This window comes from Lithobates pipiens, unplaced genomic scaffold, assembly GCF_037356315.1.
Source record: "Lithobates pipiens isolate NorthernLeopardFrog02 unplaced genomic scaffold, aLitPip1_a1.2 Scaffold_25, whole genome shotgun sequence".
Lineage (NCBI taxonomy): Eukaryota > Metazoa > Chordata > Amphibia > Anura > Ranidae > Lithobates > Lithobates pipiens.
In genome coordinates, this window is record NW_027507787.1 from 237,205,204 (window position 1) to 237,277,292 (window position 72,089).

Below are 72,089 nucleotides of genomic sequence, written 5' to 3' on the forward strand. Positions count from 1 at the left end.
TTTTTCCAGCAGTAATGCGCTGTTGGGGGGGGGGGGGGGGGGCAGTTCCAGCATCTATAGTACTGAATTTATGTAATAGCAAGGAGTACTGGGGTGTGCTGGAGAGTCTATTGATGCTTACTGCGGGGGGATCTATTGTTACTAGTTGGGATTCTTTTTTGTGTGTGGGATCTATTGTTGCTGGTGAGGGGGTCTTATGTTGCTGTGGGTCACTTGTTGTCGGGAGTGATCTGTTGTTGGGGGAGAAGGTCTATTGATGCTGGCTCTTGGGAGATCTGATGTTGCTGCTGTGTGGCTATTGTTGCTGGATAAGTATTTTGTTACTGGGGCGTTCATTGTTGGGGGGTGAGGGAAGTCTGCTGTTGTGTGGGGGATCTGTTGTTGCTGGGGGTTCTATTTTTGTGTGGGGGGTCTATTGTTGCTGATGGGGGGTCTATTGTTGCTGGTGGGGGATCTTATGTTGCTGTGGGTCAATTGTTGTTGGAAGTGATCTATTGTTGAGGGAGAGGTCTATTGATGCTGGGATTGGGAGATCTTTTGCTGCTGCTGGGTATCTATTGTTTCTGAGGAGGTATTTTGTTACTAGGGGGGCAGTCTACTGTTGTGTGGCAAATCTGTTGTTGCTTGTGGATCAATTTTTGTGTGGGGGTCTATCATTGCTGGGTAGGTCTGTTGTTGCTGGTGGGGGATTCTGATGTTGCTGTGGGTGAATTGTTGTTGGGAGTAGGGCTGCAACTAAAGATTATTTTCATAATCAATTAGTTGGCCGATTATCGTTTTGATTAATCGATTAATAACCTTAGAAAAAAGTGTGGTGTATAATTTAGTCAATATGTAAAGTTTAAAAAAAAGGCAATTTATTCTTAAATATCTCTATATGCAGTGGTAAATATAAGTAACCAACTATATGGTTGGGGAGCAAAATATCTAATCCACTCTGAGAATGACAGAAGAGATATACTGTATATATTAGAGGGGATATATACTATTAGAGGAGATATACTGTATATAGTATTGAAGATATACAGTACTGTATATACTATTAGAGGATATATACTATTAGAGGAGAGATATACTATATATACTATTAGAAGAGATATACTGTATATACTATTAGAGGCTATATACTGTATATACCATTAGAGGAGAGATATACTGTATATACTATTCGAGGCTATATATTGTATATACTATTAGAGAAGAGATATACTGCATATACTATTAGAGGAGATATACTGTATATACTATTAGAGAGGATATACTGTATAAACTTTTAAAAGAGATATACTGTGTATATCATTAGAGGAGAGATATACTGTATATACTATTAGAGAAGATATAAACTGTATATATTATTAGAGGAGAGATACTATTAAATGGTCAATCAGGTAAATAACATCAGACTCGTTAACTTTAACCCCATTTTTCTACTGGTCGATTAATCGATTATGAAAATAGTAATCAATTAATTTCATAATCGATTAGTTGTTGATTAATCGATTAGTTGGGAGTGATCTATTGTTGAGGGTGAAGTCTAATGATGGTGGCTGCTGGGAGATCTGTTGTTGCTTCTGGGTGTCTATTGTTGCTGGGGAGGTATTTTTTTGCTGGGGGGGTTCTGCGGTTGTGTGGGAGGTCTGTGGTTGCTGGGGAGGTATATTATTGTGTAGGGGGAAATTCATTGTTGCTGGGGGGTCTACTGTTGTGTGGGGGATCTAGTGTCACTGGGGGGTTCTATTGTTGCTGAAGGGGTGTACTGTTGCTGGGGTGGGATCTATTGTTGCTCACTGCAGGTGATCTGTTTTACTGCCTTTCTTGTTATCATTAACAAATTCCAGACAAATTACTTAGTAGCTCAAAATAGCTCCTTAGTTCTGTATTCTCTAAAAGGGGCAGTAGTGGGAGGTGGATAGGAGGCGAAACCAAGGGATGGTGTTCAGAGGTGGGTTGGGGGCAGAACCAAGGGATGGTGTTCAGAGGTGGGTAGGGGGCGGAACCAAGGGATGGCGCTCAGAGGTGGGTAGGGGGCGGAACCAAGGGATGGCGCTCAGAGGTGGGTAGGGGGCGGAACCAAGGGATGGCGCTCAGAGGTGGGTAGGGGGCGAAACCAAGGGATGGCGCTCAGAGGTGGGTAGGGGGTGGAACCAAGGGATGGCGCTCAGAGGTGGGTAGGGGGCGGAACCAAGGGATGGCGCTCAGAGGTGGGTAGGGGGCGGAACCAAGGGATGGCGCTCAGAGGTGGGTAGGGGGCGGAACCAAGGGATGGCGCTCAGAGGTGGGTAGGGGGTGGAACCAAGGGATGGTGCTCAAAGGTGGGTAGTGGGTGGAACCAAGGGATGGTGGGTAGGGGGTAGAACCAAGGGATGGTGCTCAGGGGTGGGTAGGGGGTGGAACCAATGGATGGTGCTCAGAGGTGGAGACAAGAAGTGACTCAGAAGGGGGGTGTCCATGTACCTGTTCTCATAGAAATAAAGCCCTCCCACCAGGAGACACGAGTGACCAGCCAGCACGTCCACCGGCTGTCCGGAGTCCCGAGCAAAGCTGTAAATCGGCTTCAATTGGGTCTCTGATGTAGTACCCGGAAGTGACATCACACCGCTACTTCCAGTTTATTCGACAGCCAACAGCGCCGATTTAAAAAAATTCAAGGTATTCAAAAATGCAGATTTTGGCCACTTTGAAGTCAGAGGAGGGGTTTGGGACCCCACATCCTTCTGTAAATAGTCACTGCCTATTACTGTCACAAGGGATGTTTACATAAAATAAAAGTGATGTGAACATTTTTTTTTTTAAAAGGAACAGTGTAAAAATAATAAAATAAATAAAGAAGCAAAAAATGTTTTAAAGCGCCCCCCGTCCCAGCATGCTGGCGCAACAAATAAAACGCATACGTGAGTAGCGCCTGCAAATGTAAACAGTGTTCACATCACACATGTGAGGTATCGCTGCGATCGTCAGAGCGAAAGTAATAATTCTACCAAAAGACCTCTGTAGCTCTAAACTGGTAACCGTTAAAAAAAATGTAAAGTGTAGCTTATGGAGATTTTTGAGTACCGCAGTTTGTCACATTAGTAACATTTTCTCAGTATAACATAATTTTTCACAATATACCAAAAATTGGGCTAACTTTAGACCCCTTTCACACTGAAGCCGGGTTTCAGGCGTTTTAGCGCTAGAAATAGCGCCTGTAAACTGTCTCTCCAGTGTGAAAGCCCGAGTCCCAGCTTTTGCGGGACGGAAAAAAAAGTCCTGCAAGCAGCATCTTTGGGGCGGTTTGGGAGCGGTGTATATATCGCTCATAAACCGCCCATGCCCATTAGAAAGCACGGGCAACGCTTCCAAAGCGCCTGAAAAACGATTCGGAAATGCCGCAACATGGGCAGGTTTTGATGCTTTTTTTTTTAAAGTTAAAAGCACCCTGCTACCTGCCAAAAAACCCACAGCCAAAACGAATGTTCATTTATCTGTGCTTTCCGGCTAACGTGGCAGCAGCTACAGGGTGAAAGAATCCTTACTGTTTAGTTTTGTAAGATTCAGTGAAGTGTATTTTTAAAAAAAATATTGTGTTTGAAAGACCGCTGTGCAAATACCGTGTGACATTAAATATTGCAACGACTGCTATTTTATTCTCTAGGGTCTTTGCTAAAAAGTAATATAATGTTGGGGGTTCTATGTGATATTATAGCAATAAAATGCTGATTTTAACCTTTAAACAATTGCCAGAAATGGTCTTGTCTTGCAGTGGTTAATGTACAGAGGGGCTGCAGCAGTTTTCAGTATACAGATTTTTATTTTTTTTCTTGAAATTTGTCTTAAAACTGTTTGAAATGTAAATATTCCTCAACTGTAATGTCTCCTTTGAAATTTCTAGGAAATCTGTGATTGGTTGACACCCGCAGACTGCAGAGCTATTTTTAGATTTCTCCTATTTTTTTAAATTACAGCTGACTTTCTATTTTTGGGATAAGGGGCAAATATAGGGGTGACACCCCCCAGAGACAGAGTTAGAAGAGTTAAAGCGGGATTCCACCCTAAAGTGGAACCTCCGCTGATCGGATCCCTCCCCCCCTCCGGTGTCACAATTGACACCTTTCAGGGCAGAGGGGGGTGGAGATACCTGTCAAAGACAGGTATTTTCACCCACTTCCGGGCATAGACTCCCGTGGGAGTCTACGCCATTACCTGCCCTGCCGCGCTGTCTGCTGGGACACACACGGGTCCCAGTGACAGCGCAGAGATTTCCTATTGCACGGCGCAACTCGCGCATGCGCAGTAGGGAACCGGGAAGTGAAGCCGATTCGCTTCACTTCCTGATTCCCTCACCTAGAATGGTGGCGGCAGCAGCCGAGGGCCGAGCGATCGATCGGCATCGCTGGAACCCGGGACAGGTGAGTGTCCATTTATTAAAAGTCAGCAGCTCTAGTATTTATAGCTGCTGGCTTTTAATATTTTTTTTTTTGGTGGAATCCCTCTTTAACATCACTCTTTTCTAACCAAAAAATAAATAAAAAATACATGTAGTCTATAGATGCACCTATAGGGGGCTATAATTAGGGGGGCGGGGTGTATAATCTGCTGTTCACCAATCAGAACATACAATGTAACTGGTCTAAATAAAATCGATCTCATTTACCTCCTGAATTGCTAAGGTCTTTCTTCTTTTTTCCATTACTGAATAGATACCAGAAAACTCGGCCAAACAATGACCGGCGTTTGCCCTTATGGGCAGTTTTTGCATAATCTCTCCTAGGGCTGGACATTTGTATATCCTGCCTGGTGTCTGTAGGCTCCTCTTTGATGGTTAATCGAAGAACAGATCGAATTGTATTAAATCTGTGGTTCATTTTCCAAAGAATTATGATCTCTCTTGGAGAAAATTCGAACACAACCTTCACCTTGCTGTACAAACTGAAGACTGACTGTTAGGGCTAAAAAAATAGCCTATTTAACAGCCGCAGCCTCCTGGCCAGGCTGTGATTGGCTGAGCGGTTGCCATGGCGACAATGTTTTTTAGTTTTTTTTTTAGTGCAGCAGCAGAAGCCTGCACTATGATGTCACACCTCCTGGCCAGGCTGTGATTGGCTGAGCGGTTGCTATGGCGCTATTGCTTTTTTTTTTCTTTAGTGACCTGTGTTGTTTTTAAGATCCAAGGATGGGATTAATACACAAGAACAACCTAGATAAGAGGATATATGATGGGGTCCTGTGTATTTCATTACAATTTTATAGGGTGCCCTAATAATAATTGTATTATCCACACAAAAAAGTGAATTTACATCAAATGTTTTAATATATACTATGTCTGTGTATTTACAAGAAACAACCTGATACAGATATCATTCTTCTCCAGGTAAATAAAGGCTTCTTGCGATGATATTGTCAGCAAAATATATATTTTTATTGCAGTCTATAGACAAATAAGAAAAAAAATAAAAAATATATACACACACATATTCCCTATAGTGAGCTGTGTTTTTTCAAGGTTGTGATTTACTGACAAGCACACTGGATAAGAGGACATATGATGGGGGGTCCTGTATATTTTATAATTATTTTTTTTATTGTATACCCCAAAACAGGTCCTAATATTTGCCACTAAAAAAGTGACTTTACATCTATTTTTTTATACTTCTCTGTGGGGAATTTGATCATTATATATATTTATTCTACATTCAGTCTGATATATACTATGGGGATGACTTGTGTTTTTCTGCTGTTGCTATGGAATCTGCCTGGTTGCTATGGGCTGTACAGGTTGCTAAGGTCTATCTATGGACAGCTAGATGTGGTTTTATGGTGATGTGTTGATGTCTCTGTAATTCTGTAATTGTATATGTTGCATATATATATATATATATTGACATCCCTACCTGCAAAAACAAATTTCAGGGAGGTATGCAACGCTGCCCCACATCCTGCGGCAAAAAATATCTTTTAAATCACCTTTTTAATATTTTTCCACAGCGCTTCTGGTTAAGGGGGTGGTGGTATGTGGAGGTGAACGGTGTCAGTATTTTATTTTTTATTTTTAATAATTGATTTTTTTACAATTTAATTAATTTCTTATTTTTTTCACATTCTTTTTGGGGGGTGGGGGTTGGGGCAGTGGACAGTGTTGGTAGGGCAGGGGAGAGTAGTGTCAGTAGTTTTTTATTTTATTTTTTGACACTTTTTTTTTATTACTTTTTTTTTTACAATTTTTTTGCTATTATATTTTTGGGGGGCTTTGGTGAGATGTCAGCATATACACTTATTAATTTTTTTACTTCAAAGCAGATGTGTGTATGTATATATATTTATAGATGCATATTTTATTTTTAGTCCTATGCTTTAAGGAGACTCAACACAAGAAGAACGTTTGTTCTCTAGCGTTTGGGAATTCTCCCATTAAAATCAATGCAATTTTGTCCACCAAAATATGGCCACCAGCCGGAGCCTTAATTACAAGGACAGATTGTTTAGTGTTGATGGGGATGCTAGGAGCAGAAGCTGTTTGTAGACATGTCTGAGGGGACAGAGTCGGTCTTCATAGCTGTTCCTCCCCACACCGATCATTCCCGGGAGATCGGGAGGCGATTGCGAGTGTGTGGGAGCCGCCTCAGAAATGCGGGAGACTTGAGATTTCTGATACTGTATATATTACACTGCGGACTCTGCATTGAATCCACAGTCATAGATATGAAGAGGTGATTGTATGGTGAGGGGTTGGTGTCTCTGTGATTATAGTAATGTACACAGCGGCCATGTTGTTCATATGTGTTTTATATTTATTTATTTATTTATTTCGATCTATACACAAAAATAAGAAAAAAAACTTTTTTTCTTGTAGTTTTCAGATCCAAGGAGTAACATGGATAAGAGGACATATGATGGGGTCCTGCGTACATTAATATTTGTTTTAGGGTGTTCACCACACAGGGCCTCATAATAATCATAAAATTGTGAATTTGAATTTACATTCTATTTTTTTATACTTCTATGTGTGGAATATGATCATCATATATCTGTATTGTACATTCAGTCTGGTATATACTATGGGGGTGATGTGTGTTTTTCTGCTCTTAATATGGAATCTGCCTGGTTGCTATGGGCTGTACCGGTTGCTAAGGGATATCTATGGTCATCTAGATGTGGTTTTATGGTGAGGTGTTGATGTTTATGTAATTGTATATGTTGTGCACTGGGGCTATGTTTTTCTCATATGTTTTATATATATATATATATGTATATATATATATATACATACATACACAGTATTTTACAAAACTGAGTACACCCCTCATAATTTACATAGTTACATAGTTACATAGTTACATAGTTAGTCAGGTTGAAAAAAGACACAAGTCCATCCAGTTCAACCTTAAAAACAAATAAATAAAACAAAAAATAATCGTACAATCCAGATACCCAATTTTATGCCCACAATTGATCCAGAGGAAGGCGAAAAAAAAACCCAGCAGAGCATGCTCCAATTTGCTACAGCAGGGGAAAAAAATTCCTTCCTGATCCCCCAATAGGCGATCGGATTTTCCCTGGATCAACTTTACCTATGTTAGTACCCAGTTATATTATGTACCATCAGGAAAGTATCCAGGCCTTTCTTAAAGCAATCTACTGAACTGGCCAGAACTACCTCTGGCGGGAGTCTATTCCACATTTTCACAGCTCTAACTGTGAAGAAACCTTTCCGTACTTGAAGATGAAATCTCTTTTCCTCTAGACGTAAAGAGTGCCCCCGTGTCCTCTGGGTTGACCGTACAGAGAACAACTCAACACCAAGTTCACTATATGGACCCCTAATGTATTTGAACATGTTGATCATATCCCCCCTTAATCTCCTCTTCTCAAGAGTGAATAAATTTAGTTCCTCTAATCTCTCCTCATAGCTGAGTTCCTCCATGCCTCTTATCAGTTTGGTTGCCCTTCTCTGCACTTTCTCCAGTTCCCCGATATCCTTTTTGAGAACTGGTGCCCAAAACTGAACGGCATATTCCAGGTGAGGTCTTACTAATGATTTGAACAGGGGCAAAATTATATCTCTTTCTCTGGAGTCCATACCTCTCTTAATACAAGAAAGGACTTTGCTCGCTTTGTAAACAGCAGCTTGGCATTGCATGTTGTTATTGAGCTTATGGTCTACCAAAACCCCCAGATCCTTCTCTACTATGGATCCCCCCAGTTGTACTCCCCCTAGCATGTATGATGAATGCATATTCTTAGGCCCCAAGTGCATAACTTTACATTTATCAACATTAAACCTCAAATGCCACATAGTCGCCCAATTAGACAGAGCATTGAGGTCGGCTTGTAAATTGGAGACATCCTGTAAGGACGTTATTCCTCTGCATATCTTGGTGTCTTCTGCAAAGACAGAAATATTACTTTTGATCCCAGACCCAATATCATTTATAAAGATGTTAAAAAGTAAGGGTCCCAACACTGAACCTTGGGGTACACCACTCATAACCTTACACCATTCAGAGTAATGCCCCGTACACACGAGCGGACTTTTCGACATCCAAACTCCGACGGACTGAGTCCGTCAGACTATCCGATCGTGTGTGGGCTGCAACGGACTTTAGCTTCGCTAAAGTCTGACGGACTTTAGAAATGAAGCATGCTTCAAATTTTCCCGACGGAACTCCGCCGGACCCGGTCCCCTTCGAAAAATTCGCTCGTGTGTGTGCTACTCCGACGGACTAAAACCGACGCTAGGGCAGCTATTGGCTACTGTCTATGAACTTCCTACGTCGAATCCAGTCGTACGTCATCACGTTCGACTCCGTCGGAGTTTGGTGTGATGGTGTGTGGTCAAGTCCGTTCGGTCGAAAAGTCCGCCAGAACTTCGTCGGAACTCCGGCGGAACTCCTTTGGAGGTCTGTCAGACTTAATCCCTCTCGTGTGTACGGGGCATTAGAGTCATTAACCACTACTCTCTGAATTCTGTCTTCTAGCCAATTTTCTATCCATTTACAAACTGATATTTCCAAACCTGTAGACTTTACCTTACACATGAGCCGTGTGTGGGGAACTGTATCGAATGCTTTTGCAAAATCCAAGTATACCACGTCCACCACCACCCCTCTGTCCAAAGTTTTACTTACCTCCTCATAAAAAGAAATCAGATTTGTCTGACAACTTCTGTCTTTCATGAATCCATGTTGTCTGTTGCTTAAAGTGTTTTTGTTCAGCAAGAACTCGTCAATGTGGTCTTTTATTAATCCCTCCAGTATCTTCCCAGCTATAGAAGTTAAGCTAACAGGTCTATAGTTACTTGGTAAAGACTTTGATCCCTTTTTAAATATAGGCACCACGTTCGCCCTACGCCAATCCAGTGGGACTATTCCCGTCGTTAATGAGTCCCTAAAAATTAGATACAATGGCTCTGAAATTACAGAGCTCAATTCTTTTAGGATCCGTGGGTGGATGCCATCAGGGCCAGGTGCTTTATCCACCTTTATTCTGTCTAAGTATTTCTGGACCATATCACTTTTGAGCCATTGTGGATCATTTGGGGCTGTGTCACTATCACCCCCATTATGGACATGCGCTCCCCCATGCTCTTTTGTGTACACAGAGCTGAAGAAAGTGTTTAATAAATTAGCCTTCTCTTTGTCCCCAGTCACCAACTCTAGATTGTTTTGTAAAGGGCCTACATGCTCAGATTTGACCTTTTTACTATTAATATATTTGAAGAATTTTTTGGGGTTTGTCCTACTATCTTTTGCAATCTGTCGTTCGTTTTGAATTTTTGCATCCTTGATTTCCTTTTTACATATGCTGTTAATTTCTTTGTAACATTTAAATGACACTAGTGATCCTTCATTTTTATATTTTTTAAAATTTTGGAAATCTTTTCTTCTATCTTTTCATGTGACAACACTGAAGAAATGACACTTGTCTACAATGTAAAGTAGTGAGTGTACAGCTTGTATAACAGTGTAAATTTGCTGTCCCCTCAAAATAACTCAACACACAGCCATTAATGTCTAAACCGCTCGCAACAAAAGTGAGTACACCCCTAAGTGAAAATGTCCAAATTGGGCTCAATGTGTCAATATTTTGTGTGGCCTCCATTATTTTCCATCTTAACCCTCTTTGGCATGAAGGTCACCAGAGATTCACAGGTTGGCACTGGAGTCCTCTTCCCCTCCTCCATGACGACATCACAGAGCTGGTGGATGATAGAGACCTTGCACTCCTCCACCTTCTGTTTGTGGATGTCCCACAGATACCCAATAAGGTTTAGATCTGAAAAGATGCTTGGGCAGTTCATCACCTTTACCCTCAGCTTCTTTAGCAAGGCAGTGGTGGTTTTGGAGGTTTGTTTTGGGTCGTTATCATGTTGGAATACTGCCCTGTGACCCAGTCTCTGAAGGGAGGGGATCATGCTCTGCTTCAGTATGTCACAGTACATGTTGGCATTCATGGTCCCCTCAATGATCTGTAGCCCCCCAGTGCCGGCAGCACTCATGCAGCCCCAGACCATGACCCTCCCACCACCATGCCTGACTGTAGACAAGACACACTTGTCTTTGTCCTCCTCACCTGGTTGCCCCCACACACGCTTGTCACCATCTGACCCAAATAAGTTTATTTTGGTCTCATCAGACCACAGGACATGGTTCCAGTAATCCATGTCCTTAGTATGTTTGCGGGCTTTCTTGTGCATCATCTGAAGAGGCTTCCTTCTGGGATCACGGCCACACAGACCAATTTGATGCAGTGTGCGGCGTATGGTCTGAGCACTGACAGGCTGAACCCCCCCCCCCCCACCCCCCCAACCTCTGTAGTAATGCTGGCAGCACTCATACGCCTATTTCCCAAAGACAACCTCTGGATATGACGCTGAGCACGTGACCTCAACTTCTTTGGTGGACCATGGCGAGGCCTGTTCTGAGTGGAACCTGTCCTGTTATACCACTGTATGGTCTTGGCCACTGTGCTGCAGCTCAGTTTCAGGGTCTTGGCAATCTTCTTATAGCCTAGGCCATCTTTATGTAGATCAACAATTCTTTTTGTCAGATCCTTAGAGGTGCCATGAGGTGCCATGTTGAACTTCCAGTGATCAGTATGAGAGAGTGAGAGCTATAACACCAAATTTAACACACCTGCTCCCCATTCACACCTGAGACTTTGTTTAGAAAAATATTTACAAAAATGTGAGGGGTGTACTCACTTTTGTGAGATACTGTATATATACTGCATGTTTGTTTGTATTGTCTGCTTATAAAATTTATTAAAAAATGGCACAATTTGAAAATAAATACATTTACCTAGAAAAATAGTGACGTGTTCAAAACTTACTGTACTTTACCCACTGTAAATATATATATTGTGACAGTATGAGACACTGGGGGAGATTTACTAAAACGGGAGCACTCAGGATCTGCTGCAGCTGTGCATGGTAGCCAATCAGTTTTTAAATTCAGCTTGTTCAATTAAGCTTTGACAATAAAACCTGCAATCTGGTTTCTATACAAAGCTGCACCAGGTTTTGCATGCTCCAGTTTAAGTAAATCTCCCCCACTGTCACTATGCAATTGGTCAGTTAAAAGACACAGGCTATGCACATTGCCTTAGGCCCCTTTCACACTGATGATCCGTTCAGGCCCACCTGTCAGTTTTTTAGGCGGACCTGAACGGATGCTCCATAGAGCTCTATGGAGCGTCGGATGTCAGCGTGACATCCGACCCGCTCCGATACGAAAAAAGTGTGACGGAGGAAAAAGCTATTTTTCCATCCATCTGTGGATCGGATCGGGTGACGACGGACACTGGGGTCCGTTGTCATCCGATCTCCCATAGGGGAGAGCGGCGCTGTGACAGGTCTGTCCCTGCGCAGTGTGCAGAGACGGACCTGTCATCTCCCTGCTCAGCGGGGATCGATGGAGTGATCCCCGCTGATCAAACGGATATCCACGGGGCGAATCAGCACTGATCCGCCCCGTGTGAAAGGACCCTAAGTACAGGACTTACAGAGCATAGCTGCGGAGTGGAGAAAACTGCTTTTGCAGCTTTCTCCAGGTTTTGGGATTCCTGCATGGTGCTCTATATCGGTGTTTCTCGGCTCCAGTGCTCGATGATTTGATCGGTTTTGCTGCTTTGGGACGCAATCTCCAACCCAGTGTCCAGGTTTTGTGGAGGACCAGCGGGGTGTGTGCTCAGGTGCAGTCTGGATATGTTCTTTAGTAGAGCTGGGCGAATTTCTAAAAAAAAAAAAAAAAAAAAAAAAAAACTTGATTCATGATTCGAATCAAGTTTTTTTTTTATGGACACCGCGCAGGTCCTGAGGAGCTGCGGGCAGGATTTTTTAGGCGAGGGCGCGGCTTCAGCCTAGTTTGTGACGTCCGGCCTCGTGGACTAGGCCGAAGCCACGGCCTCGCCTAAAAACTCCTGGACCGGTCCTGGTGAAAAAAAAAGAAGAAAAATCTAAACAAAATCGATTTGCTGAAATTTTTAATCGATTTGACCTCTGAACTCGATTCAAGATTTAAATAGATTTTTTTCCCCAGCCCTAGTTCTTAGATTGTAAGCTGGAAAAAGCCGGGCCCTCTGATTCCTCCTGTATTGAACAAGAGAATAAAATAAATAAACAAAAACAACAGTAATATGAATCTATATTAAAGTGGTTGTATACTCATTTTTTTTTACTTTTACCTACAGGAAAGCCTATAATAAGTCTTACCTGTAGGTAAAAAAAAATATCTCCTAAACCTGTACGGTTTAGGAGATATTCCCCTCGGTATGCGCCACTGACTGCAGCGGCGCATGCGCACAAGGGGATTCTCAGCTGAAAGCCCGGCAGCGGCCGGACCCGGTGGGGATGAAATCTCCCGTGCGCATGCGCGGGAGTGACGTTATCGCAGCTCCGGCCACTCACATCGCTGGAGCCACGATACCCAGAAGAAACGCTGAGGGAGCATGTCAGCTCCCTCTGCGTGGATGGGGCCAGATGTCGGGGCCTCGTTCTAAGGTAAGTATTTCATAATGAGCTAGTATGCGGTGCATACTAGCTCATTATGCCTTTTCCTTTGCAGGTGGCAAAAAAAAAAAATTTGCGGGTTTACTACCGCTTTAAAAAAGGGATGCATAAAGGCATTTACCACCACTAAATCATAGACTAGGCAAATAAGGAATGAATGATAATACATTAGTTGTGGTACTAAAAAATTTATATATACCCTATATTAAAAGTATTGGGACGCCTGCCTTTACACACAGATGAACTTTAATGACATCCCAGTCTTAGTCCGTAGGGTTCAATATTGAGTTGGCCCACCCTTTGCCGCTATAATAGCTTCAACTCTTCTGGAAGGCCGTCCACAAGGTTTAGGAGTGTGTCTATGGGAATGTTTGACTATTCTTCCAGAAGTGCATTTGTGAGGTCAGGCACTGAGGTGGGCGAGAAGGTCTGGCTCGCAATCTCCACTCTAATTTATCCCAAAGATGTTCTATCGGGTTGAGGTCAGGACTCTGTGCAGGCCAATCAAGTTCCTCCACCCCAAACTCGCTCATCTATGTCTTTATGGACCTTGATTTGTGTCTTGGTGTGCAGTCATGTAGGAACAGGAAGGGGCCATCACCAAACTGTTCCCACAATGTTGGGGGCATGAAATTGTCCAAAATGTCTTGGCATGATGACGCCTTAAGAGTTCCCTTCACTGGAACTAAGGGCTCAAGCCCAACCTCTGAAAAACAACCCAACACCATAATCCCCCCTCCACCAAATGATTTGGACCACAGCACAAAGCAAGGGCCATAAAGACATATGGAAGTAAGGGGTAATACTGTGCTAACCCAGTGTATGGAAAAAAGCAGATACATGGAATGTGAGAGAATTCAAATGGAAAAACAGTAAAATGTAGCGCTAAAGTGATAACGAACAATATACCAGCAGTATATAAAATGTGCAAACATGCAATAAAACAATTAATCATACAGTGATGAATCACAAAAATGGATAACCGTGAAAAAATATGGTGCTAAAAACACAAATGGAAGATCCCAAAGGTCAAAACCATATAGGCAAAAATGTTAAAGTCCACCATAAGGCAAAGTGGTTGCTCAGAAGTGGAATGTAACGTCCATAATAGCACACAGAACACCAGGGATAGTGTGTCCTCCACCCAGAGTAAGGGATAAATACTTTTAACGTTAGAAGATTTGGATCACATGCCAGCGACAGTGAGTCATGCGGATGGACATGAGGCTGAAACTCGGATGGTGGACAGCCAAAGTGGAAAGCCAAACACCCTCATCAGAGGAAATATGGAAAGAAAAAATGCCTCCATATGGTGTAGATCAAAAAAGGTGGATTTATTGAAAAACCAACATTAAATAATAAATGTAAAAATTGTGATCACAGAGTACAAGCAATGTGGGGAGCTGAAAGCCAAGGCTGACGTGTTTCGTCCCAATGGATCATACTTTGCCCCAGTCTTTGGCAATTTTAGCGTGATCGACTCACTGTCACTAGCATGTGAGTCCACTTTTTTCTGTAAAAGTATTTACCCCTTACTCTGGGTGAAGGACACACTATCCCTGATGTTTCATGAGCTATTATGGCCGTGACATTCCACTTCTGAACAACAACTTGGCCTTATGGTGGACTTTACACATGTTTACCTATATGGTTTTGATCTTTGGGACTTTCCATAAAGGCATGGATGAGCGAGTTTGGGGTGGTGGAACTTGACTGGCCTGCATCCAGGATTGGGACCTGGTGGCATTGAGAGTGACCATGTTCATTCTGCATGGAGACATGGTTTCAGAAGGTGACAGAAGGTTGCGTGTCTTTACCCCATAGGGTGACCACAGCCTCAACAGTTTAAAGTGGTTCACCCTAATGCATTCTATGCAATAAGGTGCAAAAACCTTTGGTGCTGCCCCCCTTTTCTTTACCTGAGCCCATCCAGTCCAGTGATGTGCATGAGCGTGCAGCCGCTCCTGCTGCTGTCTCTCTCCTCATTGGACAGATTGATAGCAGCAGGAGAGATTGGCTTCTGCTGCTGTCAATCAAATCTGCTGACACAGGAGCAGGGGCCGAGTCCCGCTGTCTGTGTCAATGGATGCAGCAGCGGGACTCAGGAGCGAGCATGCACTGGTGCCCCCAGGGAAAGCAGCTACAGTGGGGGCACTTGATGAAGATTAGGCGCCTGTAGTGACGGAAAGGGAACCCCAGAAAAAGAGGATCGGGGCTGCTCTGTGCAAAACAGAGCAGTTAAGTATAGGCATGTTTGTTATTTTTATATATAAAACAAAACAAAAAAAAACAAAAAAAACAAAGCTTTATAACAACTTTAAGTTATTCCCTTTTTTTTCTTTTCCTTATTGATGAACTTTTTGAGATAATTATCATCTCTGAACTAACTACACTATGAGGCTCTCCGGACTCCCACTTTTTTTTGTGAACACCCCGAGTATTCAAAGAGACCGCTGAGGACTGAACTCCTCGGACCTTCAGGTGACCGTCACATCCCAAATCTTATTTTATGGCATTGAGTTCAATACTATTCAAGAGTAGATAACAAAAAGTTAAACACAAATATAAATAAATATGGTAAATGCAAATATGCTAAATTTTGTCTTCAGGCTGTGAGTAATGTTATTATTAGTTTACACTCAATCAGGGCCGGACTGGGAATAAAAACCAGCCCTGGAAAAAATTTCATACCAGCCCCACAGCATAACCTCATTATTTCCTTGTTCATGAAAGCAAAAACCATACATTTTAAAGCACATTTGATAAAGAGTGTATTATATATAGATATGATATTCCACAGGGCTTTTATATATATATATATATATATATATATATATATAATATGCATATGCATGCAAATTCCACTTAAAAGTGGTAAGTGGTCAATCATCCTGGGGGGGAACTCAGAACGTGGGGGGGACCACCTTCCGCAGAAATACATTAAGGTAAGGGGGGGTGGGTTACTAATATAAGGGGGAAACCCTTTATATCAGTGCCCCCTTACATTATCGTATTAACTCCCCCCTTACATCAGTCACCCCCCCCTTTCAGACTGGCCTGGTGGTGCTGTCACTGACCTCCTCTCAGGTGCACTGTGCAGGGCTCAGTCAGTCGGCTCCAGCTTGGTGGCTCTGGTTTTATCCTATAGTCTCCAGTCCACAGTCCACACAAGTTTGACTTCTCCCATGACCCCCATCCTGGCGGCGCTCCCACTCTTGACTCCTCTCCAGAATCCCTTAGAGACTGCAGACATGATACAGGAGATGGTCAGAGACTGCAGACTTGATGCAAGAGCTCAATGCATCCTCACCAGTGCCCATCAATGCAGCCTCATTTTGCCCACCAAATGCACCTTTACTCTGCCCGTGAATGTTGTCTCACTGTGCCCACAAATGTGGCTTCACTGTGCCCACCATTGCAGCCTCATTGTGCCCACTAATGCAGCCTCACTGTGCCCATCAAATGCAGCTTTACTCTGCTGTGAATGCAGTCTCACTGTGCCAATGAATGTAGCCTCACTATGCCCATGAATGCAGCCCCTCCTGTGCTCCATGTCCCAGTCTGCAGTCCCTGTCTGTGGGAAGATGTGTTGTTGATGTTCGGTACGGTAACTTGCATGCCAGCAGGATATCCATGACGGCCAGCAGCAGGCAGGGTCTGTTCTTGTTTTGGATGGGGATGGTGCTCCTTCCAGAGGATCTGTTTGCTGTGAGATGGAGTGGTCCCTGGCCACCTGCACCTTCAGCTGTCCTCATTTTCTGGCCCCAGTCAGCCTGTCCTCTGGTCCTGGGGAAGTGGAGAGCACTGGGTGGGAGCTGGAGAGAAGGGGGAGCAGAGAGTACTGGCGGGGTTGGAGAACACATGGGTGGGGGCAAGAGCAGGGGGGAGCGGGGAGCTCTGGGGGGGGGGAACTTGAGAGCACTGGGGGGGGGGGCAAAAAGAACACAGAGAGCATGGTATTCTGAGAGCAGTGGGTGAGGCTAAGAGTGTGGGGTGGCGAAGAGCACTGGGGGGGGGGGGGGGGCAGAAAAACAGGGTTGGAGAGCACAGGGGCTGGAGAGTACTGGGGGGTACAAAGAACGGGGGGAGTGGAGAGCAATGGGGGGGAGCTTGAGAGCCCCAGTGCGGGCAAGAAAGAACAGAACAGGGGTGGAAAGAATGGGGGACTGGAGAGCACTATGGGGGTGGAGAGCACTGGCAGGGTTGGAGAGCACATGGGTGGGGGCAAAATGCAGGGGGGAGTTGAGAGTAAAGGGGTGGGGAGTGGAGAGTGCTGGGGGTAGCCAAAAAGAACAGGGGTGGAGAGCATGGGGGGGGGGGCAGGAGAGCGATGGGTGCGGCTTGAGAGCACCAGGGGGCCAGAAAGAACAGGGGTGGGGAGAATGGGGGGCTGGAGAGCACTGGGGTGGGGGCTGGAGAGTGATGGGGAGAGCTGGAGAGTACTGGGGGTGAGAAAGAATGGGGGAGAGCACTGGGGGGAGCGGGGGGAAGAGCACTGAGGGGAGAGCACTGGGGGGAGCGGGGGGAAGAGCACTGAGGGGAGAGCACTGGAGGGAGAGCACTGGGGTGGGGGCTGGAGAGTGATGGGGAGAGCTGGACAGTACTGGGTGTGAGAAAGAATGGGGGAGAGTACTGGGTGTGAGAAAGAATGGGGGAGAGCACTGGGGGGAGCGGGGGGAGAGCACTGGGGGGAGAGGGGGGAAGAGCACTGAGGGGAGAGCACTGGGGGAGCGGGGGGAAGAGCACTGGGGGAGCGGGGGGAAGAGCACTGAGGGGAGAGCACTGGGGGGAGCGGGGGAAGAGCACTGGGGGGAGAGCACTGGGGGGAGAGCACTGGGGGGAGAGCCCCTGGGAGGAGAGCACTGGAGGGGAGAGCACTGAGGGGGGGAGAGCACTGAGGGGGGGAGAGAACTGAGAGGGGGAGAGAACTGAGGGAGAAGAGCACTGGGGGGAGAGAGCACTGGGGGGGAGCACTGTGGGGAGAGAGGAGGGAAAAGCACTGAGGGGTAAGAGCACTGGGGGAAGAGCACTTAGGGGGGTAAGAGCATTGGGGGGGAGAGCACTGGGGGAAGAGCACTGAGGAGAGAGCACTGGGGGGTAAAAGCACTGAGTGGGGAGAGCACTGGGGAGAGAGGGGGAAGAGCACTGAGGGGAGAGCACTGGGGGGTAAAAGCACTGAGGGGGAAGAGCACTGAGGGGAGAGCACTAGGGGAAGAGCACTGAGGGGAGAGCACTGGGGGGGAGAGCACTGGGGAGAGAGGGGGAAGAGCACTGAGGGGAGAGCACTGGGGGGGGAGAGCACTGGGGAGAGTGGGGGAAGAGCACTGAGGGGAGAGCATTGGGGGGGTAAGAGCACTGAGGGGAGTGGAGAGCAGGGGGGGCAGGAGAGTGTGGTGGGGGAGCAGAGCACTGGGGGGGGCAGGGAGCACAAGGTGAAGAGGGGCAGTAAAATAAGTTGGATAGGAGGATCGAGGGGGGGGGGGGGCTGCATATAGAGGAAATGATCTTTCTATATTCCTCCATGCAGCCGCTGAATGCTTGATTCTCTTCCTCTCACATCTGCAAGCATTCGGCAGCTGCATGGAGGAATATAGAAAGATAATTTCGTCTATATGCAGCCCCACAGCGATCCTTCTATCCAGGCACACAGAGCGGGCTGTACAGGCAACATCTCCTCCTATATGGATCACACAGTGCGGGCTGGCAGTGGCTGTGTGTTCGGCCGCCGTGATGTAACACAGTCCCGCCCCCTCCAGACCTGCTCGTATGATAGTAGATAGAATCAAAGCTCTGTCTATCACACGAGCAGGTCTGGGGGGCGGGGCTGTGTTACATCGCGGCGGCCGAACACACAGCCACTGCCAGCCCGCACTGTGTGATCCATATAGGAGGAGAGAGCGGAGCAATGTAGCCGCAACCAAAAGCGGCCCCAGGGCAGGCGGCCTACCGGGAAATCTCCCGGTATCCCGGTAGGCCAGTCCGGCCCTGCACTCAATTCGATTTAAATAGAGGTAACAGGTGAGGCAAAAGCTGATAAAGGGAAGTATACAGTGAGGTTATTTCACTGCATTTTTTTTTTTTGCAAATATCATTTTATTAGTATTTTGAGCATCAAGAACACACATGGGGAGAGCCCCAAAACAAACAATAATAAGTAAAACAAAGGAAACAAAAGAGGTCGCAGCCTCACAAACATGCTGTACATTTACTGGCGTGGCAACTTATGATCTATTAGCAAAACATGTCCTATCTGCCGGCCTTGGAGGCAGAACCCCCATGGCCAGGACCGGTAAAGATGCCCCTGCCTCTCCATAAGAAGCGGTCATGTCGAAGCCTAGCCTAGCGCCTCAGCATAAGGTCATCGTGAGCAGGTTTGGGGCCGCGGCCAAGAGAAAGAGCGAAGACTGAGATGAAAGTAAAAGAGTGACAGAGAAAAGAGAAAAATGGGAGAGAGGGGCGGGGGGGGGGGGGGGAGAGGAAGAGTCAAGGGGAGGAGGTGATGGGTATGGGGGGGGAGGAGGGAGGGGCGGGGTGGGTTTGTTTTTACCTACGCGGACTGTCAGATACCAGTAGTAAGTGAATTAATGGCCAAACAGGGCTTTGCCCTCGTCTGAGTATACAAACGCATTCCAGAGAGACCAAGTCTTTCGATATGTCTCCTGCCGATCCTGGGCTGTAAGCACCAGGTCTTCCATTTTATTTATATCCTCCACTTTCCGTACCCACATCGCCGCTGAAGGCGGTGTCTGCTGTTTCCAAAGCAAGGGGATGCAGGACTTGGTCGCATTCGTTAAGTGACGTAGTATCGATCGTGCGTATTTCCTAGGGGGTATTTCCGAAACATGCAGTAAAAAAAAGGCTGGGTCATTAGGGATTTGCCATTCGGTACATTTTTGAGAGATGGTCCGGACCGCGGCCCAGAACTCCGAAAGCTTAGGGCAGGACCAAAAAATGTGTAAAATTGTGCCCCGTCCTTCGCGACAGCGCCAGCAGCACTCAGATGCATCAGGGTAGATAAGGTGAAGGCGACTAGGCGTCAAGTACCACCGGACAAGAATTTTATAGTTCGTCTCTTGTATTTTGGTGCATATCGAGGACCGCAGAGCGAACCGCAGTATGTTGTTAATTTGTATTTGTGTAAAGGTGCGGCCCAGATCCGTTTCCCATTTAGTGAGACCTGCGATGCGTGGTGGTTGTGCAGGTGTATTGAGTAGGACGTACATTTTAGAAAGGGTTCGGGAAATCGGTTCAGTGTCAGAACAGTATTCTTCAAAAGCAGTAAGCGGTCTGGTATAGTCTAAGGGGTTCGGGAGAGAATGGAGAAAGTGGTGTAGGCGATTGGTGTTCCAAAAATCCAGACGATACGGACCAAAAGGGTCCATAAGATCCGGGATGGAAGTCCAGTTACCCCGCATTACAAACTGAGAGGCTGTAGAGAGATTGGAGTTCCGTAGCGGTCGAAATTGTGCATGTGACAGACCTGGTGTAAAGCTGGGGTTACTGAGGATCGGTGTCAACGGTGATGCTGTGGTCGTCAGAGACTGTTGCAGCGCCGCCTTTGCGCCTTGAGAGATCGTGTTGCCTATGAGGGGGTGGGATTTCACCGCTCGCGGTAGTGCCTCGTAGCACCAGAGAGCCGTCTTCAATGGAATAGAGCACTGTTGTTGCTCAATTTGTGCCCATAGTTTAGCATCGAGATTGCAATCCCAGTCCAATATCCTACCTAAGTGTACATTTCACTGCATTTTTAACCTGCGAGTCAAGATAAAGGAAACCATAAAAAAAATACATAAAGCAAAACACAAATATTTATGCTGTTGCTTGGCAATTGTTTTGAACATATACAGTATCTCACAAACGTAAGTACACATCACACATTTCTGTAAATATTTTCTTCTATCTTTTCATGTGACAACACTGAAGAAATGACACTTGTCTACAATGTAAAGTAGTGAGTGTACAGCTTGTATAACAGTGTAAATTTGCCGTCCCCTCAAAATAACTCAACACACAATCACTAATGTCTAAACCGTTGGCAACAAAAGTGAGTACACCCCTAAGTGAAAATGTCCAAATTGGGCCCAAAGTGTCAATATTTTGTGTGGCCACCATTATTTTCCAGCACTGCCTTAACCCTCTTGGGCATGGAGGTCACCAGAGCTTCACAGGTTGGCACTGGAGTCCTCTTCCCCTCCTCCATGATGACATCACAGAACTGATGGATGTTGGAGACCTTGCGCTCCTCCACCTTCCGTTTGAGGATGCCCCACAGATGATCAATAGGGTTTAGGTCTGGAGACATGCTTGGCCTGTCCATCACCTTTACCCTCAGCTTCTTTAGCAAGGCAGTGGTCATCTGACACACATCTGACACCATCTGACCCAATAAGTTTATCTTGGTCTCATCAGACCACAGAACATGGTTCTAGTAATCCATCTCCTTAGTCTGCTTGTCTTCAGCAAACTGTTTGCGGACTGTCTTCTGTATCATCTTTAGAAGAGGCTTCCTTCTGGGATGACAGCCATGCAGACCAATTTGATGCAGAGTGCGGCGTATGGTCTGACAGACTGACCCCCCCCACCCCTTCAACCTCTGCAGCAATGCTGGCAGCACTCATACGTCTATTTCCCAAAGACAACCTCTGGATATGACGCTGAGCAAATTTATACTGTTATACAAGCTGTACACTCACTACTTTACATTGTAGACAAGTGTAATTTCTTCAGTGCTGTCACATGAAAAGATAGAAGAAAATATGTACAGAAATGTGAGGGGTGTACTCACTTTTGTGAGATACTGTATCTTCTCAAATTTGGTTAAACTTCCCCTCTTGAGTGTTTTTGGGTTACATTTGGCTTTATGCATTGGGTTGCAGCCACATGCAGGGGAAGTTCCCATAAAAGAAAAGAGAAAACGTTCTTCAGCCTCCTGGTCAGTGGCAGCCAGTCCATTAGGGGCGCAGGGGAGCCAACCCCCAATCTACATGCAGGTCGCTGGACGCATGGATTCCAATGTTTTTTTTTTTTAAGCACGTGATTAGAGCCAGAGGCTCTAATAGGCTTCAAAAAAAGGGTGGACTTGGGGTGCAGAGCACTGCGCCCTGAGCCAAAACAGTTGTGTGACGATAGCGAATGAATTTTCACTATTGTCACACTGATCCTCCTCTGGGGCAATCAGGAAATGGTTAATCAAGACCCGTTTCCCAATTGGCCAAAGGGAGAAGCAATCCTATTGGCCTAGGTCAGTGATATGCCATTAGCGGACCTCCAGTTGTTGCAAAACTACAAGTCCCATCATGCTCTGCCTCTGAGTGTCATGTTTGTCAGAGTCTTGTTATGCCTCACGGGACTTGTTGTTCTGCAACAGCTGGAGGTCCACTAATTGCATATCCCTGGCCTAGGAGGAAGAGTGAGGAGACACATGGCTAGAAGAGACGTAGGGGGAGCCCAACCGACCCACCAGCTGCCACTGTCTCCAGGGATGGCTCCCCTGCAGCAGCTCAGACACATCCTCATACATCCCCGCCTCAGACAAGGGAAGGAGGAGGAGGGGAGATGAGTGTGTTATCCCAGGCAGGACATCTGTCTCCTAAGGTAAGAAGGCCTTTCACCTTCCCATCCGTCTGTCTCCCATGCTGTGGTTGCTGGTGTTCCCCGCCTTCATATCCGTCTCCCGTCAAAGGGGGAGGGGTAGAGTTGGTTTGCCCCCCCCCCCCCCCAAATTATTGCGCATCATCCACCACTGCTCCTGGTTATTGGTTGAACCTTTCTGTCTCTTTCTTCACAAAGCCAGAGCTGCTCAGTCTCAGCTTCTCTTCTAGATTGTTTCTCCTAACCAGCCTGGAACTCTAGTCTGTCCACATAGGGGCTAAGTTCACACCTAATGTTGAATGCATGAATGTGCATTTTCTTGCGCTTTTTAAATTGCATTTTCACGCAAAACACATAAGCCAGCCCATTCAGTGTAATTGGCTGTCCTACGCACGACAAATGCACCAAAGTAGCTCTTGTACCTTTTAGTACTCTCTCGCTCTCTCTCCTCTTTGGCTTACACAGCATCAGGAACCATTAGCTCCTGCTGCTCTCAATTACAGCCAATGAGGAGGGGGTAGGGCCGATCTGCTCTCTGTGTGTGAATGGACAATGTCTATCCACAGGAGCGTGGCTCGGGATTGAGCCTGTTCAAGTGTCCCCATAGCATGGGGCTTGCTACTGGGGGCACTCGGCAGGGGGGAGGAGCCAGGACCATTGGCGGGGGACCAAAAAAAAGACAGGGGCTGCTTTGTGCAAAACCTCTACATATAGCAAGTAAGTTCAACATTTTTTTTATTTTATTTTTTAATTACAACCTTTAGAATCACTTTAAAGCTTTCTCCTCTTCTATCAGTCCCCGTCGGCACCGGCACTTTGATGGGGGTGGCTCGGGGACAGTTGTTAGGTGGGTGTGGGATAGACTTCCCTGAATAAATTAGTTTTCAGGGATCTTCTAAAGGTGGACAGGTAGGGGCTGATCGGATATACCGGAGCAGGGAGTTCCAGAGGATGGGAGAGGCTCTGGAGAAGTCCTGAAGGTGAGCATGAGAGGAGGTAACAAGGGAGCTAGAGAGCAGGAGGTCCTGGGAGGAGCGGAGGAGACTATTTGGGGGCGATATCTGCAGATGAGGTTGGTGATGTAGCTGGGGGTGATGTTGTAGATGGCCTTGTATGTTACATAGTATTACATAGTAGGTGAGGTCGACAAAAGGCACAAGTCCAACCTATGTGTGTGATTATATATCAGTATTACATTGTATATCCCTGTATGTTGCGGTCGTTCAGGTGCTTATCTAATAGTTTCTTGAAATTATTAATGCCCCCCACTGAGACCACCGCCTGTGGAAGGGAATTCCACATCCTTGCCGCTCTTACAGTAAAGAACCCTCTACATAGTTTAAGGTTAAACCTCTTTTCTTCAACAATGTTGTTGGCCTTTTGAATTTTATACAGTGGGATAGGGGAAGGCAGTGAAGGGATTGGCAGAGAGGGGCAGCAGTCGCGGATCGATGAGTGAGGTGTATTAGTCTATCAGCGGCATTCATAATAGACTGAAGGGGGGATGGGCATGCTTAATGGTTGGCCATTAAGGAGACAGTTCCCCAATAACGTTTACTGTATAAAAAAAGGTCAGTTGGCATGGACCATAGGGTGAGTACATGGATTGAAAACTGGCTACAAGGGCGAGTTCAGAGGGTGGTGATAAACGGGGAGTACTCGGAATGGTCAGGGGCGGGTAGTGGGGTCCCCCAGGGTTCTGTGCTGGGACCAATCCTATTTAATTTATTTGTAAATGACCTGGAGGATGGGGTAAACGGTTCAATCTCTGTTATAATCACACACATAGGTTGGACATTGATGGACTTGTGTCTTTTTTCAACTTCACCTACAATGTAACTATGTAAGAGTTGCAGTATATATATTGTGGGTTTTTTTGCACTAAAATTCACTAAAGTGTATGTTTTCTAAATAAATTGCATTAAAAAAAAAATGCTGCACAAATACTGTGACATAAAAAATTGCAATGGCCGCCATATTATTCTCTAGGGTCTCTGCTAAATATATATATATATATATATATATATATATATATATATATATATATATATATGTTTGGGGGTTCTGAGTAAAATAAATAAATAAATAAATAAATATATATATATATATATATATATATATATATATATATATATATATATATATATATATATATATATATATATATATATATTTTTTTTTTTTTTTTTTTTTATTGTAAACATAAAGTGTCAGAATAGAGTTTTTAAAACCTGAGGCTGTGACTAGACAGTGGAATCTCATTAGACTGGTTTGCTGCCAAAGACGAAACATGGTAGGGGTCGCGAGAGTGGAGTTACACAGGAGAAAACAGAGGAGTGCACCTGACAGCTCAGTGGTATTTTTTTTGCTTCCTGTTTTTCCTGTGATGAAGATACAAACGTTGTTGCCATAGCAAAATAATAAAATAGCTCTGGGGAAGTCCCACTCACAAGGAGGGTAACGCTCCCTATATATATGAGGATCCATACACACAGTATGGGCAGTGCAGAGCTGTCAGGTGCTCTCCTCTGTTTTCTCCTCTGTTTTCTCTTCTGTTTTCTCCTCTTACACCAATCAGTATTACATTGGCGCAGTGCTAGATTGTTAGTACACGAGGATTACATAAGGGTGAGTATTATATTTTATATTGTCAAATACCTGAAAGCATTTTGTGTTTGATCAGTTTCTGCTTGTGTATATAAAAAAGACTAAATTTAAAAAAAAAAAGCAACAAAAAGAGTACAAGTTAGTCTGTGTTATGTAAATATAGGGGTTTATTTAAAAACAAAATTAAAAAAAATAATAATAATGTAGCCTTGTGTACAGTGATTTTTCCATTTACATTTTTGCTGTGTGAAATGGCTATTTGCTCTTCTGAACAAATGTTCTGTTAGTATAGGCAGTAGTAAAATACCACATTATGGCCACTAGATGGAGCTGAGGACATATGTACGTCTTTATACCAAGAGAACACTAGAGGGATTTAGCAAAAAAAAATAAAAGTGGACCTTCAGTCATTATTGTAAATTCACACAGAATTTATAGCACACAAAATTAGAGTTTTATCACATTATCCTAAACAATGCAATATATGTGTTTATTAAATATAATAATAATAATGTAGCTATTCGTCCAGTGAAATTGCATGTACATTTGTCCTGTGTGAAGTGGGTTAAAGCCAACATTCTTTAGGATATTTTCTCTTCCGAAATGAATGTTCTGTTATTATAGGGCTATAGGCAATAGTAAAATATCACATTATGGCCACTAGATGGAGCTGAGGAGTATAGGTCATATGTACGTCTTTGCACCTAGAGAACACTAGAGGGATTTAGCAACAAAAAAAAAAGTAATTAAAGCGGACCTTCAGTCATTATTGTAAATTCACACAGAATTTATAGCACACAAAATCAGATACGCGCTTAATAACATTATCTTAAACAATGTAATTTAGGGGTTTATTTAAAAAAAATTATAATGTAGCTATTCGTCCAGTGAATTTGCATGTACATTTGTCTCATGTGAAATGGGTTAAAGGAAGCGTTCTTTTTCTCTTCCGAATGAATGTTCTGTTATTATAGGCAATAGTAAAATACCACATTATGGCCACTAGATGGAGCTGAGGAGCATAGGACATATGTATTTGTAACAAGAGAGAGAACACTAGAGGGATTTGGCAAAAAAATAAAAAAATAAAGAATTAATTGCTACATCTAATAATTTTCTCTAGTGTTTTCTAGAATTGTTACTGTGACAGACCGCCTGGCACCCTGTCAAGATACAGCTTCCTCCACTCTGGAACCAGGAACTAGGTATTTTAGCTGAAAATTGCACCCAAGAACTAGACAACACTAGCATAGATCCAACCCGGAACTCTCTTTATTGTAAATTCACACAGAATACATAGCACACAAAATCAGATAAGGGCTTGATCACATTATCCTAAACAATGCAATTTAGGGGTTCATAAAAAAAAAAAAAATAATAATAATGTAGCTATTCGTCCAGTGAATTTGCATGTACATTTGTCCCGTGTGAAATGGGTTATATAGCAAACATTCTGTAGGCTGTTTTCTCTTCTGAATGAATGTTCTGTTATTATAAGCAATAGTAAAATATTGCATTATGGCCACTAGATGGAGCTTAAGAGCATAGGAAATACGTCTTTGGAACAAGAGAGAGAACACTAGAGGGATTTGGCAAAAAAAAAAAAGAAGAAATAAATGGCTACATCTATTTGCTAATTTTACTCTAGTGTTTTCTAGAATTGTTACTGGAACAGACCGCCTGGCACCCTATCATGATATAGCTTCCTCCACTCTGGAACCAGGTATTTTAGCTGAGAATTGCACCCAAGAACCAGACGACACTAGCATAGGTCCAAAGTGGAACTCTTTATTATAAATTCACACAGAATACATAGCACACAAAATCAGATAAGGGTTTGATCACATTTTCCTAAACAATGCATTTTAGGGGTTCATAAAAAATAATAATAATGTAAATGTAAATAAAAATAATAATGTAGCTATTCGTCCAGTGAATTTGCATGTACATTTGTCTCGTGTGAAATGGGTTATAGCCAACATTCTTTAGGCTATTTTCTCTTCCAAATGAATGTTCTGTTATTATAGGCAATAGTAAAATACCACATTATGGCCACTAGATGGAGCTGAGGAGCATAGGACATATGTATTTATAACAAGAGAGAGAACACTAGGCGGATTTGGCAAAAAAAATGGCTACATCTATTTGCTAGAATTGAACAATGCTTTCTAGAATTGTTACTGTGATGGACCGCCTGGCACCCCGTCATGATATAGCTTCCTCCACTCAGGAACCAGGTGTTTTAGCTGAGAATTGCACCCAAGAACTAGACGACACTAGCATAGGTGCAAACTGGAACTCTCTTTATTGTAAATTCACACAGAATACATAGCACACAAAATCAGATAAGGGCTTGATCACATTATCCTAAACAGTGCAAACTTTAAACAGTAATATCATCAGTACATCTAATATAAAACTAGCAGCTAACAGTGATCTAATCAAACAAGAATCCAACCAACAGCTGACTAATTACCCAGTAATCTAATGAACAGCTAGAGCCCTAGACAAGCCTTGATTAGTCAGGGGGTGCCCACCACAGACAGTCGGCAACATATCTCATTAAATAGCTTTCTTTTCACACCCATTTTCTCACTGAGTTTCAGGTTGGCAGAGACCATCATGGCTTCCTTGACTATTAAATGTGATAATAAGATCTCATCTTGCATTCTATAACAGGACATCTTCCTGATTGCTCGTAGCTCCCTCAAATGCCAGGGCCATAGTCAGTAGGCATATGGCTACCCTGCAGCCCACTCTAAATGCCCCTAACCCAGGTGGGTCTGTCACAGTTACATTGTATCTCTTGTTGTAAAGACATGCGTATTTCCTATGCTCCTCAGCTCCATCTAGTGGTCATAATGCTGTATCACAACTGGAGCACACATGCATGGCAACCAATCAGTTTCTGTCTTTTATTTTTAAAGCTTAAAGTGGTTGTACACCCTTATATATACCCAGTGAAGTGACTGTCCTTTAGGTGATACACACAGATGAAACAAATCATCCTACATACGTTTTACCTGTTTATCTGCAGTCTTTTCTTCTCTACATCTGTTCAAAGTGCAGAGTTATAAAGCTTGTCTGAGAGGTCAGAAAAAAGGGGGTGGAGAATGGAAGTTACACTCTGCAGAGCTTTGAGAGCTTAATGGAGGGAAGGGACACCCCCCACCATTCACACAGGAACAGATCTGAGGCGTTCAATCACAGCCTGTATGCTGGAATTCCCTCCCCTGTCACCATTTTTTTCTCTGTGTCAGGAAAATTGGCAAAAGTGATAGAAGAGGAAGGAGGCAGCAGACAGAAATGACGCTTAAGGCCCGTACACACGGTCAGACTTTTTGACAACAAACATGCAAATTAGCTGTTTTGGAGCAACATTCGACTGTGTGTACGCTCCATCGGACAAACTTTTTCTGTTTTCATCGGACTTTTGTTGGCTGTGCGAACGGACAAACTTTTTGGCAACAAAAGTCAGATGGAGCAAAGTCCGACCGTGTGTACGCAAAAGCATCAGACTTTTGTACAAGGTACAAACACACATGCTCAGAACCAATGCAAAAGATCAGACTACAATACAGAAGTTCACCAAAGGTGGCGCTGGAGTCATTGAACGTCCTCTTTTGAAAAGGCGTCAGTACGTTGTGACGTCATTACGTTCGTGTTTGTTGTCAAAAAGTCCGACCGTGTGTATGCAATACAAACTTGTGGACCACGCCCTTTGTACAAAAGTCCACGGAAAAGTTTGTACAAAGTCCGACCGTGTGTATGAGGCTTAAGTGCTCTTGAGACAAGCACACACTATAGAGGGATATGCTTTGTTCAGATTTCATGTCTGAGGTTTACAAGCACTTTAACTAAACTTAAAGAGGAAGTAAACCCTGATGAGTTTACTTCCTCTTTTTTTCCCTGCAAAGGCAAAGCATAATGGACTACTATGCATCGCATCGCATCGCATAGTAGCCCATTATGTGTCACTTACCTGACACAGGAGCCAGCGAAGTCACCGCTGTCCCCTGTAGTCCGCCGCATCCATCTTGCTGGTGGCGTCTCGCAGCTCCGCCGCTGTCATTCGGCGAAGCCGCGATGACGTCACTCCCGCGCATGCGCACGGGAGTCGACAAATGCGGCAGCTCCATTCTTGGAACTGCCGCGTTCAGTGCGCCTGCGCGCCGCTGTCTACGGCGCATGCGCCGTAGACAGCGGTGCCCGTTTTCGGGTAAATATCTCTTAAACCATATAGGTTTAGGAGATATTTCTCGGACCTACAGGTAAGCCTTAATCTAGGCTTACCTGTAGGTCAAAGTGGTTTGCAAGGGTTTACAAACACTTTAACTTAGCTGAAGATAAAAGCTGATTGGTTGGCATGCACATCTGCTCCAGATTCCGTCTGGTTCAGTTTAGGTAAATCCCCCCAGAATTATGAGCACTTGGTAGAATTGAGAACTGAAAATAAACAAATGAATGTTCTTTTATTATTGGCAGTAGTAAAATACTGAAGTATGGATCTGAGAAGCAAAGGAAATACATATGTCTTTTTTAACAATGAGAGATCCTTTGTAACAATTATAGAGAACGCTAGAGAGAATTAGCAAATAAATGTAACCATTACTTACTATTTATTTACAGTGCCTTGAAAAAGTATTCATACCCCTTGAAATTTTCCACATTTTGTTATGTTACAACCAAAAACATAAATGTATTTTGTTGGGATTTTATGTGATAAACCAACACAAAGTGGCACATAATTGTGAAGTGAAAGGAAAATGATAAATGGTTTTCAATTTTTTTACAAATAAATATGTGAAAATTGTATGGGGGGTACATTTGTATGGCGCCCCCCGGAGTCAATACTTTGTAGAACCCCCTTTCTCTGCAATTACAGCTGCAAGTCTTTTTGGGGATGTCTCTACCAGCTTTGCACATCTAGAGAGGACATTTCTGCCCATTCTTCTTCTCTGCAAAATATCTCAAGCTCTGTCAGATTGGATGGAGAGCGTCTGTGATCAGCAAATTTCAAGTCTTCCCACAGATTCTCAATGGGATTTAGGTCTGGACTGTGACTGGGCCATTCTAACACATGAATATGCTTTGATGTAAACCATTCCATTGTAGCTCTGACTGGATGTTTCGGGTCGTTGTCCTGCTGGAAGGTGAACCTCCGCCCCGGTCTCAAGTCTTTTGCAGACTCTAACAGGTTTTCTTCTAAGATTGTCCTGTATTTGGCTCCATCCATCTTCCCATCAACTCTGACCAGCTTCCCTGTCCCTGCTGAAGAAAACCATCCCCACAACATGATGCTGCCACCACCATGTTTCACGGTGGGGATGGTGTGTTCAGGGTGATGGGCAGTGTTAGTTTTCTGCCACACATAGCGTTTTTCTTTTAGGCCAAAAAGTAAAATTTTGGTCTCATCTGACCAGAGCACCTTCTTCCACATGTTTGCTGTGCCCCCCACATGGCGTCTCACAAACTGAAATCAGGACTTCTTATGACTTTCTTTCACCAATGTCTTTCTTCTTGTCACTCTTCCATAAAGGGCAGATTTGTGGAGAGACGACTAATAGTTGTCCTGTGGACAGATTCTCCCCCCTGAGCTGTGGATTTCTGCAGCTCCCCCAGAGTTACCATGGACCTCTTGGCTCTTCTCTGATGAATGTTCTCCTTGCCCGGCCCGGTCAGTTTAGGTGGATGGCCATGTCTTGGTAGGTTTTTAGTTGTGCCATACTCTTTCCATTTTCCGATGATGGATTGAACAGAGCTCCGTGAGATGTTCAAAGCTTGGGAGATTATTTTATAACCTAACCCTGCTTTATACTTCTCCACAACTTTATCCCTGACCTGACTGGTGTGTTCCTTGGCCTTCATGATGCTGTTTGTTAATGAAGGTTCTCTAACAAATTTCTGAGGGCTTCACAAAACAGCCATATTTATACTGAGATTAAATTACACACAGATGGACTCTATTTACTAATTAGGTGACTTCTGAAGGCAATTGGTTCCACTAGATTTTAGTTAGGGGTATCAGAGGAAAGGGGGCTGAATACAAATGTACCCCCAGCACTTTTCACATATTTATTTGTAAAAAATTTGGAAAACCATTTATCATTTTCCTTCCATTTCACAATTATGTGCCACTTTGTGTTGGTTTATCACATAAAATCCCAATAAAACACATTTACGTTTTTAGTTGTAACATGACAACATGTGGACATTTTCAAGGGGTATGAATACTTTATCAAGGCACTGTATGTCAGGCCTTGTACACACGGTCGGATATTCCGATGGAAAATGTCCGATAGGACCGTGTTGTCGGATAATCCGACAGTGTGTGGGCTCCATTGGACTGTTTCTGTCGGAATATCCGACGGACCAAGTTTTCCAGCTGGGCTATAAAATTTTCTGACAACATGATCCGATCGGACTTTGTCCGATCATGTGTAGAGAATTCCGATCGGACAAAGTGCCACGCATGCTCAGATCAAATTCCTACACCAAAGCTATTGACTACTGGCCTGAACATAGTCCCGTCATAACGAAAATAACGTCATCACGTTCTGAACGATCGGATTTTCCGACAACTTTGTCCGACCGTGTGTATGCAACAGTTTCGAACAAAATCAGTCGGATTTGGTTGTCAGAATGTCTGACCGTTTGTACAAGGGCTAATACGTTTTTTTCCTATGATCCTCGGATCTATCTAGTGGCTATAATATGCAATTTTCCTAAATTACCGCAATCTGCATAATGGCCACTAGATGGAGCTGAAGATTATTGGCTGATGATCATAGGAAATAAACATATTACACACAATACGGGGAATCTTTGTGATGATCGTTCCGACACTGAGACCATCACACAGCAGATTTGGTATATAGACACCTTTCAGTTGGCATAAAGTGTAATTTATAGTAAATGCATATTTTTTCCATATATATATATATATATATCTCCACTCACAGGCCACTTTATTAGATCCCCCTTGCTAGTAGCGGGTTGGACCCCCTTTTGCCTTCATTCTTGGTGGCAGAGATACAACAAGGTGTTGGAAACGTTCCTCAGAGATTTTGCTCCATAGTGACATGATAACATCACACAGTTCCTGCAGATTTGTTGGCTGCACATCCATGATGCCGATCTCCCGTTCCACCACATCCCAAAGGTGCTCTATTGGATGAGATGTGGTGAGTGTGGAGACCATTGGAGGACAGGGACCTCATTGTCCAGTGGTGAGATGATTGGAGCTTTGTGACATGGGGCATTATCCTGCTGGAAGGAACCATCAGAAGATGGGGACACTGTAGTCATAAAGGGATGGACATGGTCAGCAACAATACTCAGGTAGGCCGTGGTTATTAAACCATGTTCAATTGGTACTAAAGGGCCCAAAGTGTGCCAAGAAAATATCCCCCACACCATTACACCCCCACCACCAGCCTGAACCGGTGATACCCCATCCCCCACACCATTACACCCCCACCACCAGCCTGAACCGGTGATACAAGGCAGGATGGATCCATGCGCCAAATTCTGACCCAACCATCTGCATGTCGGAGCTGAAATCCAGACTCATCAGACCCGGCAATGTTTCTCCAATCTTCTGTTGTCCGATTTTGGTGATCCTGTGCCAATTGCAGCCTAATTTTCCTGTTCTTAGCTGACAGGAGTGGCAGCACCCGGTGTGGTCTTCTGCTGCTGTAGCCCATCTGCTTCAAGGTTGGATGTGTTGTGTGTTCAGAGATGGTATTCTGCATACCTTGGATGTAACGAGAGGTTATTTGAGTGACTGTTGCCTTTCTATCATCTCCAACCAGTCTCCCCGTTCTCCTCTGACCTCAACAAGGCATTTTCCTCCAAACAACTGCCGATAACTGAATATTTTCTCTTTTTCCCACCATTCTCTATAAACCTCGAGAGCTGGTCATGTGTGAAAATCCCAGAAATACTCAGACCAGCCCGTCTGCCACCAACAACCCACGCCACATTCAAAGTCACTTAAATTACCCTTTCTTCCCCATTCTGATGCTTGGCTTTAAGTTCAGCAAGTTGTCTTCACTATGTCTAGATGCCTTAATGCATTGAGTTGCTGCCGTGTGATTGGCTGATTAGCAATTTGTGTTACCGAGCAATGGGACAGATGTACCTAATAAAGTGGCCAGTGAGTGTGTACAATATTTATACATATACTGTACATATATATATCTACATACAGTCTAGTGTGTGTGTGTGTGTGTGTATATATATATATATATATATTTTTTTTTTTAACCAGTTTCCCAAACTCTCAGCCGATTTTGCAGGTTTATGGAGGATGGAAGGGTCAGCGCTCTGTGCTCCGGCTCCAGAATACACTTATTGCCAGACATACAAGGCAGACGGTGGACCCGGCCGTGGCACCAGTGTCTGTGGTATGTGAATATATAATGAACTAGGATATTATTTGCAGGATTATTTTAATCATAAATTGTGGTCATTTTTTATAACCTTTAGGTCATTCGGTGGTGGATTTGGCAGCCAGTATTGTATAATACAGTATTGTGGTATAAGAAGGAGTGGCCCTTTAAGAAATAAAACTAAGCAGTATTGAAGAGGAAAGGATGGGGGGGGGGGGGTGCCAGGTGACTGTAACACCTCATTCAGATCTTCCCCTCAGTCCGGCCCAGTTTTACCGTCACCTCTCCTGGACTGAAATGACTTACTCTGATTTCACTGCACACTGTGAGCCTCTCACCATGTGCATTAGAAGCTGCAGCAAATCAGATAGAGCCCCGCCTTATTTCTTGGTTGGGGACATCCAGCACCATCTAGCTCTTGCTTTCCCATCCTAACTGTCCCTGGCCTGCTTCTTCTGATTGGGGGGATTTCAGTTCTGTCGATCATGGAGGCTCAGCATACCATGTGGGTTCTACCTGGGGGGAGGGTCTGCGGGCAAATACAGCCTGTCTGGGAACCCGGGACTTCCATTCCACACCGATGTGATGTTTTTCAGGAAACTGTGTACGGCCCCCTGTGTTCACCCTCTGTGTACGGCCCCCTGTGTTTACCCTCTGTGTACGGCCCCCTGTGTTCACCCTCTGTGTACGGCCCCCTGTGTTCACCTTCTGTGTATGGCCCCCTGTGTTCACCCTCTGTGTACGGCCCCCTGTGTTCACCTTCTGTGTATGGCCCCCTGTGTTCACCCTCTGTGTACGGCCCCCTGTGTTCACCTTCTGTGTATGGCCCCCTGTGTTCACCCTCTGTGTACGGCCCCCTGTGTTCACCCTCTGTGTACGGCCCCCTGTGTTCACCCTCTGTGTACGGCCCCCTGTGTTCACCCTCTGTGTACGGCCCCCCGTGTTCACCTTGTGTGTACGGCCCCCCTGTGTTCGCTTTCTGTGTACGGCCCCCTGTGTTCACCTTGTGTGTACGGCCCCCTGTGTTCACCTTGTGTGTACGGCCCCCTGTGTTCACCTTGTGTGTACGGCCCCCCTGTGTTCGCTTTCTGTGTACGGCCCCCTGTGTTCACCTTGTGTGTACGGCCCCCTGTGTTCCCCTTGTGTGTACGGCCCCCTGTGTTCGCTTTCTGTGTACGGCCCCCTGTGTACACCTTGTGTGTACGGCCCCCTGTGTTCACCTTCTGTGTACGGCCCCCCGTGTTCACCTTGTGTGTACGGCCCCCTGTGTTCACCCTCTGTGTACGGCCCCCCGTGTTCACCTTGTGTGTACGGCCCCCTGTGTTCACCCTCTGTGTACGGCCCCCTGTGTTCACCTTGTGTGTACGGCCCCCTGTATTCTCCTTCTGTGTACGGCACCCTGTGTTCACCTTGTGTGTACGGCCCCCTGTGTTCACCTTCTGTGTACGGCCCCCCGTGTTCACCTTGTGTGTACGGCCCCCTGTGTTCACCCTCTGTGTACGGCCCCCCGTGTTCACCTTGTGTGTACGGCCCCCTGTGTTCACCCTCTGTGTACGGCCCCCTGTGTTCACCCTCTGTGTACGGCCCCCTGTGTTCACCCTCTGTGTACGGCCCCCCGTGTTCACCTTGTGTGTACGGCCCCCCTGTGTTCGCTTTCTGTGTATGGCCCCCTGTGTTCACCTTGTGTGTACGGCCCCCTGTGTTCACCTTGTGTGTACGGCCCCCTGTGTTCACCTTGTGTGTACGGCCCCCCTGTGTTCGCTTTCTGTGTACGGCCCCCTGTGTTCACCTTGTGTGTACGGCCCCCTGTGTTCCCCTTGTGTGTACGGCCCCCTGTGTTCGCTTTCTGTGTACGGCCCCCTGTGTACACCTTGTGTGTACGGCCCCCTGTGTTCACCTTGTGTGTACGGCCCCCTGTATTCTCCTTCTGTGTACGGCACCCTGTGTTCACCTTGTGTGTACGGCCCCCTGTGTTCACCTTGTGTGTACGGCCCCCTGTATTCTCCTTCTGTGTACGGCACCCTGTGTTCACCTTGTGTGTACGGCCCTCCGTGTTCACCCTCTGTGTACGGCCCTCCGTGTTCACCCTCTGTGTACGGCCCTCGTGTTCACCTTGTGTGTATGGCCCCCCGTGTTCACCCTCTGTGTATGGCCCCCCGTGTTCACCCTCTGTGTACGGCCCCCCGTGTTCACCTTCTGTGTACGGCCCCCCCGTGTTCACCTTGTGTGTACGGCCCCCCGTGTTCACCCTCTGTGTACGCCCCCCGTGTTCACCTTGTGTGTACAGCCCCCTGTCGGTCCCTCCCGTCATCCAGGATCTATTCCTGGCTCTTGGGAGTTATAAGTATGTTGTCCAGGTACATCTATACATACATGTAGAAGAGACGATCCAAAAACATTCTACTATTTTAGGGAGGTGATCCCCATGTTAATATTCACCCCAGCAGAAAAATGGTTGGAATTGTCCCCCTGGATCCAGTGTTGGACCCATAAAATTCCACATGGAATGACAAAAGCTTCTTCACTTCCCATCAGGGCAATACAACTGAGATCATGTCTTCATATACTCTGATCTCAATGATCTGTGCCAGAGGTCTTCAAACTGGGGCCCTTTTTCTTGCCTTTATCTGGTCCAAGGGGCACTATTCCTCCCACTGACACCAACAATGGGGCACTATTCCTCCCACTGATACCAACAATGGGGCACTATTCCTCCCACTGATACCAACAATGGGGCACTATTCCTCCCACTGATACCAACAATGGGGCACTATTCCATCCACTGACACCAACAATGAAGCACTATTCCTTCCACTGACACCAACAATGGGGCACTATTCCTTCCACTGACACCAACAATGGGGCACTATTCCTTCCACTGACACCAACAATGAAGCACTATTCCTTCCACTGACACCAACAATGGGGCACTATTCCTCCCACTGATACCAACAATGGGGCACAATTCCTCCCACTGATACCAACAATGGTGCACTATTCCTCCCACTGATACCATCAATGGGGCACAGTTCCTTCCACTGACACCATCAATGGGACACTGTTCCTTCCACTGACACCAACAATGGGGCACTGTTCCTTCCACTGACACCAACAATGGGGCACTATTTCTTCTACTGACACCAACAATGAGGCACTATTCCTTCCACTGACACCAACAATGGGGCACTATTCCTCCCATTGATACCAACAATAGGGCACTATTCCTTCCACTGACACCAACAATGGGGCACTATTCCTTCCACGGACACCAACAATGGGCACTATTCCTTCCACTGACACCAACAATGGGGCACTATTCCTTCCACTGACACCAACAATGGGGCACTATTTCTTCTACTGACACCAACAATGAGGCACTATTCCTTCCACTGATACCAACAATGGGGCACTATTCCTCCCACTGATACCATCAATGGGGCACTATTCCTCCCACTGACACCATCAATGGGGCACTGTTCCTTCCACTGACACCAACAATGGGGCACTATTTCTCCCACTGACACCAACGATGAGACACTATTGCTCCCACTGACACCAAAAAAATGACCCCGATGATTGGTCACAATTTTTTCTTTTGCCACAAATAAATAGGGCATTATTCTTCCCACTGCTACCAATGATGAGGTATCATTTTCCACTGATACCAATGAGGAGGCAACATTCCTCCCACTGATACCAATGATGGGACACTATTCCTCCCACTGATACCAATGATGGGGCACTATTCCTCCCACTGACACCAATGATGGGGCACTATTCCTCCCACTGATACCAATGATGGGGCACGATTCCTCCCACTGATACCAATGATGGGAAACTATTCCTCCCACTGACACCAATGATGGGGCACTATTCCTCCCACTGACACCAATGATGGGGCACTATTCCTCCCACTGACACCAATGATGGGGCACTATTCCTCCCACTGACACCAATGATGGGGCACTATTCCTCCCAGTGACACTAATGATGGGACACTATTCCTCCCAGTGACACTAATGATGGGGCACTATTCCTCCCAGTGACACTAATGATGGGGCACTATTCCTCCCAGTGACACTAATGATGGGGCACTATTCCTCCCACTGACACCAATGATGGGGCACTATTCCTCCCACTGACACCAATGATGGGCCACTATTCCTCCCACTGACACCAATGATGGGGCACTATTCCTCCCACTGACACCAATGATGGGGCACTATTCCTCCCACTGACACCAATGATGGGGCACTATTCCTCCCACTGACACCAATGATGGGACACTATTCCTCCCACTGACACCAATGATGGGACACTATTCCTCCCACTGATACCAATGATGGGGCACTATTCCTCCCACTGACACCAATGATGGGCCACTATTCCTCCCACTTATACCAATGATGGGGCACTATTCCTCCCAGTGACACCAATGATGGGGCACTATTCCTCCCCCAATCTTATTGACTCCCAGTAATTTCTGGACATTATCTACTTCCATTGGCACAAGCCCTTTGTTTAGAATGTTTGGAGACCTCTGATCTATGCACACAACAAGCTAAATTGTAGAATGTATTGTGCCTCTAATCTACAATCTCATTTCTTTTTTTTAGGAATTTGGAAGAAATATCGATCAAAAGTGACCATAGGAATTTTATTATTGATGATAATTGTTATTCTCGCTGTTCTTATAAGAGGTAAGATGGCTGCCGGCTGTATTGGACTTTTATTTTGAGATTCAACAGAAACCATCAAAGCAAAGGGCTCATTCACACTAGCAGATTGGGGGAGGGGCAGTAAAACCCCACGGTTGAGTCACATTTTTACTGCCCCGCAACTTTAGCTGCAGAAGCAGTGGTCAGGCGTTTACACATGCCATGGCAGCAATGCTTTGCATCGCAGCTGAGGTAGGTATTATACCTCCTGTCACTTTCAGCAAGTGTAGTACCCACTGACCATAGTCAAGTTCCTCCACCCCAAACTCGCTCATCCATGTCTTTATGGACCTTGCTTTGTACACTGGTTGGCACTCATGTTGGAACAGAAAGGGGCCGTCCCCAAACTGTTCCCACAAAGTTGGGAGCATGAAATTGTCCAAAATATCTTGGTATGCTGATGCCTAAAGAGTTCCCTTCACTGGAACTAAGGGGCCAACCCCTGGAAACAACCCCCCCCCCCTCCACCAAATGGTTTGGACCAGAGCACAAAGCTCCATAAAGACACGGATGAGCGAGTTTGGGGTGGAGGAACTTGACTGGCCTGCACAGAGTCCTGAGCTCAACCCGATAGAATACCTTAATGAATTAGAGTGGAGACTGCGAGCCAGGCCTTCTCACCCAACATCAATGCCTGACCTCACAAATGCTCTTCTGGAAGAATGGTCAAACATTCCCATAGACACACTGCTAAACCTTGTGGACGGCCTTCCCAGAAGAGGTGAAGCTGTTATAGCTGCAAAGGGCGGGCCAACTCAGTACTGAACCCTACGGACTAAGACTGGGATGCCATTAAAGTTCATGTGTGTGTGTGTAAAGGCAGGTGTCCCAATACTTTTGGTAATATAATCTTTAAAAGGTTCTCTAGTAAAATGAAATGCTAAAAAAACTAAGATAAAATAGTTGGATCAAAACCTGATATAGATTAGTGTCAGTGTGTTTTAGAGAGGATAAAAAAATGTTTTTTATTTAGGGCTGTATCTAAAAAGAAAAAAAAAAATCATACAGAAATCCGCCCAGTGAAAGTGCATGTTCATGTACATTTGTTCTGTGGGAATGGGGCAAAAAATAAACAAATATTTTTAGGCTATTTCCTTTGCTGGTTGATTTATGAATTTTTTTTTATGTTTTTAAAAAAGTGGAAAATACCGCATTTGGCCACTAGATGGCACTGAGTTATATAGGTAATTCCTGTGATACTTAGCGCCATCTAATGACCACATGCAATATTTTCTGTTTTAAATGAATGAAAGACAATTCAACAGCACAGTAACATTATTATTTTTTTTTTTTTTTTTGCCCAATTTGAAAAAAAAAAAATTGACATTTATTTTCGCTGTATAAATTGCTACACACATTTATTAAATAAACAAAGTCCTTAGTGTCAGCTTGTTTTAGGTAGGATTTTAGGTAGTATAGTAATAAAAAAAAATTGCAAAATGCACATTATTGTTTCTAGGCCCCACTAAAGGTACATACAATACATAATATACTATACATATAGTATATGTGGTATCCTCATTATGTGTACTTTATTTTGGGTTGCATTTTATTGGTGGGTCATGGTATTAGTGACATGGGGGCACCAAGCAAGCATTTGGGCTTCTTAAATTAAACATTTATAGATACAATTACAAAGCACAACATACAGATGACATGTTATTATTTGCCATCATATAATCTTTCCTGGTGTTAGAATGTATAGACATAGGCTGCATTCTTTACAAATTCCACAGATTTGTATGTATTTTATACATTGTGTTTATTTTTTATACACATTTTCTAATTCAGAATTTTTTTTAAAAAAAGTTCAGCTAATGTCATTATAACAAAGTAACCTCCTGTTCATATGTTTCCATAAAACACAGGAACACACAAGGAAAAACGTATAAATGTTATCCGATGCAAGGATGACTGGATCTTATACAGAGATAAATGTTATTATTTTTCAAGAAGGCGAGATACATGGAGCTACAGCCAGACATTCTGCAAATCGTTCCATTCATCACTGGCAGTTATTGATAATCAACAGGAAATGGTGAGTTATATTATAACTGAAATGTCAGAAATGGACACATGACCACTAGACATGATCATAATACAATTCTATTACACTCTATACATAGAACACTACAACCCCCAACATGACCCTCCCACTGGACATGATCATAATACAATTCTATTACACTCTATACATAGAACACTACACCCCCAACATGACCCTGCACTGGACATGATCATAATACAATTCTATTACACTCTATACATAGAACACTACACCCCCCAACATGACCCTCCACTGGACATGATCATAATACAATTCTATTACACTCTATACATAGAACACTACACTCCCCAACATGACCCTCCACTGGTAGTACTAGTGAGCAGCAGTACCAGTTGTAAAACTCCACTGGTTGAGTGACCTAGGTACAAGTCTGGCTAATGCCCAAATGTGGGCATTTAAGGGCAAGTCATCTTTTTATATCTAGATTATTACAAAAGTCTCTAACCAGTTAAATAAATGAGGATAAAGGAGCGCCCGGTGATCAAAGAGGGAATTCATTTGTATTTTATTTGAAATTTCAGCAATAGAAAAGAGGGCCAACACATTTCGGGGGACTAGAGACTTCATCAGGGCAGCTAGTAAAAATAGTTGTGGAATAATCCTGTTGGAGGGTGCCTCTGGCACATGGATCTGGACAGTTAGAAGTCCTCAGCGCTGTCGGGTCTTCTTTCTCCCCCCACCCCTCCCACCCCCCCTCCCAACCTCCTCCCAACCCTCCCAGACCCCTCTTTGGTCCTTGCACCTATATCCAGAATATATCCCCATCCTGGAATATGTACCTCACCCCTTGGGATGAAGCTCCAAGCCCGGTATTCCATGTCCCTCCACTCCCCCCCCGGCCATGAAGGCCCGGTAGACATAGGGGGGGGGGGGAGAGGAGGGAGCAGATAGTCCAGGGAGGCTCTTCCCGTTTCCACCCATACCCACATTAACTTTTATTTACTTTACCTCTCCCATCTCGTTTCTTTTGTAATAAATTACACCAGCCCCCCTCCCCCCTCTCACCCTACCCCCCCCCCCCCCTACATTAAGCTCTCTCCCCTATTCCCTCTTCAATTAATCTTTCTTCTCTTTCCGATCGCTTAGGTATACTAATGGTTGGAATCTGTAACTCTGTACAAAAGTCCTGTACTTCTTCCAGAAATTTCAATCTAACCGTCTTTCCGTCCCTACGTACTATCAATGCTGCAGGGAACCCCCAACTATATTTAATATTAGCTTGTCTTAAATGTTCTAGTAATGGTTTTAAGTGTCTTCTTCTGGATAATGTTTCACTTGACAAGTCCGCAAATACTTGCAAAGTTGTTTGCTCGTATTGCAACGGGTGTCTCTCTCTCTGAGGTTCCTCCATATTTTCTCCTTGTCTGTATACCGATGGAATTTAACAATGACATCTCGTGGGGTTTCCTCCTTCATTCCTAGAGGCTTTCTGATTCTATGTACTCTATTGATCTTTAACTCCTCGTCCTCTTCTCGTCCTAGTAGGGGGTTAAATATTTTCCTTATTTTTTCTTCCAGTTTCTCTCCGTTTTGCTCTGGGAGGGCTCTTATCCTTAGATTTTGGCGTCTATTTTGATTTTCCTGTGCTTCCATTTTATAAAAGGTATTTCTTTGGTTTATTTGCAGTGCTTTCACTTGCGATTTTAATTCTGCGATTTCTTGTGTTTGTTTCTCAGTTCTCTCCTCAGCCTCTTCTACTCTCCGCAGCAAATGGCCCAGATCCATCCGGACATTTGTAATCTCACTCTTAATTAAACTTTCCATCCTTTCAAACATTGCCATCATCTCGATCTTTGTGGGCATTTGAGCTATACTTCGCTGTTCTTCCCCTTCCCCCTCGTTAGTTTCCATCTCTCTCTCTGTTTGTGTATCTTCTCTTGTTTTATCTCCTTGGGCCCCTTTTAACTTAGACATTTCCTTTTTTGCGTTTTTGGATGGCAAGGATGTTTTTTTTCTACATCTGGGCTTTTTTGGTTACCCTCTTTAGTTGTCAAATATTTTTGTATTGAACTAGCAGTTACACTAGTATTTAAACTCTCCCTCGGGGTTTTAGGTTCTGTTGTTTTATGTGATCTTCCCCTCATCATGTATCTTGTTCATTTATCTTGTTTGACAAATTACTTGTCCTGTATAGAGGGGAGTACCTCTCGGTTCCAATCTTTGCTTTTATTGATTTGAAAGGAGGGGTAAGGGTAGAGAAGAATATCCTGCCGTTTCACCTCTCAGGCTCCCTAGTTTAGATGGGATACTTCACTTTTGCTTTAAGAATTGAAAATTCTGCGACTTGGTGGATTTTTTTTATTTTTATTTTTTTACTTATTTTACTAGGGCACCTGTAAAGATCCTGTAAAGGACCTATAAAAAACGTACCATTCGTCCCTTTTTTCCGGTCTCTATATAGCGTAAGAGGGGCGGGAGGACACGCAGAGAGAGAGGAAAAAAAAAAAAAAACGCATGGGGGAAAAAAAAAAAAGGAGAATGTCCTTATACTTTTGCAGCTCTATTTCAGCTTGACCCAATTGTCTAATCAGCTGCTATCCACCACAGAATGGAAAGTTACTCTCCAGTAGATATCGCTCTGAGCTTATCGCATAGTTAAATCGCAGAGTTCATCACTTAATCCACAGCTTAGTTCCTAACATAGTTCATAACCTTTCAAATCAGTACTAAGCTGTATCAATACATAGTCCTTAAGTGAACTAAAAACTCAATACTAGTTTCAGCTGTCAGTTTAGTAATTCCAGCATTTAATCAGTTGAGCCGCTCCTAGGGTTATTAGGCAGTCATTGACATTTAAATAGGTCCTCTCGTTAGTACAGTTCATGCAAACCGTTAAATTCCATAGATCTCATGGGTTCATAGTTTTCAAACAAAATCATTGCTCCATCAAGACCTCTCTTATGTCTCCATTCACTTAACCCTCTCAGGCCCCCTAGTTTAGATGGAATTGAAAATTCTGCGACTTGGTGGATTTTTTTTTTTTGTATTTTATTTTGCTGGAGCACCTATGAAAATCCTATAAAGAACCTATGAAAAACGTACCATTCGTCCCTCTTTCCCGGTCTCTGTATAGCGTAAGAGAGGCGGGAGGATACGAGAGAAAAAAAAAAAAAGAAGAAGAAAACCGCAGAGGGGGGGGGGGAAGAAAAAAAAAGGAATGTCCTTATACTTTTGCAGCTCTATATTAGCTTAACCCAATTATCTACTCAGCTGCTATCCACCACAGGAAGGAAAGTTACTCTCCAGTAGATATCGCTCCGAGCTTATCGCATAGTTAAATCGCAGAGTTCATCACTTAATTTGCAGCTTAGTTTGTAACATAGTTCATAACCTTTTCAGTCAGTACTAAGCTGTATCAATACTTAGTCCTTAAGTGAACTTAAAACTCAGTACTAGTTTCAACTATCAGTTTAGTAGTTCCAGTACTTCCAGCATTTAATCAATTGAGCCACTCCTAGGGTTATTAGGCAGTCATTGACATTTAAACAGGTCCTCTCATTAGTACAGTTCATACAGTTCATACAAACATTTGAATTCCGTAGCTCTCATAGATCCATAGGTTTCAAAAAGAATCATTGCTCCATCAAGACCTCTCTTATGTCTCCAGTCATTTAATTTTTAGCCAGCCCCAGCTGCTGCATCTCTCCCTCAGTTAGTCATCAAATCTCTTTAGCTTCCACAGCAAACACAGTTCAAACACAGTTCACAATGCAATAGCGCTGGATAACCTAGGGGCTCTGGAGGGTAGTATACAGAGCATAGTATACAGAGCACACAAAGGCAGAGATAAGAGGGGGGGCGTATGGAGGAGACAGAGGGGAGGCCAGCACCAGCAGTCACTCGTAGGGTCTCAGGATCAGGTGTTTTCTCTTGCAGCCATTTTTTTTGATTGAACCAGGGATATCTCTCACTTACCCCTGTTCAGTTTCCTGCATCCTTTACTGCTGTCCACCCCTATCTATCAGTCGCTCCTCCTTGGTCTCCTGATCCAATATCGCGGGGAATAGGCATCTGCGGGGGTCACCATGTGCGGTCCTCTAACACGGTGCTCTATCCCACTTCACCAGCATCTGCATCGGACTTGCCGCCATGGATCTCCTGCCTCCCCTTCCGTCCTCACAGACACCGCCTCGGGCTCCTCCCCCAGCCTTCCCACATCACATTCTGCTGAGCCTCCCCCTAGCAGAGTGCAGGTTTATGACCTCCCAAAAGAACCTCGCTAAGTGAGAAAAGAGAAAAAACCAGCCTGACTAAAATCTATGTCTATAGTTAATTGTTTGTCATATAACGTTAGGGGGCTAAATGAATCAGCAAAGCGGTTTAAAATTTTGAAAGAAATAGAACAATATGAAGCAGGTATAGTGTTCTTACAGGAAACCCATCTATCATACGAAAGCAAGATTAGAATATATTCCCCTAGGTTCCCGGTGTGGTTTTATGGAGATTCTTACTCAAGGAACTCAAAAGGGGTAGCTATCGGTATAGGACGGGATGTCGACTATAAAATAGAAGAAATATTAGTCGACCCGGAGGGTAGATTCCTCTTTCTGAAGGGGAAACTATGGGGAGTAGACTATACCCTCGCTAACATATACTGCCCAAATAGAAGTCCAACGGTTTTTCTTAAAGGAATATTGGAGAAATTATGGGATTTTAAAAGAGGAAGAGTAATTATAGCTGGAGATATGAACTTTTGTATGAATCCGCAAATGGATAGTTCGTCCCGTGTGCAGGGGATTGGGAAGGAACAGAGGAGAATAATAAAACACAGGCTATATCAGTATCAGCTTATGGATGCGTGGAGAACTATGCACCCAAGGATACGAGACTACTCGTTCTATTCCCCTGTACACGGGACGTACACAAGGATCGACTACTGGTTTGTGGAACATAGGGTTCTGGACGAGGTGATATCCACAGATATAGGAATTAGAACATTGTCTGATCATTCTCCAATATGCCTGAAGATCAAAATCCCAGGATTTCAGAAATCTCCTTTTTCCTGGAAATTGAATAGAGAATTGTTGGACGAGAAGGGAGATGAAATAATTAGAAAGGAATTGGAGTTTTTTTTTACCACTAATTTAAATGAAGAGAATATGGAAAATATTATTTGGGAGACACATAAAGCTTATATAAGAGGGATATATATTTCACTAGGTACAAATAGGAAGAGAGAAGGTATTAAAAAGAGTAGGGAGTTGAGGGAGGAAATCCATGGATTAGAGCAAGAACATAAAAAAGCAAATGGCAGGGAAAGTGGACAGGTAGTGGACCTATTACATAAACTGGCTATGAAAAGAGAGGAACTTGGGGAATTAATGGAACAGGAAATGAGGACGATATATAATAGGATTACTAAAGAGAGATATTATAGCGGCATTAAAAATAGTAAGATCCTAGCAAAGATATTGAGGAAAAAAAGATCGAAGAATTATATAGAGAAAATATTAAATAAAGAGGGAGAGTCGGTCTATAAAACTAAGGAAATAGCAGAAGTTTTTTGAGAATATTATGGGCAGTTATATTCCGTGAGAAAAAAAGAGACAGAAAAACAAGAGATGAAGAGAAGGGGAAAAATCAAAGACTATATATTTCAAGCAAATATCCCTAAAATACCGGGGGAATTGGCGCAGGAATTGGAGAATCCAATCTCAGTCCAAGAAGTAATACAGGCAATAAAAGAGACCAAAGGAGGAAAGAGTCCAGGGCCTGATGGCTATATAATAGAATATCTAAAAAAGTTTGGAGACATACTAGCCCCAATTTTATGCGCATATTATAATGGACTAGGTACAAAATATGGACTGAGCGAGGAGGCCTCCACTGCGACAATCTCCACGATATTGAAAGAGGGAAAAGAGAATACAATATGCTCAAACTATAGACCGATCTCACTACTCAATACTGACGTTAAATTGTTCGCAAAAATATTGGCCGCTAGAATAAAGAAGTTAATGCCTAGCTTAGTCCATGCAGATCAGGTGGGATTCATTGAGGGGCGAGAAGGAAAAGATAATGGAGTAAGGTCAATATTACTGCTTCAGAGGATGAAGGAGAGTAGAATCCCCAGTCTACTCCTATCAATAGATGCTGAGAAAGCTTTTGATCGAGTAGACTGGGGATTCATGATGGATACCCTAAGGGGAATGGGGTTTGGACCCAAAATTTTGAAGTGGATAAAGGCACTATATAACAGCCCCAAGGCAGTGGTAAGAGTTAATGGGGTACTATCAACAGCCTTCAGAATGAACAATGGGACTAGACAGGGGTGTCCGCTGTCCCCCCTATTGTTCGTTCTGGCATTGGAGCCACTCCTGGAGACGATAAGGAGAAACCCAGATATAAAGGGGGTTGAGATAGAGGGGGAAATACATAAGACAGCCGCATTCGCGGATGATATTCTGTTTTATGTATCTAGCCCACGAATCTCCATGCCAAACTTGTTAAAGGCTTTACAGGAGTACGGGGAATTATCTAACTTTAAAATTAACCCAAGCAAGTCAGAAATCTTAAACGTAAATATAAATTCGAGAGAAGAACTTCACATTAAGAGAGAATTCCCATTTCTATGGCAAAAAGAAATTAAATATTTAGGGATTAAACTGATGGCATCAATAGAAAAAATATATCAAATAAACTATATCCCCCTTCTAGAAGAATTGAGAGAAGAAATAAGGAGAATGAGAACAAAGCCCCTGCCATGGTTAGGAAGAATTAATGCCTTAAAAATGATTATTCAACCTAAAATCCTTTATAAATTTCAGCTATTACCAATATATATCCCCCCTCTATATTTTAAAATGATAAATTCTTTAATTTCTAAATTTATCTGGAACAACAAGAAACCTAGAACCCCACTGAAGACTTTGCAAAAGGGAAAAGATGAGAGGGGTCTGAATGTCCCAGACTTTAGAAAATATTACGAAGCAGCAGTGTTAACACGGGTGGTGGAATGGGCAAAATTAGAAAGTAAAAAAAGATGGGGAAAAATAGAACACAGTCTATCAGGCACAAATCTAGGTAGAGAAATCTGGACTCCTTTAAAATATAGATCACTAGGGAAGACAACACCTTTGGTCACAAAAAATGTGTTTAGAGTATGGGAGGGAATACACAAACATAACAAGTGGAAATATAATTCCCCTTTAATTTATTTAAAGGATAATGATTTTTTTGCACCTGGTAAAAGTACAATAGGAGGGAAATGGATAAAACAAGATAATATGCAATTACGACACATAATTAAAGAGGGGAAATTGAAAACACTAGCAATATTACAGAAAGAAAATGATTGGATGGATTTGAATGAGTGGCGATACCTGCAGCTTAGACATTTCGTCTCAAGACTACCACAACCTCTTAGAGATGGAGAAAATTTGACTGCCTTGGAGCGGATATGTGAGGGGAAAACCCCAAGGGCAGGTATTTCCCAGTTTTATAAGGTCTTGAGACGGGAATGTGAAGCGGAGGTACCAACTTTCATTAAAAAATGGGAAGAAGAGATAGGAGCACGGGGTGAAAACCAAAATATAGAAAAAATATTGAAGATGGTGCACAGATCCACGGAAAATAGTAAGATGATAGAAACAAATTATAAAATTTTAGTAAGATGGTATAGGACCCCAGATATAATGGCAAAGTACCAGGAGGGACAATCTGGGAAATGTTGGAGGAATTGTGGACAAACGGGAAGTTTGGCCCATATATGGTGGGACTGTCCCAAGATTAAAGAATATTGGAGAGAAATAATAAGATATATAGAAGTAATAGCTAAAATACAGTTACCTGAGAACCCATGGTTATGCCTATTCCATGCAGTAGATACCCCAATTAAGGAGTATAGGAATTCCCTCACAAGCTCATTAATAAACGTGGCAAAAAGTCTGATTCCGAAAAAATGGAAAGAAATAGAAGCACCCAAAGTAAAGGAATGGTTAGGAAAAGTTGAGGAAATGTATAGTATTGAAGGGCTGGGAATGGAGGAAGGAAGAGAAAGAAAGAGATTCCATGTGAAATGGAAATACTGGAAAATCTTTAGACAATCTATGATTTTTAACGAGGTAATGGGTCGGTAGGGGTGGGGAGAGGGGTGGGAGGGAGATATTTTAGAAGAACTCGAGAAGTAAAGAAAGAAAACCAGGATAATGTGAAAAATTGAAGGGCATGAATGTATTTTGGTCCTATGGTTTTCTTTTAATACTTGATTATGTTTTGTACGCAACTTAAATGAAAAATTTAAATAAAGATTAAAAAAAAAAAAAAGAAGTCCTCAGCGCTGGCTGCGTGTTCATAGGCAGCAATTCTTTCCCTCTGCCCACACCCTACCAATCTACAACACTGACTGATAGAGTCAGTCCAGCGCGATCTACACCCATTCTTCTAACCAGTAAAAGGCACAGAGTTCACAATGTTTGTAATGTTTCTACAGTCTGACTCTCTGCAAGTATAGTGACCAATTTTAAGCATTTTAATATAAACATTTAGTGATTTCCTCAAGTCATTTTTCTTTCTTTTTAGAATTTCTTGATGCGCTTCAAAGGCAGCAGCAATCACTGGATTGGACTCAGTAGGAATAAGGACGATACCAGCTGGGTCTGGACCAATGGATCATCGTATTCTGAAGACATGTAAGTTCAAGTCTGAAAATCTAGAAACCCTTCCACCAAAGTCGATCCTCCATTGGGCGGGTATTCATCATTTTAACCACCTTCCTATATCATGAAGACTCAAGTGGTTGGATTTTTCTGTAGTGCTTTGTTTCTGTCCCACCAGATCATAATAATGATGCATCTCCTACAGTAAAATTTACCAATTATTCCTCATTCTACATTATGTACACTATTGTGGGGGGGGGGAGGGGGCGCCATCATTTGGCTTTGTACTGGTTGTGGCAGTTCTGGTGGCAATATCTCACCGATGGTGTTCCCAAGAACCCAACATATAATTCACCTTCCAGGTTTAAGAAAATGCTGCGTGCGCACAGGGTGTGCCTAGGCGTGCCTGGGCACACCCTAATAACCCTGTGCTGCACAAATTCCCCTTGCTTCTTGGCTGCAGAGAAAGGGAATGTATGTCCTCGGTCCCTTTCTCTGTCTCAAAAGTGGGATATTTCACCAAACCCCCCCCCAATGGGGCTCCTAAAAAAATGTAAAAAATAAAAAAAATGATTGTAAACAAATATTGTAAAAAAAATAATAAAAAAAATAAAATTGTAAAAAAGTAAAAATAATAAAAAATAGACTACTGGCACCAATCTCTGCCATGCTGACACTGTCCACTGCCCTACTGCTATATACTGTATGCATGTGTATATAATAAATATATATATAAATAAAATATACACACGTGCATATGTGTTTGAGCTTTGGGGTGCACACCCTAATGCAATAGGCTGCACACACTTATGGCTGACTCCGTTTTGTTTATCCTTTGTTACATCTCAGTACTGCTGATCTCCTGTAGCCTCCTCCTGTTTACATACACTTACTCTAACATCGGCTGCCTGTCGTGGTTTACGGTGGACATATGGATGATGGCAACATCAGAAAAAGCCTGTATAACAGCATAACTGTGTCTTAGTTTAGAGTGGGCTGGTAGACACATTTAGTTTAGGGCCACTGAAATCAGAGGAGCAGGGGTGGTTTACTTAGGGCTGCTCAGTGTTTCACAGGCTTCTGCTCTGTTACCCCCCCCCCCCCCCTGTGTTCTAGAGGATTCTAGAACCATAATGGCAGGAAGAACAGAGACTGCATCCTGAATATTTATGGGACTTCAGGCAATTCCTTGGGAGACGTCCCCAGAAGTTAGTAAGAGAGCCCATAAATAGTATGAGTCCTCAGCAGCAGTGTTCCTTTGTCCAGTTCTACAGGCGACCCCCCCCCCCCCCCATTCAGGGGCTGTGCCCCCTGGGGCAGAAGTCTGGGAGGAAACCAGCCAGAAGACACTGACTTCCTAGCTAGACTTAGCTGGGGGGGCATATATGCAAGTCCAGGTCCAGTTGTCATGTGAGGTCAGGAGAAGCTCATGGGAGAGAACCGGGAAAAAGTTTTGGGAGAGGGTCCAGCTGTCCTATGGTGGCGTGAGTCTACATCTCCCTCACTAGGAAGAGAATGATGGCTATCAGCAGGAGGCAACCTATGATCCTGTGTGAGTGAGTGACTTGTATAGTGCTAGCTATGTGAACTGAATCGCCTCAGGGCGCTTTCTTGCCACCAGAGTCCACCTGCGGTTTTGCGTGGTCCTTTACCCCGTAAGGTCCTGACATGCTTACAAACACATACAACATTGACATACACATACTAAGGCCAATTTATTTTTTATTTTTTTAGACAGGGTCTAATTAACCTACCAGCATGTCTTTGGAGTGTGGGAGGAAACCGGAGGAAACCCACGCAGGCACAGGGAGAACATGCAAACTCCAGGCAGATAGTGTCGTGGTCAGGATTTGAACCAGCGACCCTATTGCTGCTAGGTGAAGGTGCTAAACACTACACCACTGTGCTGCCCCTGTGAGTACAAGACCCTAATGCTGAAGAGCAGCACCAGGACAAGTCCAGGACAAGTGTGCTAAACTGCCACCCCCCTCCTTCCCTTTGGGTTAGGGCGAGGGTATCCGCATCCCTGCAATAAACCTTTTTCGCTCAGGGCAGCCGCATCTCCTGCCCATCCCTTGTCCTGGCCCTACTGAAGAGTGTGGCAGTGTGTAGCTTTAAACTCTGGAAAGGGTACAGGTCACAGTCAGGTTAGAGATCCAGTGGAACATTTCTTTGTTCAGGTGCAACCAGAAGTATAAGCAGTGCAGCCAGACATTTGAACCGTGCAACCAGAAGTGAAGCACTCAAGTTGTACAGTTCTACAATTTATCGGGGTATCCCATACTCCCCATCCCTATCTAAGTTCATAATTTTAATTTACCCCCCCCCCCCCCCCCGCCCCAAAAAGAAACCCTAAACCAGTGATGGCGAAACTTGGCATCCCAGATGTTTTGGAATTACATTCCCCAGGATGCTCAACTACAGAGGGGGAAATGTAGTTCCAAAACATCTGGGGTGCCAAGGTTCACCATCACTGCCCTAGACTATACTTTGGAGCCATTTGAAGAGTGCAGAAAATGCTATGTGACTAGCAGTGGATGCTCTGAGGGGGAAATAGAACTTAATTCACCAAAGGCTCTTTAGGGGTGAGCTACAGCTGGTTATAGACTTCATCCATGTGTGACACATGTGACATAATGACACTTCAAGAGAGAAATTGTGAGACAGGGACAGAATCTTTATACCTTATAACAGGAAGTGCCTGCACAAGGACCTTCATGGCAGGAACTCTTATGGAAGCAGCAAATCAAACAAAAATACATTAACATGTTATAAGCTACAAGAGACAATGTTCATACCAGACATACCATCTTTACTGCAGCTCAGTAACATTGCCCTGTATACACAGGGTGGTGTTAGTAAGCTGATTGCTAGGATGCTGGCGGCTGGACTGCATATGTCATTGATTGGTGCTGCAATGAATGGTGCTGTAGGGCTCAGCTGCTTGTGTCTTTGAGGTTGTGTAGCCTGGTCACCAGTTTCCTAGTAGCCAGTGATGCACAGCCACACAGGATTATTGGTTGTTAGGACACTGGCGGCCTGGGCAGAGCGTCATTAATTGCTTTGCAGGATCAGGTGTTTTCGAGTTAACTCTACCCTTTAGTGCTATACATACAAAAACATTTTTGACAATTGAGTGCTTACAGCTTGGAGAAGTGCACAAATGAATCGCTGTTCCCGGTCAGCCCGCACCGCAGAATTCAACAATCCAGCTTCTATTGGGTGCTAGCCCAGCTCGCCACTGAATCAACGCAAATCTGGACGGCTGCACTCCTCAGATCCTGTAAAAAGTTATCTTTATTTCATCTTTGCATCCACAAAAGCAGTATATCCACAGCGGTGTACACCACTGCACAGCACCATTGGTTGCTAAGACATTGGTGGCCTGGCCAGAGCATCATTGGTTGCTAAGACACTGGCTTCCTGGCCAGAGCATCATTGGTTGCTAAGACACTGGCGGCCTGGCCAGAACATCATTGGTTGCTAAGACACTGGCGGCCTGGCTACAGCATCATTGGTTGCTAAAACACTGGCGGCCTGGCCAGAGCATCATTGGTTGCTAAGACACTGGCGGCCTGGCCAGAGCATTTTTGTCAATTGCTTACAGCTTGGGGAATGGCCTTTCCCGTTCCAGCATGAATGAGTCCATGTGCTCAGAGCATTCCCTATAAAGACGCGGTTTTACCAGTCTGGTGTGGAGGATCCTGAGTATCCTGCACCGAGCCCTGACCTCAACCCTACTGAAAGCCTTTGGGATGAGTTGGAACACTGATTGCGAGCCAGGTCTTCTCATCCAACATCAGCACCTGACCTCTGAAATGTTCTCTTGGTTAACTGGACACAGATTCTCATATACACCCTCCAAAATCTTGTAGAAGGATCTACACAGAAGAATGGAGGCTTCAGATAGCCACAATGGAGGGCCAGCTCTAGATTTCAGGTGCGATTTCAATAGACATCTGTGCAGGAATGTCTCTGAAATTGTTGGCCTGACACGCGGGAATAAAATTGTGTGAGTTCAGTCCCACAGCAGTGTGAACCTAGTCCAAGTGACACTTTTTGGGGACCGGTTACGCTAATACAGTGATTGGTGCTAAAATAAAATTGCACTGTCACTGTACTAATGACACTGACAGGGAAGGGGATTAACATCCGGGGCGATCAATGGGTTAAGTGTGCTCCTAGGGAGTGCTTTCTAACTGTGTGGGGGATGGCTTAACTGGGGGAAGAGAAAGATCCGTGTTCCTGATTAGCAGGAACACAAGACCTCTCTCTTCCTCTCTGACCGAAAGACAGTCTGCCTTGTATACATAGGCAGGCTGCCGCTTTTCTGCCTCTCCTGTCAACGATTGGCACATCCCGGCGGACATCGCATCTGCCGGACCTGCTGATTGGCTCCGGCTTTGTCCAGTCACAGCGGGTCGCTAGCAGAGCGCGCGCGTGTGCCCCCCAGAACCCGAATGAGAGAACAACATACAGGCTCGTTGTTTCGTGCAGCCGGGGCCGCCCTGCCACAGTGAATGTTGTGTACTGCATGAAATCAACAAAACTTTTCCCACAATGACATGTTATTTTTTTCCAGCTTAAAGATTGAGAGACTGCAGACGACCCCCAAAAATTCCGAACATGTTTTCCTGAATGGCGACAGCCTGAAAAGTGAGAGCGGACGCTATGTAAAGAAATGGATCTGTAACACCAGGTTATCAGTACAACCTCCATAGTCTCCGTCCTCTCCGTACACACGGGGTGGAGATTGTGAGGTTCTCCAAGCAAGGAGCTTATTAAAGGAAGCAGCAATGTAGACGGTCCTGAACCTCGGGTGCAAATTTGGAGTTACTTTTATCTCCTTTTATAACAGGATTCTAAGAGAAACTGCACACGTCCCAACTTTCTGAGATGGGAATGAGGGACACCTATCAGAAAAAGTATGCAGGCATAGGGCACACCCCTTGCCACGCCCCCTTAAAGGAGAATTGCACACAAAAAACAAGATTGGATAAACCCACAAGTGCTTTTTTTTACCACTACTATTCCCTTTTATTGGCTTTTGGAGTTTACAAATGCAGCAATTTAGAAATCGGATGAAAGATTTAGTGCTGGAAAACACTTTTTGATAGATAAAAAGTCCATTTTATATAAATCTATATGGATCAGACCAAAATGAGGAGGGACAGAGGGACAAATCAGGGACAGTCCCTCGAAATCAGGGACAGTTGGGAGCTATGGAACTGCGTTATCTAATTCTGTAAAGACAGAAGGGTCTAGGCCAGAGGTCAATAAATGTTGCATGTCCAGACATAATACATCAGCGCTATGGGTCAGTCAACTTGACAATAACACTATGGGGGTTGATTTACTAAAAGAGGAACATGCAAAAATCTGGTGCAGCTCTGCATAGAAACCAATCGGCTTCCAGGATTTTTTTTTGTTAAAGCTTGATTGAACCAGCTGAAGTTAGAAGCTGATTGGCTACCATGCAAAGCTGCACCAGATTTTGCACTCTCTAGTGTTAGCATATTAAACCCCATTACATGCCCACGATGCATCTATGTACACATGCCCACGATGCATGCAGGTACACATGCCCACAATGCATCTATGTACACATGCCCACGATGCATCTATGTACACATGCCCACGATGCATGTATGTACACATGTCCACGATGTACGTATGTATGTACACATGCACAGGTATTAATGTACATACAATAGGGAGGATTTATCAAAACTGCAGCAGACAGAATCTGGAGCAGCTGTACATGGCAACCAATCAGCTTCTATATTCCACTCAGCCAAAGCGGAACTAAACCCATAATTTAAAAGTTTCAAAAACAGTTGCTATAGGATGGATTTACTAAAGGCAAATAGACTGTACATGCTCCAGAGCTTAGTAAATGAGCAGAAGTTCTGCTGACTTCCATCCTCCAATCATGTGCAAGTAAGAATGCTGTTTTTTTTTTCCTTGCATGTGATTGGGCCTTTTTTTGCAAAGTGGAGCTTTACACACTATACTATTATATTGTTTATGTATATTATGTAATTTATATTTATTAAATTATTTTTTGTTTTGTGATGTTTATTCATTTATTTTTACCCTTGCTGCAGCACTTAGGCCGCGTACACACGGGCGGACTGTTCGTCCAACTTTGTCCGCTGAACAGTGTTTGGGCGGACAGTCCGCTCGTGTGTGGGCTTTCAGCGGACAGTTTCAGCGGACAGTTGGATGGACAAGGTTTTTCGGAAATTCCGTAAAACTGTCCGCTGAAACCTTGTTTCAGCGAACAGTCCGCTCGTGTGTAGGCTTGTTCGTCAAACAAAGTTGCGCGCATGCTCAGAAAGGATTTTCACGCCGAAAGCTATAATGCAGTGTATAGGACGTCGTATTTTTCGTCCCGTCGTACGTGCCGTTCACGTCATCGCGCACGGTTTCAGCAAACTGTTCGTCCGTCGTGTGTGGCCATGTCCGTCCATGCTAAGTTTGAGCGGACTGTTTGCCGAAACTGTTGGACGGACAAAGTTGGGCGAACAGTCCGCGCGTGTGTACGCGGCCTTAGAGGTCTATTTATATATATATATAAAAATTGCTGTGCGAATGCCTCAGCTTTTAGACAGCGTCGATCCATCTAGTGGCCATATTGTGATATTTTTTTGATGGCGGTAGTTCAAGAAAATACTGCATTATGGCCACTAGATGGAGTTAACAATCATAAGAAATAAGTACATAAGACACATTATGGGGATTGCTGGTAATGCCTGTGCCAATGCTGAGCCATACACAGTGCTAATATTTTATAAATCAGTGTTGTAAAAAAAAAAAAAAAACACAAAAAGGGTTGGCATGTTTAATATTGTATATGCTGCTTGACCATAGGCGTGCGCACAGGGTGTGCCGGGTGTACCTGGGCACCCCCTAATCACCTGTGCTGTCTCCTGAGATCGCCCTGAAATGTTGCACCCAAGCAGTGTGTAGCCCGCTCTGCCTGTGAAACAGTTTCACAGGCAGCAGATCGTGAAGCTTGCCAGAGACACTCAGTCTGTCAGGTAATGCAGAGAGAAAGACCAGCTGTCAAAACTCAACAGTGATGTCACGGGTGGTTGGGACCAAACAGCTATCAAACACCAGCCAATGGGATATGCTCTGGACGGCCGCTACATTTATGTGACTCTACCCCCTTTCTTAAGCAGCCCAATCATTGGCTGGTGTTTGATAGTTGCTTGGTCCCGCCCAACCCTGACATTGCGGTTCAGTTGTGACAGCTTCTTTCTCCAAGTAAGCAGTTACATTATCTGACAGTTTCACACACGCTCTTAGCCCTTGTACACACGATCCGAGATTCCGACTGAATGTGTCCTATTGGACCGTGTTGTCGGATAATCCGACTGTGTGTGGTATGCATCGGACTGTTTCCATCGGAATATCCGTCGGACCCAATTTTTCAAGTTGTTGGAAATATTTTCCGACAAACTGCTCCGATCGGACATACTCCGATCATGTGTAGAGAATTTTGATCGGACAAAGTGCCACGCATGCTCAGATCAAATTCCTACATCAAAGCTATTGGCTACTAGCCTGAACGTAGTCCCATCGTAACGAAATAACGTCATCACATTCTGAACGATCGGATTTTCAGACAACTTGGTCTGACTGTGTGTATGCAACAGTTTCGGACATGATCCGACGGACAAAATCCAACGGATTTGGTTGGCAGAATGTCCGACCTTGTGTACAGGGGCTTACAAGCCACATGATCTGCTGAATGTGAAACTTCACCTCTCCCCTATCAATAAAAGTGGTCAGCCTTCGCGCCTCTAAGTGGTAATAAGTGACTAAAGTGGAACAAAATCCAAAATCAGATATAATGAAACACAGATGCTGTGAAAAAGAGCCTGAGTGATATAAAGTGCAAATGCTAACTAAAAAATGCAGCAGGACAAAATAGTGAGCACAAACTATCAAATAATGAATATAAAGGGGTGGGTCCTGCGCAAATCGTGCCACTCAAATAAAATACACAAATTCAAAATAATATAAATATGTGCATACATACAATGCCGTGAAAAAAATATAGTCCAAAAAACAGCACGCATAAAAATATATAAAAAATATATAAAAAAATGGAAAAAAGGTTTAATGATAGAACAATAATAAAATGTCCGCTACTCAAGGCTCCCAGAACTCTCACCTTTAAACGAAGTGAATAAGCAAATCAAACAAACTCCAGGATTCTCTTATTTCATTCATAAATAATAAATAATAGCCATCAGGAAATCCAAAGGAGGGATGCAATGATACAATTCCGCCACTAGAGGGCCAGTCCCAGCTTCCAGAATAGGTGAAATGGATCTTCACTTCTATTTCACAGTGTATGGCTCAAAATAAGAGAGAGGAGGGGGAGAGAGAGAAACAGGAGACTTCCATAGTGTAGTAGTTTAAAAAACGGCAGGTAGATTTATTAAAAAGCACTAAAGACTCTCACATTTTAATTGCAAAAACAAGCACAATCAGGAAGAGGGTATAATGACAACTTCCTCCCGCCTTACTCTACTTCCGGTTCGTCCTCTGGCCAATCCCTACGCGTTACGTCATGTGACTTCTTCATGGGGATCATGAAGAAGTCACATGACGTAACGCGTAGGGATTGGCCAGAGGACGAACCGGAAGTAGAGTAAGGCGGGAGGAAGTTGTCATTATACCCTCTTCCTGATTGTGCTTGTTTTTGCAATTAAAATGTGAGAGTCTTTACTGCTTTTTAATAAATCTACCTGCCGTTTTTTAAACTACTACACTATGGAAGTCTCCTGTTTCTCTCTCTCCCCCTCCTCTCTCTTATTTTGAGCCATACACTGTGAAATAGAAGTGAAGATCCATTTCACCTATTCTGGAAGCTGGGACTGGCCCTCTAGTGGCGGAATTGTATCATTGCATCCCTCCTTTGGATTTCCTGATGGCTATTATTTATTATTTATGAATGAAATAAGAGAATCCTGGAGTTTGTTTGATTTGCTTATTCACTTCGTTTAAAGGTGAGAGTTCTGGGAGCCTTGAGTAGCGGACATTTTATTATTGTTCTATCATTAAACCTTTTTTCAATTTTTTTATATATTTTTTATATATTTTTATGCGTGCTGTTTTTTGGACTATATTTTTTTCACGGCATTGTATGTATGCACATATTTATATTATTTTGAATTTGTGTATTTTATTTGAGTGGCACGATTTGCGCAGGACCCACCCCTTTATATCTCCCCTATCAATGCTGCCCATCAGTGCCCATCAATGCTGCCTATCAGTACCAATCAATGCTGCCTATCAGTGCTGCTCAGTGCCCATAAGTGCTGCCAATCAGAGCCCATCAGTGCCCATAATTGCCGCCTATCAGTGGCAATCAGTGCTGCCCATCAGTGCTACCAATTAGTGCCCATCAATGCTGCCAATCAGTGCAGCGTATTAGTGCTCATCAGTGCTGCCTAACAGTGCCACCTATCAGTACCCAACAGTATGGCCTATCAGTGGCAATCAGTGCTGCCTATCACTGGACATCAGTGCTGCCAATCAGTGCTGCCCATCAGTGCTGCCAATCAGTGCCTCCTATCAGTGTCAATCTTGGCCAGCTATCACTGCCCATCATTGCTGCCAATCATTGCAGTGCAGGGATGGGGAGATGAACTCAGCAGCCAGGCACATTGTCCATGGGTTGGGGGGGGCCTGTTGAGGCACATCTGAAATCCGTTGATATTTATTAATGCCACATGCCAATCGTTAATATAATAGGTAATCACCACACTACTATTTACAATAAACTAATGGAAGTAAAATAAAAAAAGTGTCAGTAAAAGGCCTGCCGCTGAGCACTGTAATTCGTTCTCACGCCACATTAAAAAAAAAGTGCAGCTCTAACTTACTAATCAATAACTTAGCAATAATGGTGGAACCCTCTAATGTATGGAGATCTCAAGAAACTTCAATATTACCACAATACCGGTCTCTGTGATACGCAACTTCACATATAATACACATCAAACTGAAAACAAGACATAACAACTACAATTTAGCAGGGGTGGTGGAAACCCCTCTACAGATAATTCCAAAATAAATTAACTTCAAGTGCATTTAGTTGGGAGGTTCACATTATTATAGCACTTTGGAGTTTTTATTTTTTAGATTGTTACACTTATTTTTTTTATGTTTTAGTTACTATTATAATGTGAATAAATTGCACTTGAAGTTTTTTTACCACCACCACTGATAAGTCCATGTCTTTATGGACCTTGCTTTGTGCACTGGTGGGCAGTCATGTTGGAGCAGGAAGGGGCCGTCCCCAAACTGTTCCCACAACACAAAGTTGGGAGCATGAAATTGTCCAAAATGTCTTGGTATGCTTGCTCCTTTAGCCCTTGTACACACGGTCGGACATTCTGACAACCAAATTCGTTGGATTTTGTCCGAAACTGTTGCATACACGCAGTCGGACAAAGTTGTCGGAAAATCAGATTGTACGTAACGTGATGACGTTATTTAGTTACGACGGGACTACGTTCAGGCTAGTAGCCAATAGCTTTGGTCTAGGAATTTGATCTGAGCATGCGTGGCACTTTGTCCGTCGGAGTAGGCTACACATGATCGGAGTATGTCCGATAGGAGCATTTTGTCTGAAAATTTTACGGACAAGTTGGAAAACTTGGTCCGTCGGATATTCAGACGGAAACAGTCCGATGGAGACCACACACAGTCGGAATATCCGACAAAACAGTCCAATAGGACATATTCAGACGGAATCTCCGACCGTGTGTACAAGGGCTTAGGGTTCCCTTCACTGGAACTAAGGAGCCAAACCCAACCCCTGAAGAACAACCCAACACCATAATACCCCTTCCACCATAAGATTTGGACCAGTGCACAAAGCAAGGTCTGTAAAGACATGAATGAGCAAGTTTGGGGTGGGGGAACCTGCACAGAGTCCTGACCTCAAGCCGCTAGAACACCTTTGGGATGAATTAGAGCGGAGACTGCAAGCCAGGCCTTCTCGTCCAACATCAACGCCTGACCTCACAAATGCGCTTTAGGAAGAATGGTCAAACATTCCCATAGACACACTCCTAAACCTTGGACGGCCAGAAGAGTTGAAGCTGTTATAGCTGCAAAGGGTGGGCCAACCCAATATTGAACCCTACGGCCTAAGACTGGGATGCCATTAAAGTTTATGTGTAAAGGCCGGCATCCCAATACTTTTAACAAGTGTGTGTGTGTGTGTGTGTGTTGCACACACCTATAGGCTTGAACTGTTTTAATGCACCAAAAAGAGCTCATACATGACTTGCAATAAAATATTTTTGATTGAAACCAGAATATTTGTAGCTGTGCTAAATACCTCAAGATTATTTTGCTTGTGTTGCTTACCCAGAATTGTCATTGGTCACTATAGTGGGTGTGGTCATGACCCCTCTGAAAAGTCGAGGCATGAGAAGGGTGAGCTCAGACCTGTATATCAGAGAAAAAAACACACACACAATTAGTGATGGACGAACTTCCGACGGGACGTTTCGCGAACGCGGACCGCGAACGCGGCCGATAGTTCGCGAAACGGAAAGTTCGTGGCGGGCCCCATTGACTTCAATGGGAGGCGAACTTCGCAAACCTTTAGGTCAAATTTGCAGCCACAAAATAATTATTAGCTGGGCAAACATAGTCCCACCACATGGCCAATGACATAACACATGTATGAGGTGAATTTGGGATCGATAACTACAAGCATTCTTTTTTTATATGGGAAATTGTTCTGACAATTCAGGACTGTGGAGCGCATGAAGGCAATGGAGGAGACGGAAGGTCAGGGACCAGGGTAGGCAAAGAAGAGGGTGCAGGAGATGATCACCAGCAGTGTGACATACAGCAATGACACCTGCACCGTGATAGAGTCATCTGACAGCAGCACCGTGATACAGAGCACTGACATCAGCAGCGTGACATACAGCAATGACACCTGCACCGTGATAGAGTCATCTGACAACAGCACCGTGATAGAGAGCACTGACATCAGCAGCGTGACATAAAGCACTGACATCAGCACTGTGATATACACCACTGACAGCAGCACCGTGATATACAGCACTGACAGCAGCAGCGTGATAGAGAGCACTGACATCAGAAGCGGGACATTAAGCACTGACATCAGCACCGTGATATACAGCACTGACAGCAGCACCGTGATAGAGAGCACTGACATCAGAAGCGTGACATTAAGCACTGACATCAGCACCGTGATATACAGCACTGACAGCAGCACCGTGATAGAGAGCACTGACATCAGAAGCGTGACATTAAGCACTGACATCAGCACCGTGATATACAGCACTGACAGCAGCAGCGTGATAGAGAGCACTGACATCAGAAGCGTGACATTAAGCACTGACATCAGCACCGTGATATACAGCACTGACAGCAGCAGCGTCACATTAAGCACTCACACCAGCACCGTGATATACAGCACTGACAGCAGCACCGTAAGCAGCCCCAGGAGGAAGTCAGCACAGCACAGGGATGGTGTGATCCCCTCATAATAAGCAGGCCCAGGAGAAAATCAGCACAGCACAGGGATGGTGTGATCCCCTCATAATAAGAACCCCCAGGAGGAAGTCAGCACAGCACAGGGATGGTGTGATCCCCTCATAATAAGAACCCCCAGGAGGAAGTCAGCACAGCACAGGGATGGTGTGATCCCCTCATAATAAGAACCCCCAGGAGTAAGTCAGCACAGCACAGAGATGGTGTGATCCCCTCATAATAAGAACCCCCAGGAGAAAGTCAGCACAGCACAGGGATGGTGTGATCTCTTCATAATAAGAACCCCCAGGAGTAAGTCAGCACAGGACAGGGATGGTGTGATCCCCTCATAATAAGCAGGCCCAGGAGTAAGTCAGCACAGCACAGGGATGGTGTGATCCCCTCATAATAAGAACCCCCAGGAGTAAGTCAGCACAGCACAGGGATGGTGTGATCCCCTCATAATAAGAACCCCCAGGAGAAAGTCAGCACAGCACAGGGATGGTGTGATCCCTTCATAATAAGAACCCCCAGGAGTAAATCAGCACAGCACAGGGATGGTGTGATCCCCTCATAATAAGAACCCCCAGGAGAAAGTCAGCACAGCACAGGGATGGTGTGATCCCCTCATAAGCAGCCCCAGTAGAAATATGACACCGCTCAACCTCTTCAAAGAGGAGGGTAGGGGCATATAGTACGGTGTGCTTTTTTGGGACAAGGAAGTGACCCAAATAAAGAAAGAAGGTCTGTGTGCTTGATTAAAAAAAATTGTTTATAGACATATACATGGTCTACTGGTCACATGTGTTGAATTCCTCCGAGATCCATGCCTCATTCATTTTTAGAAATGTGAGGTAGTTAACACTGTCGTGAGCTAGGCGAGTACGCTTATCGGTCACGATCCCCCCTGCTGTGCTGAACGTCCTTTCGGACAGGACACTGGATGAGGGGCAAGCCAACAGTTTGATTGCAAATTGGGCAAGCTCTGGCCAGAGGTCAAGCCTGCCCACCCAGTAGTCCAGGGGTTCATCACTCCTCAGAGCGTCCACATCGGCTGTTAACCCGATGTAGTCGGACACCTGATGGTCTAGGCGTTCCCTGATGCTGGATCCGGATGACACCTGTCGATGGGTCGGCTGAAAGAATGACCTCATATCCGAAGTCACCAACACATCTTCAAACCGGCCTCTTCTTGCAGGCGCTGTTGGATTGGTATCCGCAACTCCTATGGGAGTGGGAATTGCTCCTCTGCCAGCGCTCGCAAAAGCAGAATGCAGCATTTCTCGAAGCAAGGCCTGGAAGTGCTGCATTCTGACAGCCCTCTGCGACGGCGGTAACATTTCCGCCATTTTGTGTTTGTACCGGGGGTCTAAGTACGTTGCCACCCAGTACTGGTCCTTGACCCTTATGCTTTTTATACGGGGGTCCCTATTAAAACACTGGAGCATGAAGGCCCCCATTTGCACTAAAGTGGAAGCGGTGTGGTGGCCTGGCTCCTGCTCATCATCCAGGATAATGTCGTCCTCTTCATTCTCCTCTCCCCATCCACGCACAACAGGGATCCCAGAAAGGTTTAAAGCATGCGCTTCTTGCTCCTCCTCATCCGCCCCGGCACCATCCTCCTCTGACTCCTCATCAGACTCCTGTTGTTGACTTGTCTCAGATAGAGTAGCCCCCCCTGGGAATTCATCCAGCATTGTGACTTCCTCATCTTCCCGCTCCTGCTCCTCCACAGCTTGATCAATGACACGACGCAATGCACGCTCCATAAAGAAGGCATAAGGTACCATGTCACTGATGGCGCCATGGCTGCGACTGACCAGTTTGGTTATCTCCTCAAATGGCCGCAGAAGTCTGCATGCGTCGCGCATGAGCAGCCACTGGCACAGTGAAAAAAAACCCAGCTCCCCAGAACCGTTTCTTTCGCAGAGTTCATACAGGTAGATGTTAACTGCACGTTTCTGCTGGAGCAGCCTATCAAGCATATAGAAGGTTGAGTTCCATCGCGTCGGGCAATCGCAAATAAGACGTCTGACTGGCAGATGGTGTCGCTGCTGAATGTCAGCAAGGCGAGCCATGGCCGTGTAAGATCTTCTGAAATGGGCCGAGATTTTCCTTGCCTGCCACAAGATGTCCTGGACCCCAGGGTATTTGACAAGGAATCGCTGCACGACCAAGTTTAAGACGTGTGCCATGCATGGCACGTGCGTGATTTTGCCCTGTTTCAATGCGCTAAGCAGATTGGCACCGTTGTCACACACCACTTTACCAACTGTCAAATTGAGTGGTGTTAGCCACTGATCTGCCTGTGAACGCAAAGCTGAAAGGAGTGCCGGGCCAGTGTGGCTCTTGGCTTCCAGGCACAACAGACGCAGCACGGCATGGCAACTTCTCACCTGGCATGTGGAATAGGTTCTGGGGAGCTTGGGCGGTGCAGCGGAAGAGACACTAGCAGCGGAAAAGGAGGAGGCAGCTGAGGAGGAGAGGGAGGAGGATGGAGTAGGAGGAGGAGAAGAAAAGTCAGGCCTGCATGCAATCCGTGGCGGTAAAACCAAATCTACGCGGGTGCCACGGGTTACATGCTTGACGGCCGTCAGAAGGTTCACCCAGTGGGCAGTAAAAGTGATATACCTTCCCTGCCCGTGTTTGCTAGACCACGTGTCTGTGGTCAGATGTATCTTGGCACCGACACTGTGTGCCAGAGATACATTCACTTGCCGCTGAACATGGCCATATAGCTCTGGGATGCCCTTCTCTGAGAAATACTTCCTTCCTGGGACCTTCCATTATGGAGTTCCAATGGCCACAAATTTGCGAAAGGCCTCCGAGTCCACCAGTTTATATGGCAGTAGTTGGCGGGCTATGAGTTCTGACAAGCCAGCCGTCAATCGTTGGGCAAGAGGGTTATCCGGCGTCATCATTTTTTTACGCTCGAACATTAGGCCCACGGAAGCCTGCCTTTTTGCAGAAAAATGTGAGCTTGGCGTGATGGAAGGTGGAGTGGAGGACAATTGTGAGGAGAGAGGAGAAGGAGAAGTAGAAGACGAGGCTGGACGGTGAGAGCCTGCAGTGTGGCTTTGTGTGTTCCGTTGCTCCCACTCGGCTCAGTGATGGCTGCCCATGTGCCTTCTTAAGGCGGTCGTCCCTAGGTGAGTGTTAGGCTTACCGCGACTAATGCGTTGACTGCAAAGATTGCAGGTGGCAACGCTATTGTCAGCAGCGGACACGTTAAAAAAAGCCCACACTGCGGAGCCATGTGCCGGTGTCCTGGGAGCGCCAGATGTGACCGTACATGCTCGATGACTCGCTCCTGATACATTTGCAGTCTGCTTTGTCCCTCCTGTGCAATGTAAGTTAGTCCTGCTTCTCCTCCCTATCTGCTGGTCCATATCTCCCTCAGAACTCCCCTCCTCTTCCTCTCTTGTGGGCACCCACGTGACATCACTAGACACGTCATCATCAACGTCACCTTCCCCACCGCTATAAGTAGAGATCTCGGAGTAGGCAGCAACACCGGGGACCAACCTCCTCCTTGGGCTGATCTGGGTACTGTCGTCAGACTGCTGAGTAGCGGTTGTTGCTACCTCCTCTTCCTGATCCAATACCAAGAGTGGCTGCGCATCAGAAATGTCCTCTTGATATGGATCGGAAAATAATTCCTGTGACTCAAGCGGAAGGTATGTGGTGGTGGTGGTGGTGGTGGTGTTGTTGGTGGTAGTGTCTTTGGGGGTGCACATAGCAGAGAGTGAAGAAGAGGGTGCAGATTGAGAGGATGAGGAGGGTGCAGAAGAGTAAGGCTGAGTGAGCCACTCAACCAAGTCTGGTGCGTCCTTTAAAGTAATTGAACGCACCTTCTGCAACTTCCCACTTTGGCTCAAGGCTGTTGCTCCTGCCCTACCCCTACCACCCCTGCGGAAGGGCCTGCCTCTTCCTCTACCTGTCATTTTTTAAATCACCCTGTGACAAAACTCTTAGTCCCTATACCGATGAAGGACTGCTGCAGTATAGGGCAGCGGTCAGCAGTGGTGCACCTCAACCCTATCTATTGTGGACCGATACCAGTCCTTACAGAATGGCAGACTGTACCTCACTCAACCCTATGTACTGTAGCACCCTTCACCAAGTTACCAGTCCTTATAAGGACCTTTGTGGACCAAGTAGGTTGTGTGTGACTCAATAGCAGACTGTACGTCAGTCCCTATACCAATGAAGGACTGCTGCAGTATAGGGCAGCGGTCAGCAGTGGTGCACGTCAACCCTATCTATTGTGGACCGATACCAGTCCTTACAGAACGGCAGACTGTACCTCACTCAACCCTATGTACTGTAGCACCCTTCACCAAGTTACCAGTCCTTATAAGGACCTTTGTGGACCAAGTAGGTTGTGTGTGACTGAATAGCAGACTGTACGTCAGTCCCTATACCAATGAAGGACTGCTGCAGTATAGGGCAGCGGTCAGCAGTGGTGCACGTCAACCCTATCTATTGTGGACCGATACCAGTCCTTACAGAACGGCAGACTGTACCTCACTCAACCCTATGTATTGTAGCACCCTTCACCAAGTTACCAGTCCTTATAAAGACCTTTGTGGACCAAGTAGGTTGTGTGTGACTGAATAGCAGACTGTACGTCAGTCCCTATACCAATGAAGGACTGCTGCAGTATAGGGCAGCGGTCAGCAGTGGTGCACGTCAACCCTATCTATTGTGGACCGATACCAGTCCTTACAGAACGGCAGACTGTACCTCACTCAACCCTATGTACTGTAGCACCCTTCACCAAGTTACCAGTCCTTATAAGGACCTTTGTGGACCAAGTAGGTTGTGTGTGACTGAATAGCAGACTGTACGTCAGTCCCTATACTGCTGAAGGACTGCTGCAGTATAGGGCAGCAGTCAGCAGTGGTGCACCTCAACCCTATGTATTGTGGACCGATACCAGTCCTTACAGAACGGCAGACTGTACCTCACTCAACCCTATGTATTGTAGCACCCTAGACAGACCAAGTTACCAGTCCTGATAAAGAGCTTTGTGGAACAAGTGAGTTGGGAATGATTAGCAGACTGCAGCAGAAGGGCAGCAGTCAAGTATAATATTCTTTCTATATTTGGAAGAAAGAATATTATACGTGTACAAGCCTATTACCGTACCACTGATACCAGTCCTGAAAAGAACCTTTGTGGAACTAATAGTAACAGCAACTGTTTAAACTGACCCTCACTGCCTGACACACTGCTTCCTTCCTGTCCCTATACAAACTGGCAAAACAGAGGAGACTGGAACAATTACTGGTCACTCGAATAGAACTTTTGTGGACCTGATAGTAACAGCTAATGATGATGATGATGATGATGACTAATCTGGCTGTCCCTAAAATAGCAGCAGACACAGCGCTCTGTCCCTTTCTCTAAACTGACAAAAGACACTCAGGCTGCTGCAAGAATCAGTAGCACAGCAAACCTATATACACCTAACACCTATACCAGTCCTGAAAAGAACTTTTGTGTACCAAATAGCTAGTGGTTTATCTCTCCCTACTCCACACAGCAACCTTTCCCTATAGTGACAGAAGAAAGAATGTAAAATGGCCGCCGGATCGGGTGTATTTATAAGTTAGGGGGAATGTCCAAGTGTCCATGTGCTATCATGTCTCAATTGGCTGTATTGTACCCCATGATGGATGTGTCATCAGGTCAAAGTTCCTTTACACAGTAAAAACACGGAAGTCCGCCGGGCGAACGGCGCCAATAGTCCACCGAACTGGCGGACCGCGAACAGCCGAAATTCGCCGCGAAACGACCGCCGGGCGAACTGTTCGGCCATCACTACACACAATCCTCTGCAGAATATGACATACAGTTGAATTTTTTCCACAACGTGTGTCGATTGAGTGGCCGCATGCCCTTGTTCAGGCTGACATTTGGTTTTACTGTGCCCCCCCCCCCCCGATTGCACATATGAATGACACCTAGGAGAGATCTTTGCTTTACTTTCTTGATAATAATTTTAAAAAATCACAGGCGCTGGAATGCACGAAGATAGGTGAGAATTCCCATACAGGGGCACACCATACAGTAAGGGGAAAAAGTATTTGCTCCCCTGCTGATTTTACACATTTGCCCACTGACAAAGAAATGATCGGTCTGTAATTTTATTGGTCGGTTTATTTTAACAGTGAGAGACAGAATAACAAAAAAAAATATCTAGAAAAACGCAGTTATAAATTGATTTGCATTTTAATGAGTGAAATAAATATTTGACCCCTTCACAAAACATGGCTTAGTAGTTGGTCGCAAAACCCTTGTTGGCGATCACAGAGGTCAGACGTTTCTTGTAGTTGGCCCCCAGGTTTGCACATCTCAGGAGGGATTTTGTCCTCTTTGCAGATCCTCTCCCAAGTCATTAAGGTTTCCAGGCTGACTTTTGGTAACTCTGAACCTTCAGCTCCCTCCACATATTTTCTATGGGATTAAGGTCTGAAGACTGGCTAGGCTACTCCAGGACTTTAATGTGCTTCTTTTTGAGCCACTCCTTTGTTGCCTTGGCCCTGTGTTTTGGGTCATTGTCATGCTGGAATACCCATCCACCACCCATTTTCAATGCCCTGGCTGAAGGAAGGAGGTTCTCACCCAAGATTTGAAGGTCCATGCCCCCACACTTCTGGACCCCTTTACATTACACAGCCCCTTCCACAACTATGGACCCCTTTGCATTACACAGCCCCCCGCCACACCTCTGGACCCCTTTACATTACACAGCCCCCCCACACCTCTGGACCCCTTTACATTACACAGCCCCCCACACCTCTGGACCCCTTTACATTACACAGCCCCCCACACCTCTGGACCCTTTTACATTACACAGCCCCCCCCCACACCTCTGGACCCCTTTGCATTACATAGCCCCTACCCCCCGCAGCTCTGCCAGTTCCTACCTTATTCAGGCATGCAAAGAGGGAGAAATGGAAGAGCGGAGGAGGAGAGAGAAACAGCAGTGCTGAGTAGATAGCAGGAGTTGCCGGAGTTAACTTTCCAAGTTAACCAGCAGGTGATTGGTTGCTAGGTGGTCCTGCTGGTTAACTTGGAAAGTTAACTCCGGCAACTCCTGCTGTCTATTCAGCACTGCTGTTTCTCTCTCCCGTTCTGTTTCCTGCTCCGCCCTCCTGTGTTAGTGAGTGGCGGAGGCGATTCGGTGGCCAGCCCTGTGTGCCACCCCTCCGGCGAGTGTCACCTGGGTGTGGCCTAACACCCCCCTAATGTGTGGCACCCTGGGAGGACCCCCCCCCCCTGTTGTTATGCCACTGAGCTCAAATCTTCTAGGTGTACAGGAACAGAGCCAGGAATTATAACAGGGTGAGCTCACCACCGAAGTGCCCGAGACTGATTCAGCCCAGCAGTCTCCACCTGTAATTAAAATATTGCAATTTTCTGTCCCAACAAAGAAAGTGCTGCCATGTAGACAAGTCTTTCCTTCACCCAAACTGTTGTGCAGGGGTGGACTGACAACTCATGGGGCCCCCCGGCAATAGGAGATTATGGAGCCCCCCGGCAATCCGAGATGATGGGGCCACACAGTATACAATCACACAGTATACACAGACATGTTTCTATTGGCTGAGAAGGTACTGGAGAGGTGGGGAAGCTATAATCTCAGGATTTTTAGACCAAAAGGATGTCGATAAGGTAAATTTCAGAGACATATGTAAAAAAAAACACAGATTTTTATATACTGTCCCTGGTTTTACTGAGGCTGGCAACCCTGGTGGGGCCCCCTAGTAGCTTGGGGCCCTCGGGCAGTGCCCGAGTTGCCCAATGGTCAGTCCGCCCCTGCTGTTGTCTGTTATATCACTCTGATGGCTACTCAGACTAACCAGGTTCCTAAAGAACTAACACATGGTACAAATATTATAAATTGAGTTGCAGTTTAGTGAGTAAAATTAGTATTTGATCCCCTACCAACCTACAATAATTCTGGCTCCCACAGACTGCCTACAGGTGCTCATGTGGTACACAGATTAGTCCTGTCATTTAAGAAGGCTCTCAAAACAACAACTCCTTATGTGTATAAAAGACACGTGTCCACAGAATCTCTTTCTTCCATTCAAACCCACCATCATGGGCGAGACCAAAGAGCGGTCAAAGGACATCAAGGACAAGACTGTAGACCTGCACAAGGCTGGAATGGGCTATGGAATCAGCAAGAAGCTTGGTGAGAAGAAGACAACTGTTGGAGTGATTATTCACAAATGGAAGAAATACAAAGTAACCATCAATCGCCCTCAGTCTGGAGCTCCAGGCTCATAGGTTAAGGATGATCATGAGAAAAGTGAGGGATCAGCCCAGAACTATACGGGAGGAGCTTGTGAATGATCTCGAGGCAGTTGGGGCCACAGTCACCAAGCAAACTATTGGTAACACAATACGCCGCCATGGATTGAAATCTTGCAGAGCCTGCAAGGTCCTCCTCCTGAAGAAGACACATGTACAGGTCCTCCTCCTCAAGAAGACACATGTACAGGTCATCCTCCTGATGAAGACACATGTACAGGTCCATCTGAAGTTTGCCAATGAACATCTAAATGATTCAGAGAAGGATTGGGAGAAAGTGCTGTGGTCAGATGAGATCAAAATTGAGCTCTTTGGTATTAACTCGACTCGCTGTGTTTGGAGGAAGAAAAATGCTGACTATGACCCTATGAGCACCATCCCTACAGTCCAGCATGGAGGTGGAAACATTGTGCTTTGGGGCTGTTTCTCTGCTAAAGATAAAGGCCAACTTTGCCGCATTTCGAGGGCCAATGGACGGGGCCATGTATTATGAAAACCTGGATGAGAACCTTCTTCCCTCTGTCAGAACACTGAACATGGGTCTTGGATAGGTGTTTCGGAATGACAATGATCCAAAACATACCACCAAGGCAACAAAAGAGTGTCTCAAGAAGGAGCACATTAACTACTTCAATACCAGGCACTTTCGCCCCTTCCTGCCCAGGTCAATTTTCAGCTTTCAGCGCTGTCGCACTGTGAATGACAATTGCACGGTCGTACAACACTTTATCCAAACTACATTTTTATCATTTTCTTCCCACAAATAGAGCTGTCTTTTGGTGGTATTTGATCACCGCTGGGGTTTTTATTTTTTGCTAAACAAACTAGTCCGACATTTTTTTGAGGAAAAAAAAAGTTTTTCTTTGCTTTGGTTACAAAATTTTGTTTTCTCCTTCACTGACGGACACTGATTAAGTGGCACTGATGAGGCACTGATGGGCATTTATATGGTGGCACAGATGAGGCACTGATATGTAGAATTGATGGGCACTGATATGCAGCAGGGATGGGCACTGATAGGTGGCACTGATGGGCACTGACAAGCGGCTATGATGGGCACTGATAGGCAGCACTGTACTGATTGGCACTGACAGATGGCACTGATGGGCAGCACTGATGAGGTTCTGTGATAGGCACTGACTGGCACTGTGGTGGGCACTGATTGGCACTTTATGGGGCACTGACTGGCAGCTGATGGGCACCTTTTTTTACAGCTGTGGTAGCACATCTAATGGGGCTGTGCTGATAATAAATGTGCAGATTATGAGCACAGACCCCCCCCCCCCCCCCCTCTGACAGGGAGAGCCTCCAATCGGCTCTCCCTGTCAGCGCAAACTAAAGAATGACGTTTACCGGCACTTCCTGGTTCAGATGATGATCAGCCACGCGCCGCCATGTTATCCTGCTGGAAGTCATATGACACCCAGTCAGGATGACCTCGGAGGGCTTCACAGAACAGCTATATTTATACTGAGATTAAATGACACACAGGTGGACCCTATTTACTAATTAGGTGATGTCTGAAGGCAATTGGTTCCACTAGATTTTAGTTAGGGGCATCAGAGTAAAGGGGGGTGAATACAAATGCCCCCCCCACACTTTTCATATATTTATTTGTAAAAAAATTGAAAACCATTTATCATTTTCCTTCCACTTCACAATTATGTGCCACTTTGTGTTGGTCTATCACATAAAATCTCAATAAAATACATTTACGTTTTTAGTTGTAACATGACAAACTGGAAAATTTCAAGGGGTGTGAATACTTTTTCAAAGCACTGTGGATTCCCCCAGCAATAATAGACCCCCTGCAACAAAAGACTCCCCCAGCAACAACGGACCCTCCAGCAGCAAGCAACAAAACACCCTTCTCTCAACAGTAGATCCCTCCCAGCAACAACTGATACGCCCAGCAACATAAGACTACACTATAATGGCTCCCCGCCTATCTCTTTCCTTTTCCAGTGGACACACCCTGAACTGCACCAGAGACCACTAGCCAGTCCTCCAGGACCAAAATGCTTGCACCCTATGTGGCCATCCCATCCTAGATTGTGGATCGTATGCACAGAAAAATTAGGAAGAAATAGCTGTCCGCTTGACCAGGAGTATCAAGATGGCGGCATGTAAGCAGAATGCTGCAAACAGATCTTCAGCTGCAAGGAAGTCACCATTGGACTCCATGGACTAGTAAGTGTGTTTTTGGTTTATCATGCAGGCACATTGTTTGTGAGATGGAAATTAGTTTTACCCAGGTAG

General features: G+C 44.9%; 1 protein-coding gene across 2 annotated transcripts; it reads left to right on the forward strand.

Moving 5' to 3' along the window:
* Positions 1-25,078: 25,078 nt before the first annotated feature.
* On the forward strand, positions 25,079-54,971 carry LOC143930981 (C-type lectin domain family 2 member B-like). Of its 2 annotated transcripts, none has more exons than XM_077455694.1 (7): positions 25,079-25,204; positions 26,307-26,388; positions 33,456-33,591; positions 38,193-38,276; positions 40,163-40,332; positions 48,883-48,992; positions 53,542-54,971. In XM_077455694.1, exons 3-7 carry the CDS (start codon positions 33,495-33,497, stop codon positions 53,678-53,680), a joined length of 600 nt encoding a protein of 199 aa, XP_077311820.1. In that variant the 5' UTR covers positions 25,079-25,204; positions 26,307-26,388; positions 33,456-33,494; the 3' UTR covers positions 53,681-54,971. The 2 variants fall into 2 exon arrangements, with proteins under 2 accessions (XP_077311820.1, XP_077311819.1); XM_077455693.1 differs by having other exon boundaries at positions 33,472-33,591.
* Positions 54,972-72,089: the final 17,118 nt, after the last annotated feature.

Bases quoted from the DNA above. Each gene is read 5' to 3' on its own strand.
- LOC143930981 (XM_077455694.1), top strand. From the start codon at position 33,495: ATGGAAGGGTCAGCGCTCTGTGCTCCGGCTCCAGAATACACTTATTGC. The intron at 40,333-48,882 runs GTGAGTTATATT...CTTTCTTTTTAG, and splicing joins TTGATAATCAACAGGAAATG to AATTTCTTGATGCGCTTCAA. The intron at 48,993-53,541 runs GTAAGTTCAAGT...ATTTTTTTCCAG, and splicing joins TCATCGTATTCTGAAGACAT to CTTAAAGATTGAGAGACTGC.